The 72,089-nt window shown below is 40.7% G+C and overlaps 3 protein-coding genes, 1 long non-coding RNA gene and 1 other non-coding gene across 9 annotated transcripts in view; 2 read left to right on the forward strand and 3 right to left on the reverse strand.

Annotated features, from left to right (window-relative positions):
• slc45a4a (solute carrier family 45 member 4a) overlaps positions 1 to 7,423 on the reverse strand; it is a 31,402-nt gene extending 23,979 nt beyond the window's left edge. The window contains exon 1 of the mRNA XM_078268504.1: positions 6,999 to 7,423. Within this exon, the coding sequence (XP_078124630.1) occupies positions 6,999 to 7,302 (304 nt within the window). The 5' untranslated portion in view covers positions 7,303 to 7,423. The remainder of the gene's footprint in view (positions 1 to 6,998) is intronic.
• A 198-nt stretch (positions 7,424 to 7,621) lies between these two features.
• On the reverse strand, positions 7,622 to 20,773 carry LOC144529425 (uncharacterized). Its single transcript, XR_013502989.1, has 3 exons — positions 20,626 to 20,773; positions 19,181 to 19,258; positions 7,622 to 8,256 (listed from the first exon to the last, which is right to left on the reverse strand). It is a non-coding gene; the product is annotated as an uncharacterized LOC144529425 (long non-coding RNA).
• An 8,291-nt stretch (positions 20,774 to 29,064) lies between these two features.
• Positions 29,065 to 55,345, reverse strand: dennd3a (DENN/MADD domain containing 3a). 2 transcript variants are annotated; one of them, XM_078267557.1, is made up of 30 exons: positions 55,148 to 55,345; positions 50,848 to 50,934; positions 49,156 to 49,311; positions 48,418 to 48,553; positions 47,665 to 47,780; positions 47,321 to 47,451; positions 47,096 to 47,207; positions 46,836 to 46,955; positions 46,637 to 46,735; positions 46,389 to 46,508; positions 45,040 to 45,155; positions 44,598 to 44,753; positions 44,317 to 44,413; positions 44,117 to 44,220; positions 43,280 to 43,485; positions 43,033 to 43,192; positions 42,335 to 42,491; positions 41,800 to 42,022; positions 40,312 to 40,391; positions 39,263 to 39,442; positions 38,896 to 39,066; positions 38,000 to 38,129; positions 37,663 to 37,770; positions 35,328 to 35,425; positions 32,914 to 33,068; positions 32,582 to 32,648; positions 32,242 to 32,314; positions 32,019 to 32,137; positions 31,702 to 31,839; positions 29,065 to 31,538 (listed from the first exon to the last, which is right to left on the reverse strand). In XM_078267557.1, the coding sequence occupies exons 2-30, from the start codon at positions 50,926 to 50,928 to the stop codon at positions 31,344 to 31,346; spliced, it is 3,804 nt and encodes a 1,267-aa protein (XP_078123683.1). In that variant the 5' UTR covers positions 50,929 to 50,934; positions 55,148 to 55,345; the 3' UTR covers positions 29,065 to 31,343. The 2 variants fall into 2 exon arrangements, 1 of the variants encoding a protein (XP_078123683.1); XR_013502932.1 differs by lacking the exons at positions 29,065 to 31,538; positions 31,702 to 31,839 and having other exon boundaries at positions 32,121 to 32,137; positions 32,582 to 32,644.
• Positions 55,346 to 56,892: 1,547 nt separating this feature from the next.
• On the forward strand, positions 56,893 to 56,964 carry trnah-gug (transfer RNA histidin (anticodon GUG)). Its single transcript has one exon. It is a non-coding gene; the product is annotated as a tRNA-His (tRNA).
• Positions 56,965 to 58,967: 2,003 nt separating this feature from the next.
• The window catches only part of ptk2aa (protein tyrosine kinase 2aa), a 68,561-nt gene continuing 55,439 nt past the window's right edge, over positions 58,968 to 72,089 (forward strand). For 2 of the 4 annotated variants that reach the window (XM_078267141.1, XM_078267142.1), the window contains exon 1: positions 58,968 to 59,161. Coding sequence is in view for 2 of the 4 variants with exons in the window: in XM_078267138.1 (XP_078123264.1) it covers positions 69,056 to 69,074 (19 nt within the window). In the remaining 2 variants the exon portion in view is untranslated. Of the gene's footprint in view, positions 59,162 to 68,894; positions 69,075 to 72,089 lie in introns of those variants that run through there. The other 2 variants (XM_078267138.1, XM_078267140.1) reach the window with 1 other exon arrangement.

Below are 72,089 nucleotides of genomic sequence, written 5' to 3' on the forward strand. Positions count from 1 at the left end.
TTGTGTTGCGATCACTGTAGAACTCCAAGGTTACTGGCTGTGGTGTTCTGAATGAGCTCTAGGTGAAATGTTAATGCAGTGTGGGTGTTTTGTTTGGGCCTTCTGAAGGCCATGTGAATCCTATTAAATAAAACATCTGTGATGGGAGCTTGATAACCCAAATGACCAGCCTGCACCTGCTGCACACTCGCAGGTGTTTACACAGACAAACATCTGACTTATTAAAGCAACACATGGAAACAATTCATTTGCAAGTCAATTTAAATATATTTGATCACAACTTTGATTTAAAACCATTTTTACGTCACTTCACAATTACTTAAGTTACTATATATACATATTCCTTATTCATTAACTCGTCAAAATATTCAACCAAATAATCTTATAGAACACATCAAATATATAGCGAATGTGTCTCTTTTGTTGAACAGCGCCCATTGTCTCTAAAATAAGATGCAGAACATGTATGTCAAAGTCATAAAGTAATAGTAGTCAGTAGCACAATATCAATCTACGGTTTTCTAACATAAACCACCATAAGCTGCTGGTCGTACCAGACCAATGAAAGCTGCAGCAACAAAACCCTTGAGTATATTGAGTTGAGCAAGGCCGTGTTTTGTTATTTGCAACCCCCGTTTGAAGAATTTGTTTTTCCTGATATTTCTTTGTCCCTCGTCATCACCTGAGAGCTCCGTGGTGGCTTGTTTTTGATGAATTCACCTCCCTGCATGGACAGGGAGAGCTGGGAGCAATGTGCTGACACACACACACACACACACACACACACACACACACACACACACACACACAGAGCTCTGTATTCCTCACATATCTTACACTTATAGCTCACACATACCTAGCTTATCGCCTGTTGCATGGAAAAACATGCACACCCGTATGAATGCACATAATATGGCTTTGTCTTAAAGACTAAAGTTTCTGCTGACTCTACACTTACATCAACACAAACACACATGCATGTACCACAGTTTTGATTACCATAGAACCCTCTCAATGACCCCCTTATGGTCCACGCACCAGAGTTTGGGAACCCCTGGCATTAATCATCGCATAGCAGTGTTGCTGTTTGCCTTGTCTTCTGTCCACTTACACCAATAACCCCGCTCTGTAAGCGATGTTAGCAAATAACCCTTTCTTAAACCCTTTTGTGTCTCCTTGTGTGTACAGTGATACCATTAATAAATGAACAAAGTTACTGCAGCGATTATATAAAGAGCTATGAATAGGAAGGCTTTAAATAACTGACTAGACTGGTGGGTTTGTCTCTCACTCTCCATGTCTCTCTGCAGAGACATAGGCAGAAATGTACAAAGATAACGGGAGACTGAAGATTGTGGTTAAACGGCCACCACGTCAAGAATAATATTCACACTGTCAGTGGCTCTTATTTCTCCCCCTTTTTCTATAGAGATGTTTTTTCTCTTTCCAACATACTGTATTTCATCTGCCCCTTGATGAATGCTAGTGTCTGTAGTTACCTCAGACATGCTACATTTTACACATCTATTCACCTACTCTGTCTTCTATCTACTCCGGCCTATGAATGACTGGGTCAGATTATGGTGATTAGTCACTGTGACATCAAGCCAGTCATTTGTATAAACCCATATTACTCTATCTGCAAGGTCAGCCACTGGATTAGACCAGCTACCATGATAGAATCACTCAGTGGATTACGTTACCTGAAAAGCATAAACAATGCAAGATCAAGCTGCTTTGTTGTACAATAAATAGCATGCTACATGTAGCATGCAACATGGGAATCTAAATTTTGTAGATTGCTGCATAAATTGGCATGTAGCTCAAGTCAATTGAGTCATTGATGTTAGATTACAATAACAATTAAGCATTTAAAAATCACTGGATTTGGGAGCTAACATTGGTAAAATGCTACAGAACAAAATAACAATCACAAATGACAGAACCAGATAGCATTTTGTTTTATACTGAATCAAGCATGCTGGGCTCGTACTTTGAAAGCCTCAGACTGCTGCCAGCAGAATGCCTCTGGTCCAATGAGCTGCATGCTAACATGCTACCATCTAGATGCCTTGATACATGTGAAACCGTAAATACAGGATAGGTACTTTTATTAACGTTAGGGTTTCTTTTAGCTTTTTATAGCAAAGGTGGGCCAAGACCACCAACAACATAATACACTTTTATAAAATAAAACATTTGCATTCAGGGGAAAAGAGCTGCCATCAAATGCCATGTGTTTAATCAGCGGGACTATTGTTTAGACGATCATCTACTCACAAAATGAATCACGAGACAAGATGCATCAGGATCTGGATGATCGCTCAGTATCAGCGTGCACATTTCACTGCTGTGTGGTGTGTTAAACAGTGGAAGGTGTATCCAAGGAAATTGAATAAACTAACGGTCAAGACACTAGTACAGGGAGCTGAGACTTTCAGCAACAGAACCTGGAATACTTGAATGACATTTCCTGTTGGAATGTAGAAATCTGGCAAAGCCAAGAAGACCTCCAAAGAAGGATAACAATGTTGCAGAGCTGCCAGCCCTGGACTGTTCGTAGGCACTACATCGGTGGCACAGCTGTACACTAACAGCTAGTTAGTCAAACAAGCTAATACACAGATTAAGATTAAACAATATTTATGGTGAAAAAGCACCCTTTGGGTCACCTTCAGGCAGTGATTTCCTGATACCCAACCAGACTCATGTGGTTTGAAGCAAACAAGCAACTGTGTGATATCTATATACTTAATATGACCTGAACTAAGAAAAGTAATTGATTCCTTAAAGTGAAAGGTGTCTGTGCCATAACATTATTTTAACCTGTTTCCAAAATAAATCAATTTGGTAGAATGTGAATAAGAATAACTGCACTAGAATAAAGAAAAGTTAATTCATATCGAGGACAAGTTGAAGTTTTCTCATCACACTAACAGCCTTTTCACGTTTTAAGAAAATACAACTTTTAGGACTTAGTCAACATTAAATGGATGTAATTTAACAAATGCTTCACTCTACATTAAAAGGACATTTTACTCTCTAGAAAAGTGGCTCAGTGTTGAAGGCCATCACCTTATTCATTATCACCCAACACTAGTTTCTGCTATTGTAAAAATAAATTTACCTGATAATTACTGCTGCTAATATGGAGCTGCTGCAACTGAACATGAATGCATCAGATGAAGATAACGATATTTTTGTCATTTTGTTGACACCTTCAGTTTTGTTTTTAATGAGTATCATGATGCTTTAACAGCTTTCTGTGTACACTTTGAGCTCATAAAGCTTAAGCCTTATGCAATACATCATCCTCCTAACCAAAAACACGTCTGCACTCATCGCTTCCTCCATGTTCCACTCCCTCGCTGCATTAAGTCTTTCGGCGAAGCTATTACTCACATCAGCCTTTCGAAAAGGCCACTAGTAAAATATACCTGGGGGAGAGGAAGAATGGACCTAAAGCCACTGCACAGAAGTAACATCTTTACAAAATGCCCCTGAGCTGCCCATATGGCCCATTCTCAATCACTTCTTATGGAGGGCTGCAGGGATGACATATTTTTGTAGGCCAACCCCAAGTTCCCGCGACAAAAAAAAAACAATGGGATTTTTTCATTTGATTATTGCAGACAATAAGCTCTGTGGCAAACACAAATTTATGATACAAGTTTTGATCATGATAATCTTCACAAATGAACACTGCTTTTATCATTTTGGAAGCGTAAAGGCAATCGGCAGAAGTAAAAAGCTAACGTTAGCCTATAACGTCACCACCACTAACCTTCCAACTTGTCATTTGATTTTGCATGTTCAGCGTGATGACGTTTAATGACCCTGACAACCTCTCACATAATCTCATTTAGCCACTCTTTAGCAACAGCCTTTTTGAATACACATAAAAGCTTCAAAAAATTCATGAGTGGGGTATTTACTGACGTATTTTAAGTAGAATAAAATGTGAAAATCTCTTGAGCTGGTATTAACCACAGCACATACCTTCTTTCAGGCAACTTACCAAAAACCCACTGACTTCGAGACGAGGGAACTGGAAGTGCAAAAATGCCAACTCATATCCGGGTTTTAGGACTCATTCCTGCAGCACTCTATTACGAGTGACACATAAAATACTACTACCAAAGATAAATTGGGTTTGGTTATTTTCCATGACATACTTTTTTTTCTCTGTGCCTATCTCACTGGTTTAAGGGAGTTATGTGTGATGTGATTGTTCCTAATGCATGTGTGTGCCTTTAGGGAAAAAACCTGTGTCCTAGTCTGAGTGACTGCTGCCAGTAGCTCAGAGACTAAAAGAAAAGCTCTGCATGCTCTTCACACAAGACCTTGTAAGGTAGGGGTTTCTTATCCTCTCTCTGGGTTGTGAAATATGGACTCCTTGACCAAACTGTGTCTGCTGCGCGCGCACACACACACACACACCTCCCCTTCTCTGACCCCAGTGTTGTGGGGTTACACACACACACACACACAATGGTTTCACTCAGTGCGAGCCAACCAACCAGCTATCCAGCTAATTCCAGTAGCTACAGTCAGTCTCCAGCGTGCATGGAGCATTAACCACATGGAGGGGGGTCGATATTTGTTATCCCAGAACTTGGACCTCCGCCCGTAGAGTTGGAGGCGGGGTTTGTTTTCATCGCACTAGGCCTGTTTGTTTGCAGGCTGAAAACATGAATCAATCTGCACAAAACCAGCTATTGTGGGGGAAAAGCATGAAAACATATAACATCTAAATAGATTCATGAGACAAAATCAAACTCAGCTGATCATGACCGTATCACAAGAACTGGAGAGCGGCACAAAGGAATTCCAAACAAAGTTGCTCAGGACAGGGAGTAAAACCTTTCCAAAATGCCACTGTGAACAGACCTTAGGATTACCTTAAATCTGCTCTGGTGATGAACCCACAAAGAATTATCACCCAAAGCTGCTGCTGAGTATTTTAGCATCTTTCAGCTCATTGTTTTGTTTTGTGTCTGCTGGATGTGTAAATATTGCAACTGTTTGCTAACAAGTTCGGTATATCAACGCGATACGTCAATGTTGTGTTGTTCCACGTAAATGAATTATTGCTGCTTTCACGTCTGTTCCCACAACAAATGTGGTGATGACTGATTGGCGTCTCAACAATAGCTGCAATCTGAACACATCTCCTGTAATACTGCCACCACCACCTCAGTTGCTCTGTAGTTTTCACATTTGATGTGTCTATGTGGGTGTCTTAATGTGATGTTTTTTTTTAATTTTTTTTGTATATGCGTTACATGTCTTATATGTGTTGTTGTGCTATGGAACATGATGAAAAGATGTGTGGAAATGATTATCCCTATGGGACAATAAAGACTGACTATCTATCGTATCTATTGTGTTACATTTCAGGCACAGTAAATGTGTGCATCTACAACAAATTAGTATGAAACTCAAACATGTTGCACTGCACTCTGAGTTTATTTGGATTGAAGGCAATCCCTTTGATCAGCAGTCAATTAGCCTGACATGAAAAGACAGACATGACTAGATTAACTCTCCACATCAGTGATAAATCTCAACTAGACACCAAAATCCCTGCTCTGTCTGCTTTAGATTTATTTATTTCAGTGGAGTAATCTGTAGCCGTACCTCTCAGTGTCTCCAAAATCTACTAAGAGGGGCTCAGACACATCCTGATCTAAAGGGCAACTAAATCAGGGCTAAAATTAGAACAAAAACATGCAGCACCACCACCGGTCTGATACTACAAGAGACAACCTGATAAAAGGTTACAGTAATTATGATTACAAGGTACAAATTGTTCTTTAGAATGCCACCATTATTAAGACTGATTAATAGACTGTTTTGCTGCCATAAGATATTAGACTTTTTAACATTTGGGAGATCTCAGTACCGTCCTTTTGAAATAACAGAAAATTGGAAGTGTTTCAAAGCCTTTCTCCCTGTGGCGGCCCTTCATGGGTGAGCCAGCCAGGAGTCACGGTGGCCACAGAGCGTCCTGTCACTCATGTCGCCTTGGTTATGTAAGCTACGAGATCACAGTACGCCACTGACGGGGAACGAGAGAAAAGAGGGGAAGAAAGGGGGGGATTGCATGGGAAGTGACTTTGAATTATAAACAAGGTTATGGCTGTTTCAGCCTTTTATCTCCCTCTCTACCTCCCCTTTATCGCTCTCATGTTCTTCTCTCCCTAATCTCCTCCTTTTCACACCCTCTCCGTCTCCCCTAAAGGGCTCCAGTGTACTACAGACGATATTCGACTTAGCAAAGGCTGTCAGAGACAACGCTAGGTGCAAATGACAGTACACTCACTGTGACTGTGACTGTGTGTGTGTGTGTGTGTGTGTGTGTGTGTGTGTGTGTGTGTGCGTGCATAAGATAGCTAATCTCTAGGCAGATCCAGTGGAAGTCCATCTGAACAAGGTGAACAGGAGGTGGGATAAATCTAGCTGCCCAAAGTGTCCTCTTTAATGCCAGAACAACGTCAGGACAAACAACATGACTACCTGTTCCCCCTCACAAACTATATTAAGTTACCAGCACTTTGTATTCTAAATATTACTTCTTATTCCTATAAACAGGGATACAATGTTCACATCCTGAATAAGAATATACTTTATTCTTCCTTGCAACCGTCATCTTGGACTTGGGGAAATTGTAGACAAAATGATCAGTAACAAACATAATAGTTGGTCAAATGAATTTATTGTGAAGTTAATTTTTGCAGCACAACTTTTGAAACTGCTGCTTTATGTAGAGTCAGTGTAGCAGATGGCCAATTAAAAGTCTTCTACAGTAGGAGGGGATGAAATGCTCCGCTTCGTTTTCGGGGGGGGTCGGAGGGTGTGTAAGGTGGACAGCAGGAAGAAAGTGAGAACAGCAACAGGTAGCAGGTGACTAAAGAGACATTTCTTCTGGTACTTACCACTGTTTTAATGTGATGAACCTGTGTTTTTATGTAAATGTGTGGGGATCATTTACTTACCTATTTGCAGCAGGACAGGTGTAACCAGCGCCGTCTCCATGGCGTAGCAGAACTCCCGGCCAAACATCACGGCCCCATGCATCACCCATCTCTTCAAGGGTATGCCTTCCACCGATCCCTCGCTCACTGACTCCTCCCCTCCTCGACCTCTGCTGCCCCTTGATCCATGCGCCTCGCCTCCTGCTCCTCCTTTCTCCTCGCCCAAGCCTGATGGCGCGGAGTTTTTGCCGTTAACCCCGCCCACCAGAGATCCGACCTGCATAGCATCGGCCTCTGTGTTCTGCGGAGGCATGGTGGAGGGCATGCATGCAATGAAAAAAAAAACAATGCCCCCCCCCCCCCAACAAGCTGACAAATCGGAAAACAATTACCTGTAGCTACCAAAGGAAAATGACAATACTACGTCCCTGCTTCCTTAAACTAGGTATCAAGTTACATGTAGTTTCTATAAAAAAAAAAATAGTAGTGACTTAATTACAATCTTTACAAGCAACAAATTGCAGCCTGTGGTACTAACTGGCTGATGATATAGTAGTATAATCTACTTTAAAATGTATGCAGTGCTAATACCACTAGAATAAAAAACCTGTGACGGATAGTGTCAATAAATAAACGAAGGAAAAACAAATCTATTATTTATGATCTGGCATGTTAATGCAAAGAAAACAAAACCAAAAACTCAGCAATCAGTTGTCCCTCTGAACAAGTTGTCCTCCCAAAACACTGCAGCTAACAATTCAATATGTGTTGATCCCCCTTTCGGCTTTTTGTTTTGTCCCAGAGTTAAAAAAGAAAATCAGCTTTCCAAAGGCTTGTAGAAAATCCAGAGAAATTAAGGAAGCAGTCGAGTTTTCACAGGAAGACTGTGCGGTACATTCCAAGAAAAAGTGCTTCTTTCTGTGTGTGTCAGGTGTGTGTACTGTATGTGTAAGAGTGTATATATATGTGTGTGTGTGTGTGTGTGTGTGTGTGTGTGTGTGTGTGTGTGTGGGGGGTTTATGGCTTTTTTGTCATTGAGGTTTCTCCCTCTTTTTCTTACTGTCTATTACGAGCTGTAAAAATCCATATAGAAGACCATTCAGTAAGTTTCAGAGTCATTTTGTGTATAGGGGGCTGGATTGAGGGCTGGATGGAGGTCTGGATGACGGAGTGGGTGGGGGCAAAGAAGAGTTCGTGGGGGGAATGGGGAGGAGGAGGAGGGCAGGCAGCGAAGGTGGGCGGAGCTCCTCTGAAAATCCCCATCGATTGGCTGATCAATCTGGAGGAAAACACGCAACAGGATGATAACCAGCAGGTGGAGAAGCACAGAGCCATAACGCAGGCGTCCCATTGGTCAGGAGGAGAGACGTGGTTAGGTAAGGTGGATGAGAAGAGAGGGGGAGAAAAAAACAAAACAACAACATTAGACTTAGTGACAGCAATTTAACTTTCAAACATGCAATGACCAGTGCATGGGAGCTTTGCTGCATATAAACAAACAACGAATTGATTGCTGAACTCTGCCTATAAAAGTACAGACTAATTTCTCATTTCCATCCTCATGGTACGCAATGACACCAGCAGTATTTTTGTTGCATCTGTAGAAAGTAATTTTTTGGCGTAATTCTTACTTGCCTCTTGTGATATCTCTTCGTGCAGAGTTTTCGTCCTGTCTGCCTCCACTCAATACTATAGTGGTTAGTGGATTTATGTTATGTACTGTAAAATACTTTCTAAAACTCAACAGCAACTTTTCTTTTACAGAAACAATGTCCTGGATATGCTGTGAGTAGTTTTCATTGAAACTTAGAAAAATTAAAACTTATCCACAAACAAAGTTCCAGTCATCTTTCTTGTATTGGCCTGGAGGCAGAAATGTTAGAGACCAATAACTCAAAACCTAGACAAATAAAACCAAAACTATCTCTGTGACCAGACACAGTCAGGGCAAGAGAGAAAAGGTGTTTTTGTGTTATCTCGGCAAAACCAACTCACGTGTTTGATTCTGTAAGTGTGAGTTGTTTGAGAGTACCAACATGCTGATACCACAACAGACACACATTCTCCTATGAAAAGAGCCCATTTTTAAACAGTGCAATTGGTTTGAGCACATGATTCAGACAGACAGTCATTCAAACTGGACGGGGAGGATAAAAGCATGCGTTTTATGTGCTGAAACGTTTTCAAATTGAGCTACTGTTTCAAACAGAGGGCTTGTGTTGTGGTGTTTGGTGAGAAGAAATGAGAGCTATGTTGACAGAAAAAAAAAAAGAGAAAGAAAAGAAAAAGGCATGAAGGCCTTCAGTTAATATCACGCCTAATAAAGAGAGAAAAACAGACTGCATATGTTTGGTACGATTTCCCACAGAGTTAAATTCCCAAGTGTTTTTGTCCAGCAGGCCACTGGATTATAACCCGCGGAGACGGCATGTTTCGTCATACCCAACACACACTAATGCTTGCCACGTGAACGACACACACACAGACTTTATAAGTTGCTAAGACCCTCATCAAGCTTCTTAAGGGGAGATTGAGAAATAAAACAAAACAAGAGAGGGAGGGTGGAGGGAAAGAGATCAAGGGAGGATGAAGGGAAGGATGGAGGTTTGAACAGGTGAAAGGCGGAAGGAATAAGAGATAGAAGGAGTGAAGTTAGGCAGAGGAAGAAGGGCAAGACGAGACCGACAGACGGACAGAGATGGAAGAGGGCCGACGTTGAAAATATGTGTCTCTCCGTCCATTTCTAACTTTCTCTGGTTCATCTCTCCTCTCCATTTTCAGTGCTCTCACATGTCCATATTAACATTCATGATGCACTCAAGATGGTCATGAATATTTCACCACAAACCTCCCTCCACTGTCGGGGGGAGAGAACACGATGTGCCAAAGCAACATTTCCAACAACAACTAAATGTTCAGATGTGGTTAACCAGCGGCCCCTAGATGTTTCAGTGTGATCAGAAGTTATGTTTAAATTGAGAATGATGGGAACATACAAAAGTGGTGGAGATTCTGAAATGATGGTCTTGATTAGTAACACCTTGTTGAATGGCATGCACACTGATGTGATGTTAAACAAACATGCAGAGGTAGGACAAAATATGACAAATTATCTGTTGTATAACTTGTATTTGTTGGTAGCAGTAAGGTTATAAGGTTATAAATGGATTTTCTACATTTAATAGGCCATTAGTTTTACGGTCAAAGTTACATTATTTCTGCATAGTAATCAGGGTTAACAACTAAGGATTATCTTCATTATTGATTCATTAATTTACGAAGGAAATAAAATTTGTTTGGTCCGTAAAATGCCAGATCACACATTCAGTTAAAAAGCATACAAGACAAAGAAAATCGTGATTATTTAATTGATGCTGGAACGGGTAGTGTTAGTTGTCAATCAACTAATTGATTACATGACTTTTTGTTGTAAGCGGTTTTGTAAATTCTTGCTTGCTGCTGTGAAGCTTCAACATCAGAGAGTTGGCTGCTGGAAATTGCAGCATTTTGTCTTTAAAAACAAACTCGGACAAACAATAAGCCAAACCAAACATATTCCACCGAGGATTCTAGCTCCAGTAACTGTCAACTGGAAGCTTCAAACATTTGTTAAGACACACACACACACACACACTTTGTGCATGTGTCTGTAACATGAGCTCAGCTTATATAGAATTTCACCTCAGCTTTTCTGGGATCCAAAATAAACAACGTACAGTATCACGTGAGAGCAGAGAGGGAGAGAAGGAAGATAAGGTGAGGGGAGATGAAGAGAATTGGGTTGAAGCAGAGGAAAAGGAGGGAAAAGCAAGGGAAGGATAAAGAAAGACGAAGAGGAAGCAGGATGGAGATAGGCTAAGAAGGAGCTGGAAGGAGCTGGAAAACAGTCAAAAAAGTTAATTATTTGCCAAACAAACTTGATTTTTTATCATCAGATGGTCAGACAGAATGAAAAAGAGACTCATACAGAAGACGAGAGGAAAAAAGAGCAAGAGGGAGGTAAAGGAGATGCTTGTAAAGCCCGCGGTCAGGGACAAATTAAGACTGTCGCATCCTGTGTCTCACAGATCCACACACACGTTTTCCGACTCTGTGAACACACACTAAACACACGTAAGCTAGGTCTATTTTAGAGAGTGTTTATTCTTGTGCCACAGACCAGATTACCTGCGACACCGGCATGAAATCAGGACAAGCTCGGCCTCTCTCACTTCATCTACCTTCTCTTTTTTTCCCCTTCTTTTTCTTCTTCTTCTTCGTCAGCCCTCTCCCTGTCTCCCTTACATGTAACATGAGAAAACAGACATGTCTCATGTCTGCTGCAAGCCTGATCATGTACTGAATAAGACTTAGTGTCAGTTTGCAAATAAGCGGTAAGAGCAGGCTGACACTACAGACTATAGAAAAACATGGATGTAGCTGCTGGGAGTGAGGTTTTCTAACTGCTGATATCTAGTTAGTTATCTAAAGCCAAGAATTATTTCTTTGGGCAATGTGGTGGAGCATTGGGAGGGACGAGTAAACGGCAGAACAAGCCAGTAAGTGGACCTTGAGTTGTGAGTTCTGTCAACAATTATGCAAAGTAGTTTTATTTGCCTAAACAAGGCAGCAGATTGGTCAATTAATCAATCAGTCAATTAACAGAAACATTTATTTTGATGAGTCATTCAGGATGGTAGTCACACACTCTGCACATGTGTGTGTGTGTGTGTATTTTTCACAAATACATAAAAATGTATTTAATGGTCAATGTCTATTTCTGTATGTAGTGTGAGAGCAACAAAAAGCCGGAGTAAAATTCCTCCTGCTTTTTGTTGCTCTCACACTACATACAGAAATAGACATGAGGCTTAAAACAAGGACAACAAAGCAGAACAAGGTAAACATTTGACTACTATGTACAGACATAAAAGTTGGCTTAAAGTGGCTATATGCAACTTTCGGTTTGTGTTGATTCTAGCAGCCACTTTGGACAAAAGTGGTAGTGTTTTTACCACACCTGCGGTTGTAAAGGTCTTTTCTTTACGAAGCTATATTACTGAGTTAGCTTTATTGGGGGGGGTCATACAGTTATGATGAATGTTTTGCTCAGAGAGAAAATCATTCATTTACATATGTTACAGATGCATCGTTGCAGGTATCATTGTCACTGTGTCTCAGTGTGTAAGAGCTTGTTGTAGCAACGAACGTAATAATAAATTAATATAGCGCATTTCATGAATACCAAGGACAATTAACAAGTACAGGGGGACAAGGGAAAAGGAAAATAGCCAACACAAACACGGACTGAAAAGAAATAAAACCGGGTGCTAAATGGATGGGGGACACAATTCAATTTAGGCTACTGATGTACAACCACATTGCGCATTGTAAAGTTATTTTATGAATTAAACAGATATATATTACATATCTGAGGTCCAACGCCTGCTACCTTTTACCTGGCTGGATACATTAACACAGGCTTTTCCAGTGTTACACCGAAATGTGCAACCCGTTGGAATATGATACTGTAGAGTCGTAAATGCCGTAAATTATTTTTTGACTTTGAGGGAAAAATCAGACCCGGGCAAAGGCATTAATAAAAACTATATCAAAATTGCGTTTTTTTCCACTGTTAGTCTTGTTTGCTGTTACACGTCATTTATGATCATCAGATAAGAAATTACATTTTCATTTAAGTAAGATATAGCTACTTTAAGTCCAATCAATCTTTCAGTCCCCACACACAATAATATTCCATGAAAAATAACCATATTCCCAGCTTTGAAAGGCAGATGGCAGGGATAAGTACTACAGAGAGAGAGAGGGGGGGGAAGAGAGAGCCAAACAGACTGGATGTGTGCATTATGGTGCAGTGCTGCTGCAGTGCAGAGAGTACGGGGGGGGGGGGCACATGTGTATCAACGTGCACTAGCATCAATGACCAATCCCTTACTCATATTCCACATCTTGGAATAATGGATACATTCTCCCAAGTTAGAATAATGGCAGGTTTTTCAACTATTGCAAAAAAAGGACAGGGACCCATTTTATGCATCTTATTGTGAAATTTCCTCATCATTGTCAAAACCAGCATTGTGATTCATATTTACTGATTTAATTTCTCCGTTTTAAGTTGAAAACTGTATAAAAGTATACAGTTTTCATATAAAGTATAAAAAGGTGGTCTGGATGCCACTGTAGTTGTGCATATGTTTGAATTTAGTTTCTACAGGATTTTCCCACAAACAACTGTCTTGGTTAGAAGTCCCTTAAAAACAGGTCATTGCCTGAAAAAACTAAAGTTGCTGGTAGTAAATGGCCAGTGTGGTGTGTCTGTTATGTCACCTGAAGACTTATGGGTCAAGAGGCCAAAAATGTGGCTCAGGTCTATTTCTGTGGTGCTATGCTAAGCGTGATCAACAAATATCCTGCCATGCTAATGTAACATTAGCAAAGATTATAGTGGAGAGGAGATAGAAGAGGACTCTGCTAGGTGTTGTGTCGGCTAGCATTGCAGCCAGTAATAGCACAGTCATCCTAGTGTTTATTTTTAGCCCAGCTGGCTAATAGGCTAGCTAGTTAGCAGTCTGAGTGGCCCAAATACACACTGCAGTCAGTTGGTTCACACCCAGAGCAGTTAGCACAACACAGTTAGCTAGCATCTCTGTGCTAAAGTAGCATAAAGCCCCTGTCAAGACAGGTTGAAGGTGACCAGAGCTTTATAAAAATTATTATTTGTTCGAGACAGCAGGCTGTCCTGTCTGTGGAGGACAAACGCACAACACATACACATTGTTATTTTAATCCACAGCCTGCAGATCCTGTCTAGACACTTGATGTCAATGTAGTTTCTAGTGCCTCTCATACATTTAGTATCATTTTTCAATCTGCTGACCCAGAAGCTTTTTCTTTCCCCTCACAACTAGCATGCTAACAGATAGTGATCAGAGAGACCTAATGTAAAAACGCTGTGTTAACTCCTGCAGTTTGAAGCTGGGTACAGTGAGGTTTTGACATGCTGCTGACAACAGCCTTGGCCATTTTCTACACCAGAGTCATGTTACTGGCTGTGTGTCACCCTCACCACATAACCACACAAATACATACACAGGACTGTAATTCAAAGCTCATTTGTGCCCCCTCTGACAACAGTACCCCCTACCCAACATCACATTACTGCACCGCCCACCTGCTTCCTGTCTCTCTGACCCAGGGGGCCTGCCCACTTTTAGAGGGACTGTGTATATATATATGTGTGTGTGTGTGTGTGTGTGTGTGTATTCTCTCGCCTTACAGCTACCTAAAGCGTTAATCCACAACCTATCAGCAAGCCAAACAGTAGATAGAAAAAAAAGAATGTGCAATGAGGATATATAGTAGGTCTACTTGATTTATCTCACCCTTTGTGGGTATTTTTTCTTTTTCTTTTCAGCCACACTGATGGCTGAAAAGAAAAAAACAAGCAGAAAAAAGAAATATAACCCTAGTCAGTTCAAACCTCAAAACATAAAAACCCCTCCACTCAACACATGAACCGATTTAAAGCAGCTTAACACTAATGGATCAATAAATACAGACATTTTCATGATGTAACCAACATCATTGTTTCACACAACCAGCTTGTTTGACAAAAAGCCAAAAACATATTCTTGCCTGTACAGACCTGTTCAAGATTTCACAAGACCAAGATGTAGCCCAGCCCACAATGTAATATTCCACACACACACACACACACATCTCTGTCTTATGTTTTATAACATAAGACAGAGTGTTAAAGAGAAACACGTTTCACAGTACCTCGTTAGACAAATGACACACCAACATCGCTGTTCCAGTATGTAGTCAAATAATGCTTCTTTAACTGATATGCGACACTGAGTTGTAGAATAAAGTAGCAGTTTGTATATAGTGTTACAGGGTATAGTTACTTCTGTGATACCTTACTACCCATTTGTCTGTATAGTAATCGAGTAAGAAAATAATTAGTTGAAATAGTCAGTTTTTAAATGGTCATTTTTTCCATATTAGTTGGCCTGATCAAATCTGCTTACTCTCCACCAAATAACATTTCTGAAACATTTTCTACACGGCTCAAATAAATAGATCTTAATAAAAGCGTTCACCTGGCCAATTAAGGCACACAGAATTACAAAAAGGTCTTACATATGAAGTGTAATCCAATTACTAAAGACTAGGAAGTGCTTCTGGCTGCAGACCAGTTTTTAAAAAGATTAGTTTGGGCTTTTTTTTCCCCGAAGCATTCCAAGACATACAGTCAAAATGTCAAATGCTTCATACACCGCCTTTGAGACGACCACATCAAAACATTAACAAAACGCTAAAACTCATCAACCTGTCATGTCGGATATGTAATGCATACCAAACACCAACAGTTAACACAGCGACACAGCAAATAAAAGAGAGACATAAGAGTGTGGGTGTGGTGAAGACTTAAAGTCAACCAAAAGCGCTCCACACAAAGCAAATCTGATTCGCTGCCAGTTGTCTCTGGCATCCAGTCAGCTCTCTGGTAACTTAATTGGAAAACAGGACATCAGTTTTTCCTGGGACAGGATGAGTCAGTGAAGATGAGAACAGTGATTGGAGAAAACCCCAAAAGATGGAGAGAAGTTTCATTATTTGATTTAAGACTGACATTTCTACTACAGGATAAAATTACTTTAAAACTCTTGGGAGAGAGAAAACTTTAAATGACTGAAAAGTTGGCTCAAAGTGCATATGTTTCACAACAGCTCAATGATGCAGTATTAAAATGAACTACAGTCGGCAGAGGCCAAATAGCTCCAAAGTGTGGTGGTGAGACCAAATTTGTTTACGCTATCTGAGCTCATCTGACCTTTACCATAACTTTTGGTGCATTTTTGTAGTTTCAAACTGCAATGGGAAAGATTTTAGGAGCTCTGCACAGACATCAGGCTGCTGGTCCAAATATCTGAATACTACTTGCATTATTTTTTGAAAGGTTGGTGCTGGTTTTTCGAGTCTTGGAGGTGAACAGAATTGTTTCTTCACAAGTGATAACGCTGGTGCTAAAGTACTACTTAATGGACATTGTTGGAGATAGTATTACTGCTGCCCAAGGTTAAGAATGAACTGTAAACTCTTTCTGAAATGCACTGGTGATACATCTGCTTGCTTTTTCTCAAAAGTTTAATGCATCTTTGCACAAACATGTCTTTCTTGTGACTATAAGTGAGGAATTTAAACCACCTGGAACAAACTACAGAATTGAAAAGGCTTCTGGGTGTGACACTGGAGCTCAAGCCAGAAATGGAAACAAGATACCAATAAGAAAGACGGGAGAAAAAAAGGTATAGTCAAAAAAAAAAAAAAAAAGAAGAAGAGAACCCCAATACAGAGTGGAGGAGAGCTGACAGGAGAGCAAGCTAACTAAAGGCTGTTTTATGGTTCTGTGGAGGCTCCACGCAGAGCTTTCGCCGTAGCCTACGTAAGTTGCCTGATGTTGATACTTGTGCGCTGGTGTGTGCGTCGAGCCGGTGTGTGTGTGTGTGGTAGAGCGAGGGAGAAGTGAGAGAGTGATGGCGATTAGCTTTGGAGCGAGTACCGACTCTAGAGTCATAGTGAGAGAAACAAAGTGTCTCCCCTGTGCTTTCTGACCATGGTGGGAAATCTGTAGCAGGAAAAGTTAACCCTCTCCTTGATTTCATGTTGTTTATGGAGAAGGAGAACCAGGAAATGAGTCGGGGGAAATGCAACACTTCCAAGCCACGGCCGAGTGACGTGCATCGCTGCGACGTGTAGTTAAATTTTTCGGGAGGTGCACGTCAGGCTACAGCGTAGAGTCCGGCGTAGGTTTGTGTCTTCACGTACCTACGTACGTAGCAACGGCGTAGATTTTACGCAGAAGTATAAATCAGTCTTAAGTCTCTATTCTTAGAAGATTTTTTGTTTTATTGACTCTCTGGCTACAGAGAGCATGTGAGTGAGTGAGTGAGTGAGTGAGTGAGTGAGTGATCTGGTAGCGATAAGGGGGGCTATTGTTGGCATTGATGTAAGTGAGACAAAACACACACACACACACACACAGTCTTGCTCTCTGATCAGGAGGTGGGAAAACATACTCACTCTTTTCAGGTTTGTGTATAAAAACTTCACACCAGTAGGAAGTGGGTTATCTACAGACAGGATACAAAACCAGAGCAGCTGTGTGTGTGCACGCGTGTGCGTGTGTGTGAGATGGACAGAGAAAGGCAAAGAAGGTGAGAGAGCGCAAAAGTAAGACATTGTTGGGAAGCAGTATTACCTAAATCAGATTTTGGCAAAATGGTGGGTTTTGAAACAAAAAGAAGAGGTATGTTTCACCTCACTTCAACGTCTGCCAAAACGATTTAGTAGTATTAGCCAATCAAATATGTGCAAGAGCTTATTTCTTTTAATAGTTGTTTATTTTTGAGATTTTGTTTTGCATTGTGGCCTTCATCAGACCGTAGTGAGTGAGTGAGTGAGGACTAAAACCAGGGACGTGGAGGTTGCATGATAAGCATCTTTAAATCTCTTTAGAGCAGGATACCTTCTTGTTTTTAGGAACCTGCAAGTTGCATCAGCTCCCATTGAGACACTCAAGCTTCATCGTGTGGTATGGAAACCATTAAACAAACAGTTCTGGAGTCGCAGTGAACATACTGGTGTAGGCTGATAGCACAGTATTCAACAGCAGTCTTACAAAATGCCAAAGTCAATTTGGATATTGTAGTGCATTTTGTGTGTTTAAGCCACAATTCAACCTCTAAAACAACCATTTTTAAAGTAAAAGTCCCACACAAAATTGTTTATATTTCAGTTGTATTTCACTTGTGCGTTTGTGTGCATTTTGTTGGATGGATGAGACTGGTAGGTATCTCTGTTAGAATAGTGTGTGCAGTTACATGTAGAGAACATGTAGTTATGATCCTTATAAGTTGGAATATAAGGAAGCAAACTAAGACATCATTTACATGTTTATGGAAATATGATCCAGTTCTGCATGCAAAGTATCAAAATATGTATGTAAATATTTAGGTGGGTAAATGATCAAAAGCCTTTCCCTGTGGGGCGGTTTCTAGCTCACCTAGTAAGAGTGTTCGCCCCATGTTGGCGGAGTCCTTTTAAAAAAATAAAAAAATAAAAATAAAAAAAAAAGCCTTTCCCTGTGAATGTATGTATATGGCGGTGTGTGCTCTGCTTGCACAAGATCTGTGCAAATGTATGTTTAAGTTCATGACTGTGTGTTTTCATGTGACTGTCTGCTCGTGACCAGTTGTGTCTGGCTGCATTTTGGTGGGTAATAACCTAATGCTGACTCAGCACCAGTTGATAGTCAAACTTATTCAAGAGGAAGTCAATTGCTTTCACTTCAGCTGAACCAGCCGGTCTCAAGCATGCAACCTAAAACTAAGACTGCATTGCAACATGTCGAAGCAAGAGGCAGCTGACACAAAGAGACAGAAAGAGGTGTGAACGGTATGAATGTATTTAGGTCTTTTTATGGTTCTGCAGATGTTTCGCCATAGCCTATGTAAGTGGCCTGATGTTTATACTGTTTATGCGCTGGTGTGTGCGTCGAGCCGGCGTGTGTGTGTGTGTGGGGGGAGTGTGTTAGAGCGAGGGAGAAGTGAGAGTGTGACGGCAATTAGCTTCAGAACGAGTAGGGACTCTAGAGTCATAGTGAGAGAAAAAGTGTCTCCCCTGTTCCTTCTGACCACGGTGGGGAATATGTAGCAGGAAAAGTTAACCCTCTCCTTGATTTCATGTTGTTTATGGAGAAAGAGAACCAGGGAACATCGTCGCTGCGATGTGTAGTTAAATTTTTCGAGAGGTGTACGTCAGGCTACAGCGTAGGGGCCGGCGTAGACACAGAGGGGTCTGCGGGGGTACGCCGTCGATTCGACGCAGAAGCATAATATGGCCTTTAGTGTGTGCAAATCCTTTCAGGTCGATCCGAACCAGATCAACACATACTGCATATCTATTTCATATTGTTCTCCTCGTGCTGGTTTTGGTTGCAGAATAGAAAACACATTAGACTTGAAAGAAAATAGAGGAATAACATCTGGTGGCCATTTACATCTCTCTTTGGGACCTTTGTTTTTGTGCAGATTTACTCAAAAAACAGCTAAATAACAGACACAATGAGGACTTTTAAATGCAGAGTAAATAAAAGTGGGTGTTATCTCCCGTGTGTTTGTGCATGCGAGACTTACCAAAAGGCCTTGAAAGCTTCATTAATTGAGACGTGGACGTTTTGGTCCAGACTGCAATTTTAAGCCCTGCAGTCGTACCTGAACACACACAAAAACAACGAGTTAAGCATATAAATACAGTGCACACAGACACACAGTAAGTCAGATTATACTGTATATTAGATCAATACAGCACCCAATACCACAGCAACATCCGCTCTTACTCTCTCATGCACATACGCATTGACATAAATCAAGAGCTGCCAATAAACCAGAACACACACTTACAAAAAGTCTCTCTCCTATCAATCTGCCTTTGCACCAGTAATTTGATGGAGCTGCAGCTGTCCAACACAAATATATTTAAACAACATTGTACGCTAAAACACAGAAATGTGTGTAGAATCCTTCAAACATATCTTATAGAAACAGTACATAAATAGTATCAACTGGATGTACATTAAAAGGTTCCTGTAAGGTAAATAAAACACGACTTATAAATGTGGAGGAGCTCTGTAGTTGTTTTAACACTGACATTTATATCACAATCTGCAGAGTTATATTCTGGATGAATCAATGAATCGCTTGCTTCCCAAGCACTGTGCAAGGTGACATTGACACATTGATATTGCTTGTTTTGTTTGACCAACAGCCTAAAACCCAAAGATATTCAAATTACGATCATAAAACACAAAAGAAATCAGCAAATATTTACAATTGAGACCACAAGGTTTTTGGTACATTTGAAACTACTTCAATGATAAATTATTTATAAAATTATCACTAATTTTCTTTCGATTGATCGACTAATCTATGCCCTAAATGTCTTTTATCCTAAATATTTTTTATATTGAAGTCTAATCTGCAGGTTGGTGGCACCAACACCCACAACTGTTGCCATTTAAACGTACCAACAGAAACTGGTAATGGAAAAAAAAGCACAGATGAATAGTTGATTAAAAAAGCAGGACACGCCACATATTTGTTTTATTGTTAATCGGCAAGCGAAGAATCCTAAAATACCTTTCGGTGTGATCACACAGTCAGGTGTGTGAGTCAGTAAAGTGTAGAAGTGCTCCTTACAAAAGATGCAGTGAAGGAAACGAAGCTCATTCTAACGTCAAAACTGCTACTCTGAGCCTCTTGTTTTTTTTTTAAACCTTCTTTACATTTTAACACCATTCAGAAATCCTAATTTTAAACACTTTATAATTAGAGCTACCTAATTATGCAACCTGACCTGTGCCGGGCTGTCTGCACCCTCAGCCTCTCCTCTCTTTTTGTTTTTGACACAGGCCTACACAAACTACTGTAAATGCCTCCCTCTCCTCCCCCTCCCCCTCCTCTCTCTGCAGCAGCAACCTGAGATGCTGAGTATTCCGCTTGCCGGACCCAACAACCTCGGCTACAAAATGTAATATCCGTCCCCTCTCGTCGCCGGTGTTTTAAACGGACACCGAGCTCACCTCGCTGGGTTGTGTCAGCCGCTGGCTCCGTGTTTTTGTCCGCTCAGCGGTCGGACAGTCTCTCGGCTCTGCTGCAGCTTTTGTTGCATAGGTTGTCCGCTACTCCTGCAACTGAAGCCAGGGCTTTAAATACGCCTTTAAAGGATTATCTGTCGGAAGAAGAGACGTAGCACTGACTTCCGCCGACGTCACGACTATTTTGCATAAAAGGGCGGAGCCGCGGCGGTGGTACATAAACAAGCGGAGTGGCTGAATTTTTAAAGGTGAATACCGTAAACAATATTCAGTTACAGAAAGTCACTATGTAGCCTACTAACTCAACTACATGTTTTAGGTAATTGCAATTTACTTTAGTAAGTAAAGTTTATTTGTATAGCACCTATCACAGATAAAAATCGCAAAGTGCTTCACAATAAAATATAATACAACAAATTAAAATACAAGAACATTTAAATACAAATAGAAAACAAAACCATATCAATTGTATGCTACTTTATTCTTCTACTTCACTATAAGAGGAAAATGATATTTTCAGTGTTGGGGAAGCTACTTTGAAAGCATAACTTTACAATCTACTTTGTAAAAAGACAAAACAAATACCCCACTATTCATGGAAAGTGCAAGGAATGTCATGGCTTGGTTTTGTGTACAATGTCCATCAGTCAGCAGGGCCGGTCAGTCACTGCTTTCCAGAAACTAGAGTCCAGGTGGGGGGTATTACACTAAGCAGGATTACCCAGTAAACTAGGTAACTTCTAAAATAGCATGCAGCAACTTCTCTAAACATTTATTAAATAGCAATAAGCAATACTAAGTCTAATTGACACCTAATATATTCAGTGAACGGACATTCCAGTTTATACCCCTGAGACCTCAACCTTTTTATTTTTATTTTAAAACTCACGTAGTGAGGTGCAAGTAAGTCGATGGATATGCAATATAATAATAAGATAATAATCCTAAATAAAAGTGGCTTTCTGACTTCACAGCAGTCAGGATAGTCAAAGGGGGTTCAATTACAATAGAGAGACCATGGTAATGAAAGCAAAACAAAAAACATTAATTCTAAAGCTTTAGTGCGTAACCTTTTTATAACGTCTGTTACATTTAAGCGATTGCCATATGAGTTGATACAAAGCTAATTAAGACTATCAGCTCCACAAAACTATTTCTCAGTATGGCTATGTTCAGAAAATTGTGTCATCCGGCGACTTTTGCGCGCAGAAAATCGAGCTAAGATAACTCTTCTGAAGAGTCCATCATGTTTTTTTAATCCTCTCTGTCCTCCTTGGCTACTACTAGCAACTGCGTGGAGGAGGGGTGGGGGTGGTGCGCGATCACGGAAGGCTTGTATCATGTTGATGCGCCAACAATTTCATTGTCATTACTTATAATTCCTCATGAAGGAGACAAACTACGCACTATAGCTTTAAGGCCTAAAATTGTCCGTAGATTCAGTAGTTAAATACACAAGAAATGGCAGAAAAGTAATTTAACTACTTGAATCCATATGCAAATATGAATGCAGTTAAACTACCAGAAAGCTACCGCAAAATGTAGTTATACTACTAGTTTAATTAAATGTAGTTCACTACTCCCCAAAACTGCTTGTACATAGGTAAATTATTTTCTCCACCATTGATTTATTTTTAAACCCTTGCGTTTTGTTGACATTGGCTTTACTTCCTCACTGGTCGGGGGTCTCACAGCCCCTAATGGTGTAATGAAGTGGTTACCCCTCCATTAACAAACTCCATATATCAGAAATCCAAACTGACTTATTGGGTTTTGGGAAGGGTAGTGCTGCATGAAAAGTACTGTTAATGACGACCACGGGCAAAACAGACAAAACAAAACATCATTTTGTTAAATAAGGAATGAATTTTACAGAATAATGGCCATTTGTGTCATAATACTTACTGTATTACACAATCTCCAACTAGTAAAACATGTGTATTATTTTCAGATCAGTGAACAAAATCACATGCATATATCCATGCCCTCTCTTTCTACATTAATTTATTTCAGCCTCTGTTCACTAAAATGAAATCAAGACTGGGCCGGATTAACCCTCTCCAGGGGGCCCCAGCCAGGACAGAAAATTAGCTGCAGGCCCCTAGTTTCTTCCACTTTCTGTGCATTTTGTATAGTATTAGTTTGTGCTAACTTAATCAAGCACAAATCCGAAATAATAAAAAGATTAAAACTAGATTTTTCAATGACAGTTTGTCAATTTGTCTAACTAAACATAGTTAGCTGTTACAGTGATAATTACGTTTTTTTTTTGTTTTTTTTCTCTTCTTTGTGGCATTGTACTGCAGAACACTGTGCCTCTGTTGACTAGAGTTACTTTTTCAATACTTAAAATTGCAGCACAAACAGCAATTGTTTTCCCCCCCCTTAAATGTAGCTCTTGCTTCCCAAGTTAACATTTATGGATTAAAAGGAAACTGATTAAAAGCTGCAGGAGACACAGAAACCAACTTATCTCCCGCTGCAGCCGAAGCATGAGTGGACCTGCACGGTGATAGATTAAAAGCTGCTTATGGCTTTATGTAACACAACAATCTCCAGCACACACATACATTACATACAGATTTACCCAATCAAACTGCACAGAACTACACATCCACACATACAGTTTTTAAAGAACTGAAGGGGAGTTTCAGTTAGGCTTCGAAGTAAAAACACCTTGACCGGCACCACAGGGAGGTCAAAAGGTGCTTTACGCAGAACAGCGGCCCTGCAGGGATTCAGTGTTTTGCTTAGGGACACCTGAGCAGGGTGGATGCAGTCTGTTCTAGCTTTATGTTAAATCGTTCTTATCACTCTGCAGCATAAGCAGAGGAGTCAAATAGCTTCCATGTTTGCTGTGGCGCTATGGCTTTACATTGTAAAGCTGCAATGAATAGTTGATTATTGAAAAGTCAACTGACAGAACATTGTTTTTAACTGGTGCAAGCTTCCATACACATCAGTGCAACTTATATGTAGTGGTTCAATGGACTTGACTGTTTTTAAGGGGAAAGATCTTATTGTTATTGCAAAGTCGTTACTGGGTAAATTACTGCAGTACATATTCAGTTTACGGACATATTACTCCAGTAGCTATAACACTAGATCTAGAAAATGGTCCCCACCTGAACAGAGCTGGCTAAATCTGCCTTGACTGATGTTGCTATCTCTGATCATTCCTGTTTTCTCTTTAACGGCACTATCTCTGTGCACAAAAGTGTCCAAACAAAAAGGTAATCAGAAAACGGTATATCACTGAAAACACTAGTGATACATTCATTCAGCTTTTCTCATCCACACCCGTCCTCTCTGGGGTCTCAGTCACTGAGCTTGTAGATAATTTCAATTGTAAAATTACAGATGTTATTGATGCCATTGCTCCCACTAAGGTCAAAGCTGTCTCTGGTAAGAAATTATTTCCATGGAGAAATGTCATAGTGGTAAGAACAGAAAAAAGGGAGTGTCGAAAAGCTGAACGCAGGTGGCGAAAAACTAATCTCCAGGTCTATTATAACACCTATAAAGAGAAACTTTGCATTTATAATTTGGACCTGAGGAATGCAAGGTGGTCCTTCTGACATTCTTACCAGAAACGATAATAATTCACGTGCTTTGTTTGCTACTGTCGATATAACAAACCCTACAGTACCAGCAGCATCTGAACTTTTATCTACCAAGGCCTGCAATGAATTTGCCTCCTTCTTCAAAGACAAAATTCAGAAAATTAGACAGTCAGTGCCTCCATATCAAGTATAAGATGTGTGTTCCAATATGACACAATTTCATACGATCAACCATAAAAACCTAGAGGACATTATACAAGGTCTGAAAACCTCCTCCTATTGCCTTGATATTCTACCAACGGGCGTTTTCAAAAATGTTTCGAATTGTTTGGCTTCTGATCTTCTACAGATCAGAAACACATCTCTTCTTTCAGGTACTTCCCACAGGCCCTGTAAACTGAAGTCATCAAGCCACTCTAGACACGTCACTAATGAGCCACTATAGGCCGATATCAAACCTTCCATTTTCAAGTAATATCATTGAAAAAGCGATCGGAGGAACAAAACAAATCAACCCCGGAGGGCGAGGGCAGGCACAAGAGTCATGCGAGACCCAGGAAACTGGGAACAGAGCTGCTAGGCACTAGGGCACAGGGTACTAGTGGGAAAAGAGGCCTGGGGAAACAGAGGCCACTTGGGACAGGGAACAGAGGCGAGGCGCAGATGGGACCCCTCTGGCGGCCGGCAGCGAAGGCAGAACCTTTCAGGCGACCGGCGGCGAAGGCAGAACCCTTCTGGCGGCCGAACAGGATGGCGAAGTTGAAGACCCTCTGGAGACCAAGCAGGTCGTCGAGGACTTACAGCAGGCCAGCAACAAAGGCAAATCCCCTATGAAGGCCGGCGGCGGCGAAGGCTAAACCCCTCTGTGGGCCAGGCAGGTGATGGGTCGGCTGGGCTGAAGACAGGCGACGGGTCAGCTGTGCCAGTGTCTGCCGACAAGGTAACTGGAACGGGAGTAGACGGGTCTGCCGACAAGGTAACTTGAACAGTCACAGGAATCTAGGCAAGAGGATAAGGAACAGGGGTAACTGGAGCAGGAGTGGGCCGGACTACCGACAAAACATGGGTGGCAGGAGTGGGCCGGACCGACAAAACATGGGTGGCAGGAGTGGGGCCGGACTACCGACAAAACATGGGTGGCAGGAGTGGGCCGGACTACCGACAAAACATGGGTGGCAGGAGTGGGCCGGACTACCGACAAAACATGGGTGGCAGGAGTGGGCCGGACCGACAACAAAGGCAAAGTCTCTGAAGTGCCGCGGTCAATGAAGGCTCTAGAAGACTGGTCAATGAAGGCTCTAGAAGACTGGTCAATGAAGGCTCTAGAAGACTGGTCATCGAAGACCCTGGACAACTGGAAGAGTCTTGAAGGGCTGTCATCGGAAACTCTGCACGTCTGCAGAGGTTCTGGAAGGCCGCACGTCTGTCATCGGAAACTCTGGACGGCCGCACGTCTGCAGAGGTTCTGGAAGGCCGCACGTCTGCAGAGGTTCTGGGACGGCCGCACGTCTGCAGAGGTTCTGGGACGGCCGCACGTCTGCAGAGGTTCTGGGACGGCCGCACGTCTGTCATCGGAAACTCTGGGACGGCCGCACGTCTGTCATCGGAAACTCTGGACGGCCGCACGTCTGTCATCGGAAACTCTGGGACGGCCGCACGTCTGCAGAGGTTCTGGAAGGCCGCCACGTCTGCAGAGGTTCTGGAAGGCCGCACGTCTGTCATCGGAAACACTGGGACGGCCGCACGTCTGTCATCGGAAAGCACTGGGACGGCCGCACGTCTGTCATCGGAAACACTGGGACGGCCGCACGTCTGCAGAGGTTCTGGACGGCCGCACGTCTGCAGAGGTTCTGGGACGGCCGCACGTCTGCAGAGGTTCTGGGACGGCCGCACGTCTGCAGAGGTTCTGGGACGGCCGCACGTCTGCAGAGGTTCTGGGACGGCCGCACGTCTGTCATCGGAAACTCTGGGCGGCCGCACGTCTGTCATCGGAAACTCTGGGCGGCCGCACGTCTGCAGAGGTTCTGGGCGGCCGCACGTCTGCAGAGGTTCTGGGACGGCCGCTACGTCTGCAGAGGTTCTGGGCGGCCGCACGTCTGCAGAGGTTCTGGGCGGCCGCACGTCTGCAGAGGTTCTGGGACGGCCGCACGTCTGCAGAGGTTCTGGAAGGCCGCACGTCTGTCATCGGAAACTCTGGACGGCCGCACGTCTGCAGAGGTTCTGGAAGGCCGCACGTCTGTCATCGGAAACTCTGGACGGCCGCACGTCTGCAGAGGTTCTGGAAGGCCGCACGTCTGTCATCGGAAACTCTGGACGGCCGCACGTCTGCAGAGGTTCTGGACGGCCGCACGTCAGCTCAGGAACAATGGTCAACTTGGACTCGGGAAAACTAGTAGACTCAGGAACAGTAACACTGGTCAGCGTGGAATCGAGGTCGCTGGAGACCTCGGGCTCAGAACCGCTGGACATCACAGGCTCGGAACTGCTGGACAGCACGGTCTCGGAACCGTTGGAGAGCACGGGCTCTGGTCCACTGGACAACTCGGGCTCCGGTCCACTGGAGAGCGGTTGAACCAGTGCATGGCGTTGGGGACCATGTCGACCACGTCCTCTCTTGCGGCCTCCACGGTTCCAAGAAAATATGGCCAGACGGGTCCCTTCAAAAGACTGCTCAGGGGAACTGCAGGAAGGCGAACTGGACCGTAGATCATCAGCTAGTAATTTAGCGGCTTCGGCCTCCTCAGTCCATCTAGCACATTTAGCTAGGTGCTGGAAAACAGTCACATAAGTCTCTGGCTCACTAACAGGTGGAGAAATGACAGGACTAGGCATAGTGGCCAGAGAAGCAGCCTGGTTAAAAAACAGAGATCCTGTAGCCACAATGCTAGCAGGCCGAGAAGTAGGCAGGCTAGTGGTAGCTAACTGGCTCGGAATATGACGAGGAACTGGCAAGGGAGGTAGCTGACTGCTAGAGGGCTGGAGAGAAGATAACCCGTTAGCATGTTGAGATGAAGGCTCACAGCCAAGGGGTCTCTAGGAAGTCCTATATCCACTCAGGCAAGGAGCTCCTGAGCCAGGGCCGAGTGGATACCTCACGGTGGGCTAACCTTAGAGCTGCCTGTTTAACCTCCCAACTAGGTGCTCTCTTCCACTCTCCAAAATCACACATAAGAGTGTAGGTCAAATCATAAAGTTCATCCTCTAAATATTCCGCTGGGTCCGTCATGGTCGGATCATTCTGTCACGGTTTGTCAGGAAAGGCTTGGACCCAAATGCAGTTTAGATGATTTATTAAACAAAAATGAAGTACATACCAAAAAATCCAGAAAATAACAGGCAAAAAATAATTTCAGAACAGAAGAACAGGATCTCAAAACTGGAACTCAGAGATGAAGGGTAGACTCCAGACACAAATAAACTCACAGAACACAGCAACAGAATAAAATGATCCAACACCAGACAAAGACAACACAGAGACTAAATAAACCAGGTAACGAGGACTAACAAGGGACAGGTGACACTAGGCTGGGCAAACAGGTGAAACACATTAGGGTAATCACAAGGGAGGGAAAACTAAAGACAGGAAGTAAACTAAACAAGACAAGGGAGACAAGACGGACTTCAAAATAAAACAAGAAACAGAACAAAACAGAAAATCACAATCATGACATAAATGGTTTAGGGCCAAAATACATTTCTGATCTGCTGCTACACTATGAACCACCCAGACCTCTCAGGTCATCTGGGACAGGTCTGCTTTATGTTCCCAGAGTCAGAACTAAACAGGGAGAAGCAGCGTTCAGTTTTTATGCTCCACATATCTGGAACAAACTGAATTGCCCTGTTGCTGAAATGTGCTATACAAATAAAGCTGCCTTGCCTTGCCTTTTCCTTTCACTCTCCCCAAGCTTGGAATGAGCTGCAAGGAATACTTAACTCAGAATCTTTACCCTTATCTTAACATGTTTAAAATGATATTAAAGTCATTTTTTACAGAACAATATATTGCTTTTAACAGATGCCATTATTTGCCATGATTCTTTCATCCTCTGACTCCTGTATATTTGTGTCTGTTGTGTTTTGGTATCTTTTGTGTGACGTTTGTACTAAACTTTAAATTTTCTGCCCATCTTGACCAGGACTCCCTGGCAAAAGAGATGTTGTATCTCAATGGGATCTTTCTGGTTAAATAAAAGATTTTTAAAAATGGCAGCTCCGTTGTCATTTTTCAAGCACAAATTTGAGGATTTGCTGATTATCTTTGTAAATAAAAACTACTAAAATATTTTTGGGTTTTGGACTGGGTAATTAATGAGTAATTTGTCATTATTTTCTAACATTTTATAGACAAGTGGTTAATATCGCAAAAAAAAATAAAATAAATAATTGTCAGATTGACTGCTAAAATAAATGGCTGTATTAGATCGATAGTGTTAATTCTAATCAGTGAAACTGAACTTCAATCAACTCCTGCAGAAAACTTTAACTTCTCTTAGTATCAAACAGCACCATCTTCTGGTGAACTCTAGGAAGTACAGAAACATGGGGATAGAGTTTCATTTGCAACTGTAAATCAAGTAGAGAAAATCATTTACATACATCATGTAGATCTAATAAATGCATCCCATATAACTTATATACGACTGTTGTATTGTAAACCGTTGCATAGAGCAGTGATTCCCAACCCTTTTGGTTTGTGATTCCTTGAAGTGAAGCAGTATCTGCTCATGAGCCTTCCCACACAGTTGCATTATGTCTTTTCTCTTATTTTTCCCTCTGCGACCCCCAGGTTGGGAACCACAGGCACAGAGAATGGATTGAAACTTGCTCTGGTTGAAAATAAAGACAAAGTGAAGACATCTATTCTAAAACGTGTATTTAATTTGTTCACTGTTGGTTATACATGTATATTAGAAATGTTGTCAACGGTCTTGGAGATATACAGTTTCATATGAAGTATTATAAAAAGTCAGTGAAGACAATAATTATACATCAATGGTTGAGTTGTTTGCATTGTCACCAGTTTAGTTTACAAAAGGAATGTATTTTATGTTCACTTTCACAAGTTATATGAAGTGTATAAATGCATTACGATAAGTTGAACCTTTGGATGAACCTCAAGTGATGCGAACCAAAATGATCCCACTTGTAATGTTACAATTATGTTTACAATTTTTTTGATAAAAACAGGAATAAACGGATGTGTGTCTATTTCTTTACTCTGAGGGTTCAAGAGTCACAGAAATAAGGTTTTGGAGAGAAAAAAAGGGATGTGAAGATAGAAAAAGTGAAAGTAAGAAAACTTCAAAGTGAGAAAAAAAACTTCAGTCTCTTCTGTTTCACTTAGTTAATACAAATAACACTATTGTAAGAATAACTAGTTAGAAATCCATATAAAATGCACAGAACACAAATGTTTACAGATTATAAACATATTTTAACATATGAGAGGCAATTCATAGCCCGTCCTTTTCACTTAAAATTATAAATAACTATTCTGTCATACTGTATATAAAAACATTATGCCTTTACTCATTTAAACCAACTACCCTGTAACACAGGTACAACTAGTCTTGTAGGCGAATAAATAGAAAGGAATGTAGAAACTTTGTTTAACAATGAGGTAAGTATTTGATAAAGAAATACAACAAGAGCGACACTGTGTGGTTGGAGATTAGATTCCAGATGTCGCAGGACTAAACATGGGGTGGTGATGTCCCTGAGCAAGATACTTAACCTCTAGTTGCTCCAGAGGCGTGCGACCTCTGACATATATAGCACTTGTAAGTCGCTTTGGATAAAAGCGTCAGCTAAATGACGTGTAATGTAATGTAACTAAACTTGTTTCTCATGAGCCGCTCTGAAACATACAGTATATGTCGCTGTATCACATGTCAGAGTCTGAGTCTAACTATGTATCGTCTTTCATCATATGGTATTTCCCGTCACTCTCTGCAGTACATATTACAGCGTTACATCCATCAAAATATACATTTTCTTTCCCACGTGATGGTGAAATCTCCAAACACAGGAGATTTGTTTTCAGGGTAGTTTGACTCCTTTGAGCTGCAGAAACTCACCTCAAAAACAGTTGGAGGTGAGACTCAGCCACACAATGTGATCAAACTCAATATTAAAAAGGGTACAGCATTTAATAATACATTGTATGACAATATAAAAAATGTATAAACCTTCAGAAAAGTAAAGCACTTTGGATTAAAAAAAATATCAAGTGCTCACTGCTCTTTTTTCAGTTTTTGTCATTTGTCCTTCATGTTCCTGAAAAATAGTGTATTAGTGCTCTTAGTATTTCTAACTGCAAATCACCACTTCATAGCAAACAGGAGAACCTGCTCAGTTGGTGACACTAAAATGTAAACCTGTTGCTTCACATGACTGCCATGTGATCCCTTCATATCTCTGTGATGCAAAAGAAATCGGAGTTGTGCATTCGATCTGCTTTCCAAACACAGATCTTCACTCCTTTTCTAGCAGATTCTCAAACTTAGTTCGCAGAAAGTCCCAGAGTAGTATTAACAGTTCGATTTAGTGATTTAGCGAGTTAAAGGGGAACTATGCTCATTTTCAAAATTCATACATGTTATTCCTATGGTCTAGGACAGTCCAAAGATATTAGTTAACATGAACCACTCTCATGAATCACTCTCCCAAATCCAAAAACTTGAGTGCTAAAACTCAAATGTATGATGTCATCAAGTATCAGGTCTGGAACTGCTCCATAGACAATGAATTGGGAAAGACGTTATAGATGACACAGAGCACCCAGGGGAATGTTCTGAGTATTGTATGGGAACATTTTCTGTTTCAGAACTGAGAAGTACAATAGAATAAAGCTCATTTGGGTATAAAAACAGAAAGAATACAAAACATTTTGTGGGTCCACAAAATCAGTCTCTCATTCTATGGAGCAGCTCCAGATTATATACTTAATGACATCACAAGTTTGGACTTCGATCTATGGTTTCTGGCTCTGAGAGAGTAGCTCATGTTCACAAATATTGACTGAACTTTCCGAGGCCATGGAAATAACTAATTGAAACTATGAATGTAAGTGTTGTTCCCCTTTAAGAACTTGTACTCCAACTTTATAATTAGTCAATTTCCAGACAGTCAAACGCTCTATTCCACCTTCCAGATGGCGACCTTTCCGTCATGTTTGCCAGCTCCGCTGAGGACGTACCGATCCTCCGCTGAGCAGAGCGCCGTCACCTTGTCGTTGTGACCGTGAAGCTCCTTCAGGATCTGGTGCCGTTCGGTGTCCAGGATGTAAATCTTTCCTTTTGTAGAGCTGCGGCCAACACCGCCGACCCACACCTGGAGACACAAAGGGAGGACAGATGTGGATTTATTTCATGTCACTGCCAGGATTATAATGCATTCGTAGATGCTTTTAACGTGTTTTGTGTGTGTGTGTGTGTGTGTGTGTGTGTGTGTGTGTGTGTGTGTGTGTGTGTGCATATAAGTACTGTCCATTAACCTGATTTTTAACTTTGATCAGACAGTAACATCCGCTGCAGTCCTGTAGAGCCACACGGTGATAAGGTTTGGTAGTGTCCTTAATGTGCCAAATACACACTTCTCCTGAATCCATACAAACACTCCACAGCTCCTCCTTCTAACATACACACAAACACATGGAGGATAAAGGATCACACTCAAAAACACAGCCAAAACACACCAATACAGACAAAGATAAATATACTTAGTTTATAACGAACTCTGTGTGTGTGTGTGTGTGTGTGTGTGTGTGTGTGTGTGTGTGTGTGTGTGTGTGTGTGTGTGTGTGTGTGGTACCTCAGGTAACAGCAGTATAGAGCTGAATGTAGCTGTGGAGTCTCTTTGCTGCTCTGGTAGATTCAGATGATATTTTGTTGAACCGTTTCTCCACACCTCCATTATATTGTCCCTGGAGCCTGGAGAGAAGTAAAGAGAGAGAAAGATTTTTCAATTTCATATCTCAGGTTCAACTCAGGTTCACACAGGTTTTAATGCACAAGCAAGAGTGTGTGAAACTTACAGCACCACAGCGTCCCGTTACAGCTGTAGATGGACTGCAGATGGTCACAGGAGAGGTGAATCTGCCTCTTCACCTGAGTGGTTAGTGGCACAAAAATCACAATTATGAAGTGAAATGTTTGGTATAAAACAGGAAGAAGGGAGGAGCATTCAATAGAAGTTGCTCTGACCAGTGTGTTCATCTGACACGGTTGAATGAAAAATGTAATCCTTGAATTAACCCGTGAACTATAATATAATTTGACCTTTTTGTGAGAGTATATAGCATGCTGTTTTATTTACTACTCTACTCTACTTACTACTCTAAAGAGAATTACATAAAGCGTTGGTTTGAAACTGACCTGTAGTGTCGCGACGTCCCACACCATGACACTTCCCTCTGCACTGCAGGAGTACGCCACCTTCTGGCTGAAGAACATTTGAACACTTTACATGTCACTCTGATGCCAACTTGATTCACGCACGCACGCACGCACGCACGCACGCACGCACGCACGCACACACACACCTGTTGCAGGGACTAAAGCCTCACTTCAGCAAAGTTAAATACAATTTAATTCAACGGCATGAAAGAGAAAAGGTGTGAAGTTACAACACAGCTTTACGGCTCAAAACTGTGTGTGTGTGTGTGTGTGTGTGTGTGTGTGTGTGTGTGTGTGTGTGTGTGTTTGACCTGTATTTGTCTGTGTTAAGCGACAGTCCAGTGACCTCTGCCCTGTGTTCAGTCAGCTGTCTGTTACAGACCATGGCCACCATGCTGATGATGTAGATAACCGAATCTTGAGAGCCCATCCAGATCTGGTCCTTATCAACTCCCAGCATGCAGTTCTGAAAACAGAGAGAACGTAACTACCGGGCGTCTACAGATATGAGAGAATTATAAGTTTTAAGACTAAATATGGAAACTTTCGGGGCCAATTTCTTGATGAATAATATAAAATATATATATAATAATAATCTGTTATTTTGAAATGGGGGCCACAGAGAGGCTGTTAAGAGGAGGCAACACAAGGGCTCACATGTAGCCTACAAGCTTCTTCTAGTATTCATAGCTGCAGTTACATCAGTGACACTAGTTTCCTTTAGAACAATAAGGTAAGTGATTAGTAATTAGTTAAAATATAAATTAGTCGATTGACAGAAAATGAATTGGCAACTATTTTGACAATCGGCTTTTTTTTCCTCCCGGCAAAAAATGCCCAAACATTTGCTGGTTAAAGCTTGTAATTTATGATGATTTGCTGCTTTTCTTTATCTTATGTGGTCGTAAATGGATTACTTTTGGGTTTTGGACTAATGGTCGGACAAACCAAAACATCTTGGGCTTTAAGCAAATGTGACAATCATTTTTCTACAGTGGCTGAGAGATCTCAAAGCACTGCAACTTGGAAAAACACATATAGTACATGTGAATTTGCTTTTGGTCTTTTCTTCAGGTGCAGTGTGTTATGTTCTCTTGGCCGCCTTTTCTTTTCTCAAGAGTAGCAGGTATGTATGATTGAGAGTTTAGTGTGGAAGGAAATTAATTAATAGCAATAGTTAAGTTCTCCACTAGGTGGTAGCACTGTCTAATAAACGACACTAGCTACTAGTACTAAAACACACTGTGCTCTAAACACCAGTACATCTTAAAGCTATGGTGCGTAGTTTCTGTCTCCCCCATGAAGAATTCTAAGTAATGACAACAACACTGTTGGCGCATCCACATGATACAAGCCTTCCGTGATCGCGCACTGCCCCCACCCCTCCTCCACGCAGTTGCTAGTAGCCAAGGAGGACACGGAGAATTAAAGGACATGATGGACTCTTCAGAAGAGGTAATTATCTTCACTCGAGTATCTGCGCACGAAAGTTTGCCGGACGACAAAATCTTCTGAGCCATACTGACAAATACAGATGGAGTTGTGTGGAACTGATAGTCTTAATTAGCTTTGTAGCAACTCATTTGGCAATGGCTTGAATGTAACGGACGTTCATTAATATCAAAAAGTTACGCACTAAAGCTTTAAGCATCTTACATCTCACGTTTTTACAGATTCAAACTTAACCAACAAAAACACATAGCATCACTCATATTTAAAAATGTTCTATTAGCTTGTCCACAAAATGTCACTGTTATGTTTCAGTTACTATCTTAATCACCTGTCATGCTTCAAGTAATTACTGTACAAGTAAGAGCATGATGCAAATGTTTAACACATGACCTAGTACTGAACAACTGTGTGCAAATGTTAAGATTGAGCCTAGAGAAAAAATACACACTCACACTGGAACATAGGTTAACATAGTCCATGTGACTGTGACCTGCATGCTTGGTAGAGGCCAGTGATTAGCACGGACCCATAAAACTTCACACTCATCCTTCACTTCATCTACCCAGAACATTCTCCAAAGAGCTTTAAGGCACTCCATACCCAACTTTCACTTGTTTGTATTTTGTTAAGAAAGTCAAAGTTTGCAGAGAAAATGTTTTGGTCTTACGGGGAATCAAAACTATTCAAAACACACTGTAAACCAAAACATGTGCTTGCAAGTCTGAAGATTAAGTGAAGAGTACAGGAATAAACCTGAGGAAAACTGTTTTATCTGTATCTGATGTCAGTGGCATGCATTTTCTGTCAATTCTGTCCAGTGATGTGAAGAAACAAACCAACATCTCGCTAAGAGAGATACATCTTTTCAATAAACTGAAAGATTCCTTCAGCCTATTTTTATCTGCGTTCCAACTAAATTTTAAAGACACGTGAAGATTTGGCAAATTAGTCCACTGATGTCTGAAAAAAGCAATAAGACGGGATGAAGGGTGGTGGTGAACTTACTCTGCAACCTGCAGTTCAGTGTGGCAGCTTGCATGATATATCTCTCTTTTTGTCCTCGTCTTCTAAAACGAGTCGGGGAAAGTTCCTGTTCTTTCAGAAAGCACTACCCCCCGATACCTTGTAAAATAATGTCCCCAAAACTCAATTTATTCCAGGGATGTCAAACTCAACTTCACTAAGGGCCACACTGGAAAATGAGAATCACATCAAGGGCCAGACATGTATAGTTTATTGACATGCTTGTGTGTGTGTGTGTGTGTGTTTTTACCAGTCTTGCATTCCCAATGTGGCAGGTGTGTGTGAGGGACCAGCTGGAGGCATCAAACACCATCACCTTCCCCATGCTCACAGACACCCATAACTGACCTGAAACACACACACACACACACACACACACACACACACACACACACACACACACACACACACACACACACACACACACACACACACACACACACACACACACACACACACACACACAGTATTTATCAGTTATTTGGCAGTCCCTTATCACAAACTTGTGACCTACAGCTGCCAATGTTTACTCTTTCAGGAGGCCGAGAAGGAAATGTGAATATTAGCCAACAGTTTGAATGTAAACCCTTCATGTTCAAAACTATTTTTTCTGCTGCAGGACTCCACCCAGCCTTCACCTAACGGTCAGATATCCTCCAATGTATTCAGCGCAAGTTATAAGCATCACTCTCAGAGAAATAGAGAGGGAGTGGAGAGGAGAAAGAGAGAAAAAGAGGGAGAGATGGGGTAGGGAGAAAAGTAGGAGCGAGATGGCCATATGCCAGGAATTCAATTCACTGACCTATATACAAACCAGAGAGAGAGAGTCAGAGAGAGGCAGAGAGGGAGGATCTGAATAGCCAGATTTGTTCTTCCCACCAACAGAAATCTGAGAGCTGACTGCTATAGAAGAACTAAACAGTGTCTGCATATGTGGGCATCACTGAGTATGAGTGTGCAAGAGTGTGTTAGTGCTGGCAGTATGCCACCAGCCGGGCATCTAAGTAGCCCCAGATGGTCGGTCCACTGAAGGCAATGGCTTTGTAGTTCTTTTTAAGCTGTTCCCCCTCAGTCATCCAGCCACGTAACGCGCCAGTCTGTCTGCCGCAGCGTAATAAAGTTAAAGGACTGTATACAAAGGCTAAACAACAGTAAACAACTATTTTGTTTTAATGTCAAATGTGAAGGCTGGGATTTCCTGATGGGTGACATATCAAAAGAAAAAAAATGCATAAGTGTTGTAAAGTTTTGGGCTACCAAACAAGCTCCCAGAACCGTTTCACTGCTCCTTGGTGTAATGTACCTGTCTCTGGAACTCTACTGGAGGAACAAATACCATGTTTTCAAAAGATTCTCCCTCATTTGGTGTTTTTATGATGTGAGGGAAAGCACTATCTAACGCATTATCATTCCAAAATCTCCCATAGGTGTTCAAACATGTTGAAATCTGGTGACACTTTGTGTCTTATGTGGCAGTTTCTGCATTCATGGTTTCTTTTTTTCTCATTTATTTAGGTTTTCCTTTCATTTTTTACTGGACTATATATTTAATATCAGTATAGCAAGTATATCCATACGTCTCTAAATGAACTCCACTGTTCAATGAACTTCACTGTAAATAGATTCTTATCAAATGCATGGTAAAACTTGCATTTTCAAAATTATTCAAAAGTAAACTACATTTTCTCTATTTATACATCTACTCTCATACTTTTGTAAATAGTCAGTAAAAAAATCAGAACATTTTGTTTAAGGCACAGTGCTTTTTCAAAAACTATTTTTGTAAAGTAAAGTATTTATAGGGAGCTTTTCACTACAGGAGAGGAGCAAACTGGCTTCATGTGCTTTGAGCATTTCATTTTGTAAAGCTTTGTTTTCTACATTAAATGATCTTAGTTTTAACTGTGTTCCTATATTATTTTAGCATTTTAGATCTCATATACCCACTGCTACTTTTACGATGAATACATTCTAGGTGAGCTTCTTCTTGCTTTTACTCTCTTGTGGAGTGGGGGAATTACAGGCCAAAACATGGCCAAACGTTTACTGTATGTATTACTGTTTTGAGAGGGACAGCACCACACCTGCCTCACATGATTTCATAGCTCCCATTTGAAAGGTGGAATTGTATATTTATGCCAATTCTAACCTGGAGGAGAGGCTTCCCTCCCTTTACATTCCTAAATTTCTGTCCGACTTCCTTTTGTAGTTTTCCTGTAAAGGAGACCGGAGGAGGACATGTTGTTGAGAAACTTCATGTGCAGCTTTATGACCGTCTGTCTTGTTATGTTGAAGTGAGAGAGAGAGAGAGAGAGAGAGAGAGAGAGAGAAAGAGAGAGGTGATGACAAAGCAAAGGTCCTGTGTGTGTATTTGCCAGTGTCAGTGACTGTGTGTTGGTGTCACAGTTGGTGTCACTCTGGATTGTGAAACTCCCCAGAGAGAGAGAGAGAGAGAGAGAGAGAGAGAGAGAGAGAGAGAGAGAGAGAGAGAGAGAGAGAGAGAGAGAGAGAGAGAGAGAGAGCTGACACTTTTCATTGGGGTAATAACAAGAACCCTGAAGGGATTGCTTGGTTACAGTTTGTACCTGGTGTGTATAGAAGTACATCTACTGCCTGAGGTGCAGCGAGCTCCACCGAGGGGTTGATTTTGTGCTTCAGCGTCTCTGCAGTTGTCTTGGGAACCATCATTGGCACTAAAGACACACAAACCACTGTTAAAAGAGGGGTACCTAAATGTTCACAGGTGGTGAATGCATAAGCATGCACCGAAAAACCCCAAACAGCAAAAACCTCTGATGAGTTATTATGTACTAAGGAAGTTTCCCAATGTTCTCAAACTAGTCGTGAGTGTCTTTAGTATGCAAATTGCATTAACCAAAGTAAAGCAAACATTACGGAACCTACAACAATAATCACCACTACCTTCCATCTTGATGCGGTCAAAGTGAGCCAGCTTTGAAGCAGCGTAGATGGCCTTATTGCTCTGAAGGCTGCCCACTACTGCGTCCATTAACAAGGCGTTGGTCAGAGCCTGCTGCATGTACTGGGGGTCCTGGAGACAAAGATCCATTTTCAATTACATTTAAACTTGACATGTAGCACCTAGACAGAACCTTTAAAAAAAAGTGATTTAAAAAAAAAAAAAAAGAGGCATAAAACAAAATTCTAGATGCAAAGTCAAAGATATGTGGCCTCTGAGACTAAAGATTTACAAATATTGAAATTTTTTTTTAAACATAAGAAAGATGTCCACTTTAAAGGTGATAGTGTTTTAAGGGTGTGAACAAGCTTCAAAAAGAGCATTCTACATCTTTGAGGGTCTTACAAAAAGATGCAGTGTTAAAATAGAAAGTATAATACGTCTTGATTATTTGGTTTGAATCTTGGTGCGATGCTGCCAGATTTCTTGACAATACTGCTGCTTATCCTGCCTGTCAAACAATCTGGATGTCAATGTACATTCATAATATACTGGAGTACAGGACATCTGAAAGTGAGAAAAGAGAGGAGTGAGAGACAGTTACATCATCTGGTTTCACAAAAGAAACCCCTCTGTGTTCAAGTGTGTGTATTTATGTTAGTGTTCACCGTAGGGAATTTCAACCACACCTACCAAAGGTCACTGAAGTTCACAATGACTGGCACAGACAGACAGACAAACAGACAGACACAAAAAAGCACACAATAACTCACCAAATTATCATTCATGCATTTATTCCTCTCTTTTCTGATTTCAGCCCCTTTTCTCCCCCACACCTACACTATACTCTCATACTGACACACACATATTCACATACACCCTTCAGTCACAGCTTTACCTTGTGTTGGTCAGCCATGTTGCGCCCGGCCCACATCTCTTTGACCATCAGGTTCCATAGCTCAGTCTCTGTTTTCAAATTGGCCTCGAACGTCTCTTTCCTGCCCTGAACACGCAGCTTCAGGCTGGGGATTCGCAGGAGCAGGAAAGGAGCCGAGGACACTTTCACTTCCTACAGGAAACGAGACAAAGACAGGCATATCTGCATTGTGCAATCCACCCGTCTTTTTACCCTAGTCCTTATTGGAAGCACTACCTTTAACCCTCCTCACCTCTCCTCGTAACGTTTCTTGTGCTCACTTCAATCTCATTTGTAAATACACAGGAGCCTAATCACTTAACTCAAAAGGTCCTTTCTCTTGTCTCACCTGCAAATCTCGGTACTGTGCCACTTCCACGTATCCCGGTCGTCCATCGGTCAGCAGAAAGAGCCGTCGCTGGGTCATGGCAATCTTCCCCACACCGCGGCTCGTCTTGACAGAGGAGGACAGCTTGAAGACACACTCGCTGGGCTCAATGTGCTCCAAGACGGACGCTGGCAAGCACACCTGACAGTCACATAAAAACAGCTGATTTCACTGAATTCAACTGGTCAGGTAAAACCTTTTCAACTGAATAGGTTTCCATTATAGGTCTTTATTGGCCTTGGTGTTAAAGGATGTTAAAACATATGACATGTATGCATTACTACAGTAACACTATTTGTAAAATTGCATACACCCTTTAGTTATTAGTTATTATAAATCAAATATGTTCATTAAATTCATCTCTATATGGTCTTTTGGTGTTTTTCTTGATAAAAAGTGTTGTTGGAAAAAATCATACTCATTCAGTTTGCAGTTAAGAAACAAAATCAATTGGTATTATTAATCAATTAAATAGTGTTGTTCATTGCTCACACTTAATAAGTTTAATTTACTCATAGGTCACATATTGCAATATTGTTTCGACATTTTCCAAGATCTTTTCTTCCTTTATATATATATATATATATATATATATATATATATATATATATATATATATATTTTTCCGAGACTAAGAGCAACACTCTCTCAATTCTCTATCAGCTCTTTGCTGTGGATTACCATCACACTGCAATGCAATATTTCTCTCTAACAAACTTTAAATTAATAATTTAACTAAACTAGTACTCTAATTCTAAACAACAAAATCTTAGTTATTGATGTTTCCGATGCTGTTTGTAAGCAGAGGTAACATAAGCCTATCATTTCAATTATGAGCAGCTGACGAGCACAAAATGATTTATTTATTTATTTTCCATCTACGCATGTGTCACACTACCCCATTACACTGTGAATGTGAACTTCAGTGCAGTGGATGTGGCCAATACAGTATGTATGTTTAGGATTAAGGCCTTCAAGTTGTGTGTTACAAGTAAAACCTACATACAGACCTCCTGTGCCTCGGCCTCAGTCTCTTTCCAGATGGTGTAGAAGACTCTAAACAACTCTGGACCAACCTGCTTCTGATGACCTGCAACAAACAACCACACACTTTCAACATTAGGTATCCTGTTTTACTGTGTGTCAGCATAGCCAGATGATGACTTGTGACACTGAGTTTAAAAACTATATATTGATTTTCATTTACCAAGAAATGGTTGACTGAGCAACAGTTTCATACTCTCTCACACACATTCAAACATCTGGTAGCTGACCAGGCCAAGGCTCTGTCTCAGTCTAATCTGCCAGCATGCCTGCATTACAACAATGACTATACAGTACACAGTCTGTGCACTCCCCCGCACACAACCAACATCCCATACATGCACAGCCCTGTTAATGGCCATGGAGAATTAGTAAAGTTTAGTAAAGGGCACGATTTAAAAGAAAAAGCCTTTCTTTTTCAAAATTCTCAACTGTAAATTCAGTTTTATCATGACTTCAAACAACCACAGCAGGAAAATGACTTCATTTTGTCCAAAATCTCTGTTAACCTCTATCTATCTTAATATTCTATCACAATGAGTCACTTGAGTCAAATTAAGTGAAGTACTCTGCAGAAGGATGTTGATAACCAGGCATCTAACAGTCTGTATCTCTTTCTCCAGTGCAGAAGAGGAAAGGAAATTTTGATGTTAGCTCACCAAACAGGATGTAAATTCCCTTTTTCCAATAACCTAATGTGGAAGGCAAGATAAGCTCTCACTACGACCGTGCTTCCTGAAGAATGATTTCCAGCATGCAATTTTGGCTAAATCCTCAGCTTTTGAAAAAGTACCTCATCTCCCCCTCTCCAAACGCCCATCCTCCCCTACCTCGTATCTTAAATTAAACACAAATATAATTACTCTTATGACTCAACTATATTGTCCTTCTCGTTTACTGTACATGGCCAACCTAAGATCACAGGAATGTTGTCAGGTCACTGCGGCTCTCATGCTGGCTGGCACTAGTTGCTACCGGCTGCTCGTAATGTTTAGAATGTAAAAACTGTTGTTTTCAACGTCTGCTTAGTGTGTCAGTGCTTCGTGATATAAACATTTGCCAATAGCCACCAGCTAAAAGCCAGTAAATGGTTACAGCTACAACACCAAACTGCCCTGTATGACAAATTCTTCAAGAAGAGGGGAGGTAATGGTTAACCTGAGTAATAAATGTTTGCCTGGAAAAAGGGGGAAGAAGGGATGTAGTGGAATATTTGTGTGCATAAGTGGTTTTGTGTGTGTGTGTGTGTGTGTGTGTGTGTGTGTGTGTGTGTGTAGGGTGAGGCAGCAATTTCAAGTTTGTGAAAAAAGTATTGCACGACAGCCTGTTTGATCGAAAGAGCAGAAAAGGCCTGAGCTGCTCTCACAAATGTGCATTTACAGTACATAATATGGAGTTTTACAGTACAAACACACACATACATGTATGCATATACAGTATACAACACTACTTACCTACAGTTAGAGCGTCAAAGAGTCTATGTATGGTTCCTTGGTCTTTTACGATGCCGGACTCCTGGATACATTTCACAAACTCCCCCAGCTGCATGTATTTTTTCGGCAGCTGGAAACGCTTCACGGCATCTTCTTCGTGCCAGTTGCCGTTGCGAGCGCGTTCCCGCTCCTGGTCCCTCTTGACCTGACTGATGAGTCGTTTCAGTTCTGGCCGTTTGTCCGCCTGTGGAGGGATTCTGCCAATTATTATTCCAGCGCTATTCAATCACAGACGTTCTGATACAGTTCAGAGATGAATCGAGTGATTGATAACCATTAGATATCATTTTTTCTTGAGTTAATGGGGTTTCTTGCCGGATGACATTTCATGTGTTGTACATAATATGATTGCTTAAATCCAACGTGACCAATATATATAAATCAGGTGCACTTGATGCAATAAACTGAAGTGAATCCGGGTTACAGTATTTACAACTCCATGTCACAGTTTAATAGCAGAGTACAACAACAGTGTCCTCATTCATGACGGACTGACCTGTAACCGTTCACCTTCTGGCAGAGAGTCAACCAGGGACTTAACCATCTGAGAAGGGAAGATATCTGAGTCAGTCTTATAGAGACTCTGGAAATCCTCCAGTGCATCCAGACGCCTGTTGGACACAGTGTTTACCAAACCTCGCAGATAGTGGTACCTGGAAAGAAAGAAAGAAAGATGGATTGGGTTAGGTGTCTTACAAAGGCTATTTAGTTGTCTAGAAGTCAGTTGGTTTACTTGAGATGCAGATAATCTGTGTGGAACTTTATTTACAATCAATTAAAAGGTTTTTTGATTTCTAAATTATTCACACAAAATGATACAATCAACAATTTGCAGTAACAGATTTGCAGTTTAATCAGTAGCTAAAGCAAACCGGAGCACACTGCAATAAGCAAATCCTGCAAGATCATTTTACAGCACATTTGAATATTCTAATGAAGATTCTGTTTAGTGATCACTAAACAGAAGTCTACAGTTGATGGTTCAGGTAAAACTTGTTAATCTGATTGAATCACACACAAATACTGCGCCAGAAATACTAAAATACCGTAGCAGCAGTTCTTGATGAAAGACCACTTTAAAGACCAAAGACCATTCAGATAATAAATACTAAACGCTTTTTTTTTTTCACCTAAACAATAAAATGTGAATAAATATTTTCCAGACTCTCCATCAGTTTTGTCTCCTCACAGTACCTGGCCAGCAGAGCAGATTCGTCAGTTGGTGTAGCGTTAATAGCCTTCCCCAGGGAAGAAACCATGTCAGAATAATAGTTCTGGACGTAATGATAGGCCAACGGGGGAGGGAACTCCGGGAGGCGAAAAACCTTCACCGCTTTCCGAGGAAACTTCAACCCTGGAAGGTGACAAAGGAAATTAGAAAAAGTTTGACTCTTAATTGACTTCCACTCTCCATTAATCCATTTCCTCCATCAGTACTGACCAACGTCAGGAGTAATCTTTCTGAGGGAGGCTGGTCTGTTGGAGCTGATGGTAGTCACAGTGTCATTGGCAGGTTGATCCAGGTTAGGCAGGCTGGCTCCCAGCCGCTTGCTCAGTCTGTCATTAGGGCTGCTGTAGCTGCTGTAGCCAGTCCTGGACAAATCAGACATGAGAGGACGCCGAGGAGACTCTGTCATTGCACGATTCCTGTAGAAAGAAGAGGAGGAGACAGATGTAGAGGTTTATGATCTGTGTCAATATTTATGCCATTACATGAAGGCAATTTCATTTTCATTTATCAGGGGACGTGCTGTGCAAAAAACCCAGATGATTTTTTATTTTTTTTTACAGTATTTACATTTTTAAAAGCACATTAGTGTGTCTTCTACACAGTGTGCATTTATCACTCTCTCAACACGTACATATGGAAATGTGTAAGAACTAAATGAAAGCTGTGTTTTAGGGCCGCAACTAATGATTATTTTCATCACCTATTAATCTGCCAATTATTTTCTCAAACAATAGATGAATTACTTGGTGGTTAAAAGGCCATGTGTTGTTTCTGTCCAACAGTTTAAAACTTAATTGATAGACTGTTAATAACCTAATTGTCTTAGCTCTACCCGGTTTAGCAAGTATAAGAACTTTGGGGCAGCCCTGAAATCTGGCTAAGGGCTGGCCCAATGTGTAACCTGAAAATGTATTTACATACATTTCAAAATATACTTGTTTTAATTGTGCAACAAACTACTATTTTCTATTTAGCTTGCACTTTTATCCCCTTAGTGTTGCCCGGTTACCTCTGTCTCTCAGTTATAACATCACACCAGCATCATACCTGTGTGCATGGTTACGTGTGTTTTGCTCCATGCGGCAGAAGGTGTCCCGTTTCCTGTTCAGCCTGTCTCGCAGGAATGAGTGGAAGATATGAGTTTCTAAAACCTGGGGATAACAACAAAGAGAAGCAAGCAGCACAGAATGTTAGAGTTTGTGTGTGTTAGTGTGTGTATGTCTGTCGGTGTAAATATGTGAGTGTACCTTCTTGTAAAAGGACTGGTCTGCTGGCTCCCTGGTCCTCAGAAACTCCTCACTGTTAAATACTCTGTGTTCATGGTTTAGAAAGTCCTGGACGCCTCTGACAAAGTGATAAAAAAAAACGACGGATGTACATTGGTAAGTTAGACAAAACATACTGTTCTGACTCAGATTAGTCTATAATATAGTTTAATGTGTTGTACACTTATACCTACTGACCACTTTCTTTGCATAATATTTGTAAAAAAAAGCATGGCTGTGTGCAGGACACACAGAGTGTTTACCTGAAGATGTTGACCACTAGTTCCAGAGCGATGTTTTGTATCTCTGTGTTGCGGCGTGTCTGCCATTCTCTGCGTTGGCATCGCAGGGCATTGGCATCAGTGCCCGCTCCAAGGTGGCACAGCTCCAAGTCATAGTGAAGCTGGAGACACTCTGCTCTAGACACACAGACACAAAGTATGGACAGTGAGAATCGGATAGTCCAGAACGACAGGATTTTTATCCAATTCAGTTACATTTGTAATTTGATTTAGCAGGTATTTAGGCGGTAGATTTAATTTTAGTTCCAAATCTGTTCCAGCTTTGATACAAGCCGAGACTCGACTGCAGTGCAAAAATGATTTCTAGTAAAGCTATATTCTGCACCGTAGAGTGGTGGTACACTGTTAAACAAAGTGAGAGTGTGTGTGTGTGTGTGTGTGTGTGTGTGTGTGTGTGTGTTACCTTGACATAAAGCTCTCAGCTGCAGACAGAGGGATAGCTGGTAGGTCAATGGTTTCAGAACATGACGACTGAATGATGCCATCATCAACATTCACAAGAATTAGTTCCTCTGTCTCCTATATGCACACACACACACACACACACACACACACACTCTGTAGGTACAATGGCTACAATTCATTACAGCACAGTCTGACTGTCCCTGCTCTGTTAGACTAACAGACAGCTACTGTTAAATATGTGAACTAAGCTGCTTCTTCTTCTTCAAGACACTAAATAAAGATGAATGCAGTGGAGAATCAGCTATTGTTAAATACTAGTGCTGTCAGTTAAACGCGTTATTAACGGCGTTACCGCAAACCCATTTTAATAGCGTAAATTTTTTTTATCGCAAGATTAATGTTCTTTTTGGCCTAGCAAACTTTGTAGTTTTTTTCACATGCTGTTGCAACAACTAGTAATGTTAGAAAAACTACAACACCACACCGGATCGGAAACAAAACAACAGGCACGCCGCACGGGCTTGCGAGCCGGCCAAAGAGTAGTAGGTTAACGTTACGTTTTGAGTGGATGGCGAGCGCAAGATGCCAAAATGGATGCCAATAAGATTCTGATTGGAAAGTTTACTTTCAAAAAGTTGCCAAATGGTTCCATTGACAAGACCTAAGTGATCTGTGTGTTTTGTCGTTGTGAACTGAGCTATCATCGCAGCACGTCCAGTCTGAAATACCACTTGATGGCCAAGCACACAATTCTCCGCCCCCTCGTCAAAGCCAGGCGACAAAAGCACAAAGCAAGCCGATCCACTTTTTCATGTTGATAAGAGCATTAAAATGAGAAAAAAAGAAATGGGACAAAAAGAAATCAAGGGACATTTAGAATAGATAAAAATGTGCAATTAATTGCGAGTTAACTATGACAATGCGATTAAATATTTGAATCGTTTGACAGCACTATTAAATACTGTATGTGAGCTCAAACAAGACGGGTAATTTGAATTTCACGCTAGCAATTTACAGAAAGCTTATGATAAATCTGATGTTAACTATATGAGAAATGGCCAAGATATTATAGGGCAGAGTTGAAGCAATATGTATTTATCAAATTGATTCCACTAGTTCTGACTATTACGTGTAAAACAATGATTGCTGTCCAATAAACAACACCAGATTCAATTATAATCATAATATATCCTCCCTAGTATAGGGAAGAACAACATCCAACATTGTTCCATCATCTTAGGCAAAACCAGGTCAGATTTGCCGACATGACCCAAAGCAAGAAAGCCAAGACTATCATCCTTAATGCTGATAAGAAAGTCTGTAGAGACAGTGAATGGTTGTACTCACTGCAGCAACCTCGTCAAAATGACTGATGTGACAGCCCATCAGGAAGGCTGTAGGAGCCATGAGGAAGTCCAGCATTCCTCTTGCCAAGACAGGAACATAGGGCTGCTGCCAGGACAGAGGCTGGAGGGAACAGAAGACAAATTAAAATATGGATAAGGGAATACTGCAGGAAGTTTAAGAATATAGTAAAAAAATAAATAAAATAATAATACTGCAATTGTAAGACACAAGGTTTCTTCTCCACCGACCTGCAGGTACAGCAGCAAACTCTCTGCGACCAGAGTGAGTCTGGCCCAGTCAGCAGAGAAGAATACAAGCCTCTGCTCTTGAAGGAGGCAGGACAGCACCTAGAGAGGAGGTGCTCATAGGGTTAACTGAACATTTTTCTCATTTTTAATATTTAGGATGTACTTGCCATGCAATACCGGTGTCTTTGTTCTGCATTACCTGGAGCAGTGTTGTATGCGTGAAACAGAGGAAAGGAAGATGCAGGTCAATGTCGATAACAGGGCTGTCCTGATCCTCCCTTGATGGGAGAATCACGTTGAGGGGACGGAGGTTGAAGGACTAACACACAGAAATGCACACATATATTTGCTGTAAAGATCTAGCAATTGAAATTGGTCACACAGAGAGACAAATACAGATGAAGTGAGGCTGAGAGATATTTCAACTGAGACAGAGAGAGAGACAAAGTGTTTTCTGACCACATGTAGCTGTCCAGGAGGTGGTAAAGGGACCAGGGACAGCTTGGCTGAAAATTGCTTTATGGTCTCCTCAAAGTCAGCTTGTCTTGCAGGCCGCAACTGGACCAGGAGACTGAGAAGGTGGAGTCGGGGGTGGGAGACAGAGACAGGTTTTATTGGTCACCAAATCACCTTAACCAAGTTCAGGTTATCCATCAGCTCTATGTATTTAATAAAAGTTATTACCATGACAAGCAGTCTTTCAGAGCATTGTAGTAGGGGAACTTGGAGATGACGCACATAGCAAAGGGTGTATAGAGGCGGGACTTTGATGAATTCCACCTGTGGCCATTCTGGACAGCACCTTCCAGACAGGACTGACAGATTTAACAGTCAATGAGATACATATTGTCTGCATTCATTGGATTTGTGTTTTTCGAGTGTGTGTGTGTGTGTGTGTGTGTGTGTGTGTGTGTGTGTGTGTGTGCATGCGTACGTTTTTGCGTGCGTGTGTGTGATGTGTGTGTGTGTGTCTGTGTGCGTGTGTGTGCGTGTGTGTGTGCGTGTGTGTGCGTGTGTGTGGTTTGTACCTGTACAGCTCTGTAGTACTGCACCACAACTCCATGTGTTCGGTTCCCAAAAAGGTCGGTAAACACAAGAAAGTGATAGCTGTCTTCTCTCTGCTCATTGGCTAACTGAAGACCATCTATCCAATGGAAAGCAAGAAGTCTCAAGATGTGCCACTAAGCAGAGTCAAGCTGTATGTTACATTGATGTCATAAGGGAGATTCATATCAACATCCAAGTCGCAACAACAACAACTGGGAAACTCTGATTTTTGTCATCATAATAAAAGAAATGTGTAATGGGCGAGTAAGTAAGTAAGTCAGTAATGCAAGTCTGCATAGCAGTGGGTGGTTTTAATGTTTAATCCACATTGTAGCAGGATAGGGATCCATGATGGTAGCTATTGAGCCATCATAGAAAGAATACAACTCAAGATTATGGTCTGGGACTTTAGTTGTTCTGGTGCCAGCCTGACAATATGGTGATCCATGATGGTAACCATAGTGCGGCAAGATCAGTCACATCATGATGACATTGTCAAGTTAGATCAGTCGAAATCAAGGTTTGGATATGTAATGCCATGGCTAGAAGTACGCAAAGCACACCAGGCAAAAGTAAAAACTTGTTGCTTGAGATAACGTCACTGCCAAAAAACATGTTGGTAACCAAAGTAACCGGCTGTTGTATTTACAGAACAAATAGATTTTTTTTACCATTGTGTTATTCAATTGAAAACATGGTAATGTTAAGTTTGCCACAGAGAAAACACACTATACCAGGGAAACAGAGCTGTGGCAAGGCGATGAGGTCCAGATCCTTTGGAACACTGATGTCCTCTGTTGCTGAGGACGCTTCAGTACGATTGGTTGTTTCTCCATTAGGCAACACCTCTGCAGCACGATCTCGCCTCTTCTGCAAACAAACAACAAACGACAAAAAAAAATATATTTCTGAATGTGATCAACAAAGAAGCCTGCTGAATGTAATCTGAACGCCCAATCCTTTATCCATGTGTAAGGTGTTAGAAAGACAAAGCAGAAAGGACTTAATTTGATCAAAATCTGTTTCAAACTGGTTGCCTGGGAAAACCCTGATGAACTTCCGGCAAATTTGAGATTTGCTCAGCAAGTCAGTCTGGCCAAGAGCCCATTCACGCACATTTCCAATTTTTCCAAATCGAGGCACCAATCACAACCGTTGAGGCGGGCTTTACACGATGACGATAGCGCAGCGACAGCGAGCAGCTTTTTGTTTACGTTCAACATGACGGCCACCGAAGCGCAGCAACCGATTGATGCCGCTGTCGCTGCTACGTCACCCCGATTGTTGGTCTGACTGGTTGAAGGACTATCCAATTGCGCCCAGAGGCATTTGAGCAGCATCCGTTGGTGACGCCCCTTTGGAAATGGGCTGTGAATGAAGCTTGCCCAGACCAACTCTCAGTTACAACTGAGAAGGGTCTGGTGTCAACCAGGCTATCAAATTGACTATTAACGTATGAATAAATTGTTTACCTTTTTGATGAAGCTCCTCCTCCTTTGGACACGACTGAAAGCTGGTCCAATCAACTGGCTGGAGTTGGTCTCTTTGGAAACAAACGGCGGGGCATGGACCTGCAGTACCTCAGCTTCCAGCAGAGGGAGTTCGTTTAACTTAGTCTGCTGTTGAAGCTATGACAGTTTAGAAGTATTAAGGGTTATAAGTTTGGTAGTCTTGCATTGCCAGACCTGGTTACACCACAGATACATTCTGGGATAGAACCCCCCCCACACTTAATTCTTTAAACCAATCACTATCAACTTGGGCGGCGCTAAGCTCTGGGACGTAGCGACGCAGCTCTGCAAAATGGTCTCGGTAAGAAACTTGTTTTAGTGGAAGATTTGTACCCTGCAAAAGAAAATGCCACATACATGGTTAAACCTAATTTTCTTTTACCAGTGTATCGCCGCTTTGTATACTTCGTCCATAGCAAATCCCTGCCAATTGGTCCCAAAACGTCCCAGTTAGATAGTAAATACCTAAAACATATTCTTTGTAAATCTTAACAATCATTCCCCGATAGAACCAAGCAGGCCTTGCATTGTTGCACGATCCAAATTTCTACAAAACTTCAGCCATTTTCAGCGTGTAGCTTTCTAGCTCAAAGTTTGTTGTAGTTTCCCTAAGCTAAGGGATTTTGAGAACGGCAACACACAGAGAGCGGAAGTTAAGGGACATCCAGCGCCTCAAGCAGTCATTCTGGAAATGTACTAGCGTTGATCCAGACTATAAGTCTGGCAACCCAGAAGTCTTTGTACACATTAACACCCAACACACAGTCTATTCTAATGTCTTTATAAGTTGCTTTAATAAATTGCTTTATAAACCTTAAAGGTCCAGTGTGTAACGTGTTTAGTTGTTGTTCATTATCAAATTCTGTGTTGCCCGTTCACAAACTTGTCCTTTTTCATGAATATTTCCCACCACCATCAATTCCAAGTATTCCTTTTGGCTTGAAATTTTACGTTTGCATTTGCATAAACTGGGGTAGACGCTCCATATTCATGCACCATCTTGAAATACGTTAGCCGGTAAGGGACATACAGGACATACTGCTCCGCCTTTCTTGTTTTCGCTGTCACATGATAAACTCACAGGCGCTGCTAATGCTGTTAATGGGTATCGTAGCTTCCCGGCCTCGGCAAGTTTGAAGAAGGAAACATGGAGGACCACACATTTTCAAAATCCAAATTTCAGGAACAGGAGTCTTCTTCTTCGCCCAGAAAAAGAAAAAGGATATTGAAAAGAGCAAGAGACCGGCTTTTTGAAGCGTGAAGGCTACCGTAGCTGTAATACGTACTTTGAACTGCGTGGTGCGAGAGAGTTGATTGCGATATATGAGCTCAACGCTAGATGGGAGAAATTCCTACACATCGGACCTTTAAGTCATTGTATACCATTGTATACCATTAGCTATTCCAAAAAATGTGTGTTAGATACCATATACACCTGTCATGAACATGCTTTTCCTTATATTGTGAAGATTAACTGCCCAGGTGCAAAAGGTCCATTCAATAGTAATCTGATAGCAGTAGTCTCTACTGTTGCGAGTCAATGTTGACACAAGAAGCATTCAAGGTGTAAACTCTGCCAACATCTGTTTGTTTGCATGCTTTTTAATTTGACTGTGGTTTTGTTACTGTCTTTGTGTATGCGTATATATATACCTGGTATATGTCTCGAAGCTTATCACTGGGCGCTCCAACCACGACACATGCCTCCAGCAGTCCAGACGGGAGCTCTGCCATCACACACTGCAAGAAACACACACACACACACACACACAGTTCATCATCGACACCCGTCAGGTATTTAATTTACGAAATGATCCAAAAACAGACAATCCGATCTTGTTATTTTATCTGTAAAGCATTTCTCAATTGAATTTCCAGATAATTTACTATATCATGATACTGTATACAGTATATTAATTACATAATGTATACTGTGATGTACAATTTAATAGATATCACCCACCCTGATATAATTACAGAGAACCGTTCAACATTGATGACGACAATGGCAGAAGGAGCGATGGTGATGATTCAACGATTTCACATTTTGGCCATGACTCACAAAACACTCCCAAACCAGATGCTAATCTCATCGGAGTTCAAATTTTCAAAATGACAAAACTAGAGCTTGAGCAATCTAATTTGCAAAATATAGCATCAGCTAAATAAAAACCAGCAGAATCTTTGGTCTTACTTGTGGCACCCACACACATTTCTTTTACCACAACTTCCTCTATGTGTGCCAACAAATACACACTCAGGCACAAAGACATAACATCTAACTAACCCTCACATACACACACAGCAGGTGTTAGGGTTTGGTCACTAGTGCAGTAAACCAGTTTTGTCATCGGAATCACAGACGAGAAGTTATAATTTACTGCACCGGAAAGTGAACAAAGAGGAAAACACTAAAGCTGCTCTACTTCGTGAGCACGTTCTTGAGAGGAACCGCTTTAATCTGAAACAAAGTCACGCTGATTTTGATTACTTTTGATAATCTTTTTGTATAACTGACAGTCCTATCAGATGAGTTCAAGTGCCCCTTCATCCATAACACATGTCGAGTTCCATGAGCTATGTCTCTTTTGTTTCAGGTAGGTTTGGTCAAGTTAGCATTCCTACTACATGGACTAACAGAAGATGGACGTTTCAACCATTTATACTTGTAAATATCTCTATTCCTGCAAAAAGATCTAAAGTATCTATTTTGACTCTACTCACTAGTCAACTAGTTTTCAGGCACTCTTAATCCCACACAAATTTCTTCACCAAGCCTCAAACCAATTTCTATTCCTAATATTATTAAACAAGGGCATTATTTCATTGGGGATGTAGGGGACATGTCCCTGTCACTTTTTAAAATCCATGTGTCCCCCTATCTTTTATTGATTCAGGTACATTTTCTTACTTAAATTTCTCTAATCTACATTTTTATTGACAGTTAATATTGTCCTAAAAATATGATAGAATTAAACATCAAAGATATGCAAGTAAAGATGGAACTACAATATTATACATGAAGTATCAACGCATGGTACTGCTTTAAGTCCTTATCAATTTACCTACCTACCTAACTACCCACCTACTTACCCAACTACCTACCTACGTACATACATACATACCTCCCTAGCTAACTACCCTGCCACCTACTAGGGGTGCATATATCGACTTAATATTGTTATCGCGATATCATGTTGCGCAATATATCTAAAGTGTCACAATAAGTATGCAATATTTTGTTTATTTTGTGGAGCGTTGCGTCCCGTCCGTTGGCTGTGTGGCTTAGTTGTGTTTGATTTAGAGCCCGCTTGAAACGCTATAATGATCCTGTTTCACTGGCCAGTTACCATGCCACTTGCACGTTAGTGCACATCAGCGCACGGGTCCACTATGTGACAAACCCTAAGAAGTGTACCACATATTTCGACAGAGTGACAGTGTAAGTGAAGAAATAGATAGAAACAAAACGGAACGAATCAGAGAAATGAAAGAAAAGATAGGACCTAAAGAGTAGGTCTTTTGTAATTTTATATATGTTTAAAAATATCTAAATTAATATCGATATTGTAATATTCATAATCGATATCGCAATATCACATGTAGTCAATATCGTGCAACCCTACCACCTACCTAACTACCTACGTACCTACCTAACTACTTACCTACCTATCTGGGTCAGGCTGATCCAATAATAAACATCTGACTTGCATTAGGTGAAGCTACAGGAACAACCTAAGGAGCTGCACCCTGTTGAATCTTCCTCTTTTTCTCAGCCTCTCTCTTTGATGTCTTTCAACTCTCCCTCCTCTCTTCTCTCTACCCGTTTCTCATCTCATTGCTTTTCCCCTTTTATCTACTTTAACATCTCTTCTTTCATCCTATATTTGTTCTCTCCTTTTGTCCATTTTTCTGCTTGGCCATTTTCTTTCTTTCTTTCTTTCTTTCTTTCTTTCTTTCTTTCTTTCTTTCTTTCTTTCTCTCTCTGTCTTCAGGCCATTCCAGCTTCTGACTAACTACCCTGCTGTGTCACGGAAACACACAAACTTAAGTAATTTATTCCCTGAAAACCCCTAATTTTGGAAACCCTGGAGTGTGTGTTACACTTCTCATAAACTCAACCAATGTCCACAGTTTTATAACCATCTCACACAAATGAACTGGCAGGACAGTTTCTTGAACACACATAACTCTAATATGCCTAACAATAATATAAGACTTGAGTGGGGGGTGTATCATACTGGAGATAGCCTCCGTGCAGAGCGAGTCCAGGAGCTTCAACAATCTTGAACAATCTTCATATATTTCAGAAAGGAAGCTGCTTTGATGTAGCCGACAACAATTTCCCCAATCAGTTGCTGGTAAACATGTATTTTATAGAACTAAAAAGATGTATGGAAGAAGGCTTCTTCGAAAATGGAAGCGGTTAAGAGAAATGACAACCTTACAGTAATCAAAGTAATTTTAGATTTCTGTGTCCCAGAAAAGTTCTCTGAATGTTGGTAAGCTTGCAACAATCTTTTCAAAATTTAGAAATCCGATGGAATTTTTTAAATTGGAAATCGGCACAGTCCCATGGACAGTAAATGGGTCAATGATTTTGTTGAGCCATTATTTGGACTTTCTTTTTTCCATTCAAACCTGTTAGCAATGCTAGAATTTTACCTTTAACCCTTATCCTACCAACTGGGCTACCTGCAGATCCCAGAGGTATACTTTTTGTCATATGGGCTTTATTCTATCATTCCACTTTTTCATGACTTTGTTAATCAATTTGTTCATAATGCCCTTATATAATTGTTTCCTGTTTCTGTTTTAATTATTGCTTGTATTGGGGTCCTAGGGGACCCCAGTCAAAAGCACTTAACTGCAGCCTATGCAGTTTGAATACTACAAAACAGAATAAATAAATAAAATGTTTGCCATCAGTCCTATCATGTGCTCTGTCCATGATTTCACACAATGTGCAAATTAACAGTAACTTTCCTAAAATAATAATAATCAGTTTTTGTTTTTCCCTCATAACTAATAATGATGGTTGTTTTATACAGTAATTTATTGGGTAGTCCTTAAATGTAAAATATGTTGGTAGGATAAGAGTTAAACTGGAATTACTCATTTATTCTATGTTGCACTTCAGGGCTTCACAGCAGATAGTTTTTTTTTAAAGATACATAGGGACACATATGATGTGAGGGGTCTGTGGGTCTTCCCCTGGAACTTTTTGAGCATTAAACACAATTTATGCTGGAAATGTGTCATCTATGAGCAGCCTCTGACTTCACATCTCAGTGAAATCACAACCAGAGCAGTGCATGTTAGCAAGTGTTTACTAACTGAGCCGCTATGGGACACAGGAAGAAGGGGAACTCTTAAAATCGGTAACATGTCTCTTTAATTGGCGTGAGCCAACTTTACAAGGCTTTGGCTGGTTTGTGAGAAAAGTAATAATCCATGACCTGAACCAGAGGACAAAACAAACGAATGCATGCAATAGGAAATTAATGTGGCCTCTATTATCAACAATCTTTACAATGTTTTACTGTCTTTTCTTTTCTCACTTCGTAACAGCGTGCACAAAAGAACTGTAAGCTCAGTCACTCATTTCCATTACAAATCTTTTCGTTGTTTTGAAACATGTGAAACGTGGTGAAGACACTTCCCTTAGAAGGTGGTGAAGACACTTCCCTTAAATTCACCACGTAACTTTATAAACGCTGCATAACATGTTAGGATAACGTTACGGGTTATTTTCACAAAATCGTCAGCAAAACAAGCTGCCTGTCACCAACTGTAATGTTAACGTTAGAAGATTTTATAACTGCAAATGACAACTGAAATTACCGTAAAGTCAATGAAAACTGAGTTGTTACGACGGTTAAGACCAGTCCAGCAAGATTCTTAACACAGTAACGTAGTTAAGTACGTAACGTTGACGTTAAAAAAGACTGACCTTAAATTACTCGATCATTTCCACTGGACAGAAGGTGAAGTCACGCTGAAAAGACGTTAGCTAACGTTAGCCCCAGTCATAAATCTGTTATCAAGTCTAAACCATAGACTGTGAATAAAACTAAACGCTACAGTAACGCTTACTGTGTACTGTGATTTAACCGTGTGTGGTATGGTGTGGGTGAGTGAGTGCACCACTGGTCTGTCAAACTAAAGGCAGCGCCACGTCCATTTGGACGTCCCAATTTTCAAAATAAAAGCTTTTTTCTTTTACAATTCCGGGAGCTGAGCAAAGAGTACCATGGCGCCATCTATTGTCTGTTTCGTGTACTGCTATATGTAAAGACCAATAAAATAGCCTACATTTTATGCGATTTTTATAACATAGTAATAATAACCGATTTAATTACCAAAGAAATCCCTGTAACGTCAGCCCCCTTTATAACAAAAATAGAAAAGCACATGTTATACAAAGTACTCAAAATTGCCTGCATTTATAGCAGATAAGCAAGCCATCAAGCAGGCTAGCTGCCGTCTTCTGTTTACTATTGAATATATTGTGGTTTTTAAATCAATTTAAATTGGGATTTTTTGTTTGTTTTATTTTTTAAGCAATAAATAAATGTGTATGTGGGAGAGAGAATTTGCAACTTGCTCTTTAAAACTTCTACCTGCAGATTAGAAACAGGGATTGTGAAACTGTGGGTGGTTTCAGATTAAGGTAGACTACAGAGACAGTCAGAGGCACATTTGATGTCAGTCTTTACACGTATACTGTTTATTATGTAAATAGTAAGGTGACCTCTGTCTGTTATGCATGTATGATGTTCCACACCTAGTCTCTATTGGTGACAGATATGACTTGTGTACTTGCCGACTTGCTGTTGTGTACTAATTGTGGAGCCTTCAAACCTTGCGCATGTCGTCTACTTTTTAATTTGCTTCGTTAACACCTCTGCTATATTGATTAACTGTGACTAACACTAACCCTATGACACAGTGGTTTAGCAGGAACTGAAGGTCTATCGATAAAGTGCTGAGTAAGGTAAATGTAACAGACCTTTTTAAATTCTGTCTTGATATGTGGCCCCTAGTCAGTCCAGAGAGAGAGAGAGAGAGAGAGAGAGAGAGAGAGAGAGAGAGAGAGAGAGACATAGGCTATGAGAGAGGGTTTATAGGTTAAACTTAAAATATGCAATTCCGAATTGGATACAATGCATTTGTGTTTTTAAGTAATTTACATTTTAAAAAATGAATGAGAAGCAACAATCTGTTCATATCTCATCCTGGGTTGGCAACACAGTTGAGTTGATTAGTTTAAATTCAGTTACATTTTAAGGAATTTTATTGAACATAAATACAATAGTTTGCATTGTACAAGCTAAATTTAATCTCAGCATGAAAGTTAAAAATATTACTACTACTACTGCTAGGCTACTACTATTAAATTCTACTTAGCCTACTACTTGGTTGTACAAAAACTTACTTATGTTTTTTTTTTGCTAGTTTTTATCAAGCAGAATCGAGTTTGCTCACACAGTCGCCTACAGTCGGTATTTGTTCTAGGTTCCTTGTCTCAGTGTACTATAGTGCTAAAACAATAGCCTTCAGTTTATGAGAGAAATGGGGAATAATAAGCATCAATATACAGTAGGCCTATATAGTACATATAGCCTATATGTAGGCTTATGTGTGCCAAGCTGAATTTGCCTATGTTCTTATGACTATAGTCAGGAGAAGTGGCCAGCCGTGATCGTATAGTGGTTAGTACTCTGCGTTGTGGCCGCAGCAACCCCGGTTCGAATCCGGGTCACGGCAGCTTTTCTTAAAACGGACATTAGCCGTATCCTCTGTCATGGTGTCGGTTCGATTTTGGAATTGAGAGGCCAAGGCTACAGTGGGTTTATATTCATTATGTTTAGTAGTCAAAACTAATGCAATAATAAAACAGTCCGGAAATTGTAAATCAATCCGCCAGATCTCTTCATGAAGTTAGGTGATTCAACTGTAGCCTGTATCTCACAGCGGTTCGAATCCGGGTCACGGCAGCAAGAGAAGGGTGCATGTAAAAAGAGATAAAAAGATTAAAAAAAGAGCGTCTGAAACATAGACAGCGTGAACTGGTTGCTTTGCTCTCCCTCAATATAGGACTGTGTTCCACAGAAACCATCAAACATGCGGGAGACATCAGGAGTGATATATTATGTACGCTCTATAAATGCCAGAACATCCTCAATTCAATTGAGGTGCTGTAGGCTATTACTGGCAAAAAAAAATAAACTCCACAGCATTTGCCCAAGGTATCGTCACAGTGTCATGAGTGCAATTCCGCAAAGGGGACCTTGATACATTGCTTGGCCAAATACTGGAGGACATTTTCAGCATATTTTCCAAAGTGGTAGGTCTGAAATGTTATCCTGACCCCAAGCTAATCATCCTTGGCACAATTGAGGCACTCTGTCAACACAATAAGGAAGCTTCAAAGACAATGTATTGCACTTGGCCTTATAACTGCGAAGAAAGTTCTGCTCCAGCACTGAAAACAACAGAAACCCCATCAGTATGGCATTGGCTTAATGACTTGTCTGATGCTCCCCACTTTAGAGACAATCAGGGTTTGCTCTGAAGGACAAGTTGGCTTAAGGTCCTCCTTCATTGCCTTTTTGGAAGAAGTCCACACCAAACCTGACTCTATTCATCTGACATCCCTGGAGGAATCTGACTAAAGTCACTTCACACTTAATCCAACTCGTGCACCAGGGAACATAAAAATGGCAATATTGCTAAATATGTGGAAATCCATACCCTCAGGGCAGTAAACTCAAATAAACGGCAATAACAATTAGTGACCACCAGATGTCGTCTTTGAACCTGTGCACAGAAGGCAGCACCTACTTGCCGATAAAAGCTGTATTCCCTTGCACAATAATACCTGGCATTGAGAGATAATAATTATAATACAAATAAATAATAATAATTAGGAATGTCAAACAAGCTACAAGGTGTGAGATTCAATTTATAATTCAACGGGCTTTGACATAAACAATATTTACTACTACTTTAATACCAGGGCCGGAAACTGCCCAGGCTCCCCAAACCCCCAAGATCACTCCATATATCACCTTTTTGATTAATAGCAACAACAAAAAAAAGTATGTACCACTAACAATATCAACTAAGACGGGTCCTTTATTATGACCACTGACTGTAAATATTAACCCAATCTCGTGGCTTTTTACTTTTTACTCCACAACAATTATTTGATAGCTTTGGCTATACTTCGTAGATTCAGATTATGAATAGAAAATAGCCTACTGTATAATCAACTGAAGAATTATTATAGGTTTAGACAAGACTTTTGAATGTATTTCGTCAGTGTTGCTGTTTTTCCTCAAGTAATGATGCTGTTTGTGTAGACCTAATCAAGATAAAATAGAGTGGACAGTAGGCTAGCTGCTACTACCATGGATACTACTGCTCTTACTATAGTGTAAATGCCCGATAATAGCATGTAAAGTATCCATTCATTCATTCATTCATGGTTTGCTGTTTGCTGTGCCTCAAGCAAGTCTTTCCCCAGAGGGAGCAGTTTGCTCTCTCTCATTCTTTCTCTTTCTCTCTCCCTCTCTCTCCCTCTCTCTCTCTCATTTTTTAACACAATACACAATGCACAGTAATGAACATTAACACAACATTAACATATCTCTCTCTTTCTCCGTGTGTGTGTGTGTGTGTGTGTGTGTGTGTGTGTGTGTGTGTGTGTGTGTGTGTGCGCGCGCGTGCGTGCGTGTATGTCTACAGCGGCCATATTGGAATGCTGGATGTGGAGAGGGGAAGCAGGAACACAGGCGACGGGAGAGGGAGAAGGGGGAGATAGGCAGGAGCGAAAAAAACACTAACTGTAACTACTCCTAGCTCTACAACTGAAATAACGGATTGTCCACCGACTGTGAACAGCTTCTCCCGCCGGTAAAGTCAACACAAACCTCTCGGACGTCCCCTTGAACAAGTCAACGTGAGTGATATTGTGTTTTGGGGATTATTTCAAGAGCTAAAAGAAAGTATGGGATGCGGTTGGTTTTAACGTTCGTCCTGGCTGTCGTTAGCTGTTTCCTCTTCCAGTTTTTGAACCACTCTCTCTTGGTTATAACGTTACTTGGGAAATAACTGATACATTAGGTTAGCTTTACAACTCCATAACTAGAGCGGAGTTTTCCTTTTAGGAACTTGGAGCAGTTGAAAGGAAGAGTGACCTACTGCCACCAAACTCGTCGCCACAGTCACATGGAGTGAACGTGGAGCAACGTTAACTCCGACCTACTGTAACGTTAAATAAATACAACGGATTAACCTACATTTAGCACCGAAATCTCTATCTCAAGCACTTTTTTTTGTTCCCACTGTCATGGATTCAAGGCTGTTTGGTTAACGTTAACCGTTAACGTTACCTTGATTTGCCTTCCCAACAAACTGAACATACTGAACTCTTCCTTTCTACCTTAATGGACCAGTTATATTTTTTCTGAAGACTTCCATAAACTAACCAATTGGCCCAATTATTTAGGATATTGGCTGCATAACTGTGTTAATTAGTTAACGTTAGGTGTATAATATGATGTGCCGACACTCCCTCTCATTTTGCTGTTATATTAATTGGCTAATCAGGTGCATATCAGTTCTGTAGATATATTCATTCACAAATGGTATCTTGCAAATCAGAGCTGAAACAATTAACGTTAGTCGAATACTCGATTAGTTCGTAATCTGCAACAATTTTGACAATCCATTAATTAATCTTTGGTCCTATGCTAATATAAACAACCCCAGATTGTTGGTGTAGATCATTTATATTATCTTGCATGTTAGGTTTCCTCAAAAAAGTACTAGTTTAAAAACATCTAGTCTCCGACATAACAGAATGATTAAATGTATATAAGTAGATCTATATGGATAAAAGACACTTGAAAGTCAAATTGAAACAGGCTGCTCAGAGTTCTACATTTTCCCAACAGTGAAAGATTGCTGGAACCTGATTTGTCTCTACTTCATATTCAAGATGCAAGAAAATGCTAATGAATTGCAGTACCCTGAGGCCACTGAGGCTTCAGATGTACATTATTAATAGGAGTGCTTTTCTGCACACTTTTATTTGCAATTCTGTGGACAAGCTAAACCTAAAGCAGTATTTTGTATACCTATTTGCTCCATGACTGTTAGTGTAGGGAATTCAAAGTTTCTTTAAGGTCATGGTTTGGTTCATGGATGCACCTGTGCATGACAGTCACAGTATTGTAGGTACAATACAAATACTGTGAGTTCCTTTGAGGCATTCTAAATTCATATAGGCTGTCGTTTACTAAAACAAAGAAAATGAGGTGGTTGCGAATGGTGTGACAGTTAACTCTGGGAAATTCTTTTCATCTAAATGATAGCTATTGTGAGAAGAAAGTCTGTCCCAGGATGACGTCCTGCAGACACTCATTTTTTACACTGCAAAAAGGCAGAGTTTTAATGGTTTGTTTGATATGTTGTTTGTTTGAAACATAGAATGAACGATGTCAGCTGTAAAACTAAATCTTCTCACTCAGCTGTTCATTTAAATGTAATTGATCAAATGACATTCACAGAGCTTTCTACAGGTTTGAGATGGTACTTTTGAATTAGAAAACGGCTCACACTGCTAATTAGCTTATCCACTTGACAAGCTTGTATTTAGTTCCACTGCGGCTGCATTCATTCAGCTCACTTTGACCAAGTGCTACACCACATGCAGAACTACTTCTTTCAGTGGTCTTGAATGGTGAATTTATTTAGACAGTGACAACTTACTGTGGCTACTTTAGTCATTTAAGTGGGTCAGATATGAAGTTTGTCTGATTATTGAAATTCATACCAAACGTGTGTTTGAAACATATGGTAAACTACAGCCTCTTCTAATTTGGCATCATAGGACCAAAATGAATGCAGTGTAATCCGAGAAGAAACATGTCATTACCATCAGTTTGAGAAACAAGCAGAAAATGGCGTTTTGCTTTAATTCGTGACACATGGCTCTGGGGAATTCCTTCAGACACCCTCTACTTTAGTTTTTAGTGGGTTTTATTTTTGCATTACTGTAGAAATGTTAATTTAGGCATTTGTGGTAGATGTCATTAAGTTGGTAAAAAGAAATGAATACACTTCACAGAGAGTAAATGGCTACACTTTTCTGACACAACTCTTCCTGTTGCTGGTCTACAGCAGGCTAATACAGGCGTGGCAGTGGTGTGTGCGTGTGGTTGTGTTTCTGTGTGTGTGTATAAATTGCAGAGCAGTGCAGGAGGCCTGTATTTATAGAAACACTTGACTACACTCAGAGATCTTACAGGAGCAGTTCATTATGTTGCAGAGAACTCTACTGTTTGTAGTCCATTTTCTCTTTTTATGCCCTGCAAGTTTGCTGCTCTGTTTTCATCCAATTGTTTCTATTCTTTGCAGTCATCTACTATATATTCTACTCAAGTTTGTTCTATACTAGACTGATGGGCAGACAGAGACCGAAAAATGTAGAGAAAGCAAAGCGGGTAACAAAGCCAGCAGTCTAGTGTCAGTAGATTGCAGTATGTGGTTAACTCATAATGACTCAAACTAGTAATAGCAATCACTGCAGACACATTGTGTGTGTGTGTGTGTGTGTGTGGGTATGTAGAGGTCCTGAATAAGAGTGTGTCCGTAATGTGTGTCTTGAGGAATTCATGATACCACATGAAAGAAGTTCTCTGGAGGAGAAAAGAACAACTCTAACTTGAGTTTTCAGTTTGAGCTTTTAAAGAAAATAAGTTGCTGTTTTCCTAGCAAACATGGTGGAAGTCTTTTCCCCCAATGATTGGCTATTTCATACTCGTGCGTGCGTGCATGCTGGCTTGTATGTGTCCTATAAATTTAGCTTTTATCTTCCGTTAAACTTATTCCCCTGCATCCTCCCGCATGTGGTTTCAGCTGTGAAGGAAAAGGAGTGTGTGTGTGTTAGTGTGTTTTTGGAGACAGGGGGCTGAATGGAGGTCCATTCCCTTTGCTTTTTGGTTGGTTGCATTCAGAAAGCAGCCCCCACACCCCTCCATGTAAACACAAACACACACTCACTCACAGAGCACTTACTGTACATCCTAAAGCATGCTGTGTCCCTCAGGAGTTGAAAGGAAAACGCCTTCTTCCTCTCAGCAGCAGCAACACTGCTCAGACCTTTGTGTGTGTGTGTGTGTGTTGTGTGTTGTGATAATGACTGTGTTTACCCAAGATAACATGAGTGAACACTGTCTTGGTTTTGTCTGTTAAAAATATCTTGTGCTCGTTATAACTTTAGTGATATGTGTGTGCATTCTTGCGGTTGCATTTGTGCGTTTGGTAATTAAGGAATTTTACAATAAGACCATACCCGAATGGTGGACACCTGCCACCTGCAGTTATGTTTGTAATTGCATGTTCGCCATCTTCAGTATATATTTATTTATTGCAATGATTGGAATTGGGGCTGATTTTTTTGATAGAAGGATTTGCGATATAAGGCCAGATCAATTTCCAATCCATTGTTTGTTCAGGGCCAGTGGTCAAAAACTCTGCATTGTGCTCCTTTCAAACACACAACGACATTGTGAGTAATGTAATATAGTGGTTGTATTAAGTAGTAATGGTGATATATGACATACCTTTTGGAGAGTCTATGTCAGCTGTCAAACTTTCCAAACATTTTGAAAATAATTCACTGACTTGCTGTTATGGGCCAGCCATTTCAGAGAAGAAATTTCTGCAGAATATTGCATACTAATGGTATTTATATTGGTCCCAACAAACCAGATTGGTGCATCCCTAATTCTTTTTCGTAACCTGAAACTATGTTATAGCTCCTGTAGGGTTTAAATCCCCTAAACAATGTAACTTGATTGTGTATGTGTGTGAGGTTGGATTTATTGCAATCTGTATGCCAGTCTGTTCAAAGCAGGTGGCTGTGTAGTAATACAATATTACAGTTCTTCTGCAGTCGTGGTTTTCTGATGTTGCCCAAATACAGTTGTTTCCGTGTGTGCATGTACGGTGGCCCTGAAGTGCAAATCACAACAGCAAATAGAAAAAACGCAACAGCAAATCATAAAACACAGCGGCAAATAGGAAAACATTTCAAAAATCATAAAACACAACGGAAAATAGGAAAACAAAGCGGCAAATAGGAAAACACGACAGCAAATATGAAAACACGACAGCAAATGGGAAAACACGACAGCAAATATGAAAGCACAGCAGCAAATAGGAAAACACTTCAACAAATCACAAAGCACAACGGCAAATAGGAAAACACGACAGCAAATAGGAAAACACGACAGCAAAAAAAACAAATCATAAAACATTTTCCTATTTGCCGTCGTGTCTTCCTGTTTGCTGTTGTGTTTTATGATTTGTTGAAATGTTTTTCTATTTGCTGTTATGTTTAAGGTTTGTAAAATTTATTACAATGGCAGGAAATTACATCTAAGTTAATGACTCGTCCTTCCTTGGGACACACACACACACACACACACACACACACACACACACACACTTAGAGCGAGCTATCTTCGGTCATGCAGGTCATTGGTGCACCATGTCCACTAGTGATGAATGGAACTGGAGCACAGCGATTCCCTCTGGTGTGTGTGCGTGTTCGTGTGTGTGCAGACTGACTCCTTGACTCAACCAAAATGACTCGACAAACTAATGGCCGTTCTCATGTTCCCTTAGTTTTCTCAAAGCGAAGCAGTGACTGAACTGTAGACTAGAAAAGAACAATTACAACCACAGACATTGTAAATAACTTAAGGTGTGTGTGTGTGTGTGTGTGTGTGTGTGTGTGTGGACAGTCAGTGTAATTACATTGCAGTGACTGTGAGTCAGAGGGAGAGAGAGAAAGAAGTAATTGTTGGGCTTTGTCATATAGACACACAGAATAAAGAGGTGGGAGGAGGAAAAAGCTGGGTGGAGAAAAGAGAGAAATAGAAACTAAGAGATGAGACAAGAAGAAATTGTACCAAGATATACTATATCCCTAGATTTGTAAACACATTAAAAAGTAATCATTGTACCTGTGTATAGAAAAGTTATCATTACCTACTAGACATGAATCAATCTTCTTTTAGCTTCATCGGTAGCCTAGGTGGTATGTTTCTTTTGCACCTACTGTTCCTGTCCATTTGTTCAGCTGTCCACTTATATCTCAGGATATGTCTCAGACAGCAAATAAACTTTGTTCAAACAGTAAAAAAATACACAGATTGTATTTAAAGGAATAGTTTGACATTTTGGAAAATGTGCTTTTTTGCCAAGAGTTATATGAGAATATTAATATCACTCTAACGTCTGGTCGCTAAATAAGAAGCTACTGCCAGCAGCTGGTTAGCTGAGCTTAGTATTAAGACTGAATCCCATTTCTCTGTCTTACCCCTACCCCTTACCCCTAAGTTTACCCCTAGACCTTGGCCCTCGAAAACGAGTGGTAAGGGGTAGGGGTGAAAACATACCCCTATGAAATGAGACGCCACTTGGTTACATCATCATACATACTTAGGTCTGTTTGCAATAAATATTTGTATACACACTGCATGGTGTGTTGTATATATGTTTCCGTTATCACTGTTTTGAATGTCATTGATGTTCAGAAACACTTTCTTTGTTAACAAAAAGCTGTCTTTATTGCCCAATAAAGTAAACATTATTACAACCATTAGAACCATAACTTACATGTCACACACATATAAAAAGGCACTCAAATGTATAAAACGAAAGAAAGAAACACAAGACCACAAACTATTCTGAAATTCTAGACCACAGTCTGATGCCTGTTGGCCAGTAACCTTTCCCTCCATACCCCATTTCCTTTATTAGTGTCCTGTATCATAACCAACAACAATGTACAGGTGCATGAACAGGAATGAATTACACATGTTTACAATAATACAGTACCAAAACAATAATGAATGGCTACAACAAGAACGCAGAAACTTCTGCTTGTTTTCAGCCCGAGAGTGGATCAGCTGCTGGGTTTCCTCCGGAGTCCCTGTGTGATACAGGACGGTATATGTAAAGCACGTATCGATGTCTCCAAAGCAAGTAGTGTTATGCACTGATATCAAACGAAATTCGCTGCCAATGGAGTTTAGTTAACACTGTAGACATGCATGGAGTCCATTCAAGGCAGAGAAATGCGGGACTGTTGTGCAAATAAGTAATGTAGCTAACGTTAACTTTAGCGTTAGCATAGCAAGCTAGCGATTTTTAAAAACGTTTCAATCACAAATACGGTTGCAAATATATATGTACAGGACTGTGTAGAGCACAAAACAAGACCGTCGTAATTTTTAAATCAATTCTTTAAGCCGAAAATACTTACATTTATGGGTCTCTCTGGTTGACCTGGCAGCCATTTTCCTTGTTGCGCAATGTATCTGGATACCCCTTGCTTTTCAAGTAAGCTTGCGTCCTTGCTTGGCGTTAAGGGGTATATAGCCCTTCCCCTTAGCCCTACCCCTCGACCAAAATGAGTATTGGGACAGCACTTTCACGTGAGCGCGCAAAACTAAGGGGTAAGGGGAAGGGTTAAGACAGAGAAATGAGACGCAGCCTAAGTCTAGCCAGGCTCTGTCCAGAGGTAAGAAAATCTGCCTACAACACCAGCACCTAAAAGCCCTCACAAACCAACATGGTTTTACTGGCTGAACTATTTCTTTAACTTGAAGCCCCAGAAGCCATTTGAGAAGCTGTCATTGGAAACTGTTTGGGAAAGGCCAGGCACTTTCAAAAACCAAAAAATACCTGGCAGGTGATTGGATGAATCATCTGTCTGTCGTTTCCGCAATTGTTGTTTTTAATGAACAGGCGTGGCTGTCACACACACCTAAACCACGGTGCGGTAAACTAGTAGTTCAGACACAAACGCATTAGGTTGGAGCCTGGCAAGATGGATTTTCGTGTGATATGGGATCCCGCAATTCTCGCCTGATCTTGTGATATTGCGAGAATCCAGCTTTGTACGCATTAAACAAACAATACATAACTAGTTAATTACAAATGATTTCACATGATACCAACATATCCAAGTGGAATGAATGCAAAATCAAAATGCTTACATTTTTAAATCAAATCAAAATCAAGTCTTTCATAATAACCTGTATGGTGGCGGAGTATTTACTAACTAAATGAATGCAACTTTAGTTTTCTCTTAGGCCAGATACTTTTTGCAATGTTTAAAGACAATGAAGGGATTCATCATTGGTTGTACTAGTATTTAATGACTGGTTTCCGAGAGAGAGAGAGAGAGAGAGAGAGAGAGAGAGACCAAAGCAGACATCAGTGTCTGCTTGGCCAATCATATGACCTCATCTCTTCTCTAGATTCATGCACAGCCACAAACACACAGTCATAATAGATCACACACACACACACACACACACACACACACAGAGATCAGCAGTGAACACCTGGATACGAGCCAAAGATATGACATCACACACACATTCAGAGACTGTGCTACCATAAACTAGTGTTGCTGAGGTCAGATGTGGGTATAATGCCACAGTGTGTGTCTGCCTGTGTGTCAATGTATGTGTATGTCTGTGTGATTAGTCACCAGCAGTGATTCTTCTGTAACAAAGGTTCATTGAAGAATAGGAAGAATAGTCTTGAAACTCTCTCTTAGTCTGCAAATTGTTGTCCTTCTGTTTGTAATCTGTTTTAACACAAATGGGATCAATGGCAAACACTAGAAAACTGGCATAGGCTGAAATAATGAATGAAATGTCAGCTGATGTGTTTTTTTTCTTGTAGCTTGAAGCTGATCTGATGTGATCATTTATGGTCAATTCTTTTGAGTTTTGGAATCTGTGTTTTTTTTGTTTACTTTCCCAAAGTGTAACGTATGGATGGAATTGGAGGATTGTTCAGGCAAAGTAGAGAATCACATTGACCGTGGCAGACCCAGTGGCAAATATATTTAACGAAAAAACACGGAGTGACAGCAGCTCTTGGATCACTTGAAAATGCATTACCACTAGGGGGCGATGTTAACACACCAACTCATCAAGCAGGAATATGAGGGATAGAGTTTAGGTCCACTGTGTGTGTGTGTGAGTGTGAGAGTGAGAGAGATCTTGGCCTACTAATCCAGTGGCCTATTAATCTGCTTTACTCCTGAACAACTCTCGTCTTGTCTGTCTGCTTTTTTGCTTGCTTGTGTGTGCGAGAGAGAGAAAGCTTCATGGCTCATTCATAGTCAATATAATGTGACATACTGGTTCATAATTTCAAGAATCAGTGACAGCCAAGTGATTTTATGGCACTTTGAGCACATTTTTTGGTCCATATCTGCAAACACATACAGTGGAAAATGGCCATAGACAGGAAAGTTCCAGCAATAACAGATTTCTGCCTTTGGGACACGCATGTTCGTTCATGCTCTCAAATGCTGATATCTTATGAGACTTCTCTAGACAAAACTGCTGGCATATCGGATGCCATCTCTTACACACTTAATTTAAGTTTTTGTTGTTTTAACCAACATTGTCTCACATCTTTAGAAACTCCCAGACTAGAATTAGTCTGGGAGTAAGTTATATGTTTGAAAATACCAAAAACACCAGAGATTGCTGACCGTGTCTGATTGTTCTGATTATATACTGTGATCATTATAGTCCTGCCAATTTCAGGTACATAAGCATTTCATATCTGCCACGAAATTAAATTGCATAAAATCTTCAAATGAAAGGTGGAACTCTGTGAGTATTAGTATTAGGACGTTTCTAATAGAAACTACAGCCCAAGTTATACTTTCTGCATGCTGCATCTGCTCATGTTCGCAAGGGTCTGCACAGACCAAACATCATTCTTATAACTTATTTTCAATGTTTTTCAACTATCATGTATTCTTTATTGGTTTTATGAAGTTAGTGTCATGATTTGAGCCAAAAAGTGAGTAAACTGTTCTATCTCAAAATATATATATATATATATATATATATATATATATATATATATATATATATATATATATATATATATATATTGGTACAAATTAGTTTAGGGTGGGTTTGCTTTCTTCTATATCCCTGCTTGTGATTTGATTACAGTATAATTGGATTAAATGTGCACTCCTCAAAACAAAGTCAGTGGAACAATTGATTACTCCCTGTGTTTTTGTGCTGAAGATTGATGATTTCTGTAGGACAATGTTGAGTTGAGAGTACTGCATTATGACTAATTGAGTAGCTCCACAGGGGTGCATTTCTGTCAGCGTGGCAGATTAGCCAAAGGCAACACCGCTCACACGCTTCTCAGTCTTTCTCTTATGTCATTCTCAGCTCTTTCCCCTATATTATTTCCTCCTCACTTTCTCTTTCCCCCCCATATTGTTCCTGTTTTATACCTCTTTCTTCCCTGTTTATCACTTCTTTTCATGAAGCTGTTGCATAATTTCTTATTTTCTTTATCCCATCTATTCTCTTGTCTCTCACTCCTCACTTGCTTTCCCTCTGAGTCCTGTACATCTGGCTCCCTCTCTTGCGCTCCATCCCTCTCCTGGGAGACAAAGACACCCCCTCCTTCTTCCTCCTGTTCTCTCTTTTACCTCCCTCCCCCATTTCACAGTCATAGGCTGCCTACTACCCCTCGCTCTCTCCCTCCCTCCCCTACTCTACTCATGCTGCTGTGTATCTGTCAGTGTTACTAGCAGTAGTTGTAGTAGTAGAGGGAGGAGGAGGAGGCTGGGTTGTAAGCTTAAGCCAACATTAGCCATCATTACTGAGTTAGCTGGCTAGCACATCTCAACGCTAGCCCAAAGACCACAGAAGCCTGGGATTTTGATTTTTCCCAATTCTGTCAGGGAGGATTAGACTTCTCTTCAGGACTTTAAATGGAAGGACTATACCATGGTAAGATGTTAAGAAAATTGTGTTGAGTATGTGTGTGTTTTGAAAATGTATGAATGAGCACCATTAGTTTTTATTCTGTAGCCTCTAAACTCAAAATAGTTGTTTGTGTGTGGGCAATACATTTGTATGTACCTTATCTGAACATACTGTGACTCTGGAAAGGTTCCATGAGTATGAATTGAAAAGGATTATTGATAAATGCAATTCTGCAGTAGTTATAATAGTGATGATGTCCGTGGGGATGAGGAGGAGGAAGGGACATTTCTTTTTAGAACAGATGATTGAGTTATTGAGAAAATAAATGGCGTAATGAAGTTAACTACTTGAACATTTGAAGCGCTATTTTATTCTGTTTTGTTTAGCATCTGCTAAGGATTGTGTTTGTATGTGAAAAAAGGAGATGTGTTTGGTTGACTGTATGTAGGAGGCTTCAACTTGAAGTGTGCATGTGCAGAGAAGGGGGTTAGTGTGTGTGTGTGTGTGTGTGTGTGTGTGTGTGTGTGTGGGAAGCAGTATGTGAGATTATATGTGTGTCAAATGAGTGGGTTTGTGTTTGAATACAGTGTGCATCCTTAGGTAGAGTGTAGCCCGTGGGACTCGGCGTGTTGCGTGTGTGTATGTTGTAAATGTAGGCATGAAGTAACAAGCCCCTTTTTTTTAGGTTAAATCCTCTATATACTGTTTTAATCTGATCTTGATTCATAATCGATAAAAAAATACTAAACAAGAAGCATAGCTACACACTAAGGGTGTCACGATTCTCCAAATCCTCGATTCGATTATATTTTCGATTCTAAAGTCACGGTTCGATTCTTGATTTTTACATTTATTTTTTTTAAAGCACAGGTTGCTATGCCATTTTTAGACTAGACTTTTATGCAATATAATATCTGACTTTTGTTCGCAATGTACCACACTACATTGTCAAATTTAAAACATTTATTAACAACATAATGTAAGAATAACTTATATCTATAACCTGCCATCTAGTTTCTCTTTTGTAACAGCAGTCTTCTTCACAGAAGATGACATTCAAGTTCACAATAAAACAGCCATGTCCATAGTCTTCTCTGAACAATTAAGTGTCTTAAACTATTTCCGAACAGTTGAACATATACCACACAGATGAACTGCCATGTAAGTTGTGCTGCCAGTGGAAGAATATGCTACACGCACATAGCAGAGCTTGCAAACTGTGGCTTTTTTGTCGACATAACTCACTGGAAATCCAAAATACTTCCACACTGGCGACTTCGGTGAAAGAGGAGTTCGGTCAATGGGTCTCCTGCATCTGCGGTTGCCATGCTATTTTTTGACTGGCTGTAGCTAAGTTAGAGGAGGTTGACTGACTCGCAGCACTTCAACACTAGTGTTGACGAACTGACCGAAGAGCCGGTTAATTAACCCAAGTAGTGTCACTGAATCGGGAGAATGAACAGACTCACTCCTGTTTTTTTTTTTTAAACCATTCGTGCCGGTGTTACACCGAAATCTGTGACCTATCGAGCTCGGTGTCCCCCTACCTCAACCTGAACCAAACCCTTGTCCCTAACCTTAACCGCGGAGGGGGGCGCTACGCTTTTAACAGGAGGGACACAGATCACGACGGGTCACAGATTTCGGTGCAACGCCGGCAGCGCTTCGCTCAAGCTGAGTGCAATCGGTGTATTCTCCGTTGTGTGTAGCTGGTCTTCTTCTGCTACTGTGTGTAGCTGGTCTTCTTCTGCTACTGTGTGTGTGTGTGTGTGTGTGTGTGTGTGTGTGTGTGTGTGTGTGTGTGTGGTAATCTAGCTCATTAGCGCCTCCACTGGAGTGGTGGTAGAATCAATCAGGAAATGGACTACCTTGAGCAGGCTACACGTGTGTTGTCGGTACCCGATCTGTGCTGCCTGCACGATCCGTCATGCGCATGCTCAAGATGTTCGTGCGTGCACAGATGATAATCCTGTTTTACGAGGATTTACGGCACTGCACAATCTGTTCCGCGCCGGGAAGCTAACGTTAGTAATAACAATAAAGACAAGTATTGATTGTGTATTTTAAATGACACAAGTAAAGTAGAACTGACGTAACAGCTGTTATATATTTTAACGGTTATTTTCAGGTTTTAAAAATGTTATATTTAATATTTGTTTTCAGTGCATGTGTATATTTTGAAAACCACAACAGGGAATGTAATTTAATTGGTCATTAATGTCAGATGTGTTTTTGATTTATTTAAAAAAAAAAAATCAACAAAAAGAAATTGTTTAGATCGTACGCTATCTCTCTGGTTTATTCGTCCTAAATCTGTTGGAATGAATTATACAAAGTGTATCTGGTCTGAGTGTGATACATTGATACATTAACATGCGTGCCGCTCCAGTAAGCCAGTTAGCTTTATCACTGCACCTGAACTATACACACTTGAGTGAATGTGTGTGTCACAGTGCGTGTGCGATTTTACAGATAAATGTGTATGAGCAGTCATGCGTTCACGTGACCTTATTATGTTGCATGCGTGTAGGATTTATTGTGTGTGTGTGTGTGTGTGTGAGATGTATTTTTTTCTTGTGTTTCTGTGACAGGTTTTGAATAATTGCTCGATGTTTATCTGAATGTAAATAATGAGAAAATTCAGATACTGTTTGAACTCAAATCAAAAATATATTTTCAAGGACAAAAACATCCCGTGTGTGTGTTATTATATGCATTTGTATGTTAGTGTCTGGCAGGTGTGATTGGTGCCTGAGGGGCTACGTTGTTGCATCCTAAGACTGCACGCTCCAGTAACGCCCCATTGTCCAGAGGGACACACACACACACACACACACACACACACACACACACACACACACACACAGAGGCGTGTGCCAGCTCAGCTTTAACCATTAGACACAGAGCAACGAGGCAGAACAGCTGACTGCTCTCATCAGGTTAATTCAGTTGGTTCTTGCAGAAGTGTTCATTTTTGGGGGAAAAAGGAACATCTGGTTCCAAGTTTGTAAACTTGGAGCTTTTTCTCTCTTGGTTTGG

The sequence above is a fragment of the Sander vitreus genome, chromosome 14 (genome assembly GCF_031162955.1).
Source record: "Sander vitreus isolate 19-12246 chromosome 14, sanVit1, whole genome shotgun sequence".
NCBI classification, from domain to species: Eukaryota; Metazoa; Chordata; class Actinopteri; order Perciformes; family Percidae; genus Sander; species Sander vitreus.

Excerpts from the sequence above, each read along its gene's own strand:
- dennd3a (XM_078267557.1), bottom strand. The coding sequence starts at position 50,928 with ATGGCAGAGCTCCCGTCTGGACTGCTGGAGGCATGTGTCGTGGTTGGA. Across the intron at positions 44,414-44,597 it reads CTAGTGGTCAACATCTTCAG|AGGCGTCCAGGACTTTCTAA; the intron begins GTAAACACTCTG and ends TCACTTTGTCAG. Across the intron at positions 42,492-43,032 it reads GAATCTGCTCTGCTGGCCAG|GTACCACTATCTGCGAGGTT; the intron begins GTACTGTGAGGA and ends CTTTCTTTCCAG.